This window comes from Haemorhous mexicanus, chromosome Z (genome assembly GCF_027477595.1).
Source record: "Haemorhous mexicanus isolate bHaeMex1 chromosome Z, bHaeMex1.pri, whole genome shotgun sequence".
Taxonomy (NCBI): Eukaryota; Metazoa; Chordata; class Aves; order Passeriformes; family Fringillidae; genus Haemorhous; species Haemorhous mexicanus.
This window is the reverse complement of record NC_082381.1, coordinates 42,482,041-42,551,782: the sequence shown is the minus strand read 5'-3', so window position 1 is coordinate 42,551,782 and position 69,742 is coordinate 42,482,041. Positions and strand designations below refer to the sequence as shown.

At 50.7% G+C, this 69,742-nt stretch overlaps 3 protein-coding genes across 3 annotated transcripts; all 3 read right to left on the bottom strand.

The window, feature by feature from the left end:
- Positions 1 to 17,835: 17,835 nt before the first annotated feature.
- LOC132322493 (serine/threonine-protein kinase PAK 3-like) lies at positions 17,836 to 28,298 on the bottom strand. Its single transcript, XM_059836984.1, has 13 exons — positions 28,183 to 28,298; positions 26,884 to 27,065; positions 25,920 to 25,957; positions 24,752 to 24,874; positions 24,345 to 24,525; positions 23,363 to 23,426; positions 22,318 to 22,366; positions 21,062 to 21,174; positions 20,419 to 20,536; positions 19,668 to 19,767; positions 19,042 to 19,238; positions 18,320 to 18,457; positions 17,836 to 17,925 (listed from the first exon to the last, which is right to left on the bottom strand). The coding sequence occupies exons 1-13, from the start codon at positions 28,296 to 28,298 to the stop codon at positions 17,836 to 17,838; spliced, it is 1,509 nt and encodes a 502-aa protein (XP_059692967.1).
- A 4,653-nt stretch (positions 28,299 to 32,951) lies between these two features.
- LOC132322492 (serine/threonine-protein kinase PAK 3-like) lies at positions 32,952 to 43,364 on the bottom strand. The gene is made up of 13 exons (XM_059836983.1): positions 43,360 to 43,364; positions 42,021 to 42,202; positions 41,054 to 41,091; positions 40,530 to 40,652; positions 39,479 to 39,659; positions 38,486 to 38,549; positions 37,438 to 37,486; positions 36,177 to 36,289; positions 35,534 to 35,651; positions 34,784 to 34,883; positions 34,158 to 34,354; positions 33,436 to 33,573; positions 32,952 to 33,041 (listed from the first exon to the last, which is right to left on the bottom strand). Exons 1-13 carry the CDS (start codon positions 43,362 to 43,364, stop codon positions 32,952 to 32,954), a joined length of 1,398 nt encoding a protein of 465 aa, XP_059692966.1.
- A 2,499-nt stretch (positions 43,365 to 45,863) lies between these two features.
- LOC132322491 (serine/threonine-protein kinase PAK 3-like) lies at positions 45,864 to 56,326 on the bottom strand. Its single transcript, XM_059836982.1, has 12 exons — positions 56,211 to 56,326; positions 54,912 to 55,093; positions 53,948 to 53,985; positions 52,372 to 52,552; positions 51,390 to 51,453; positions 50,346 to 50,394; positions 49,090 to 49,202; positions 48,447 to 48,564; positions 47,696 to 47,795; positions 47,070 to 47,266; positions 46,348 to 46,485; positions 45,864 to 45,953 (listed from the first exon to the last, which is right to left on the bottom strand). Exons 1-12 carry the CDS (start codon positions 56,324 to 56,326, stop codon positions 45,864 to 45,866), a joined length of 1,386 nt encoding a protein of 461 aa, XP_059692965.1.
- Between the last annotated feature and the right edge of the window lie 13,416 nt (positions 56,327 to 69,742).

Below are 69,742 nucleotides of genomic sequence, written 5' to 3'. Positions count from 1 at the left end.
CAGGGAGACAGAGACACCCATCGCCATTGCCACTGCCACCATCACTGCCGCACAGAGGGAGGAGAAACTGCCACTGCAGGTCCACAGCTGCTCCAGGCAGCACCAGCAGCCCCCATCTACCATCAGAACCATTCCGTAAGCCCTCTCCATCCTTTCTTTGCTCCGGCGCCCCATGTGACACTCTACCTTTCTTGGCTACACCATTGCATACTTCACACAATTTTCTTCTCATTCTTTCATACTGCTTTATTTTTTACCTTCACTACATTGTAACTCTAACATCTTTAGCTTCTCATCAATTGTTTTTTCCATTGTCCCCCTCCATTGTGGTGGAGAAGGAGAGAGAGGAGAGACTTTACAAGGTTTATATCAAGAAGAGGACACAAAAAGGAGGGAAGGCCTTAGAAAGGAAAAACACACCTCATGCTGCCTCATTTGGAACAAATAAATGTGTAATTTTCTTAAAATCCAGCCACAAAGACTCTTTGGAATCTTGAGAGCCAAGCAGCACAGGAACCTGGAAACCTTGTTGTGAGATGTCGCAAGTTCGGGCTTGCTAGGGCCCTGTGGATGGAAGAGGCTTTAAATGCCAAGTCACGGTGAAATAGCAAAATAAGCCCCTTCTTCTGCCTTTGGGACCCCAGCTTATCTCTCTTTAACCACACAGGTTACTTCTCCTTAACCCCTGCTATTGGACAATTTCTGATCCCCTCTCGCCCTCTTTAGTGGGCTGTTTTAGCCCATTCTAGTTAGCAGAGCCGTCGCTGGAACCCTTCACAGACCCCAATAAAGCCATCGCTGTGGAACTCCAGAGCTGCCTTCTCCTCTCTCCTGTCTGTCTTTTGGTGGGATTGCATGGTTCCTAGGCAAGCCAAAGAGCTGGAAATCATAAAAGAGCTGATATTCACTAAAGACCTCATATCCCTTAAGCTTGCGAAGGTTGCCTGTGGCTAAGAGTGGCTTGGGCACTCGCACAGTCTGTCCCCAAAGGACTAAGCTATCAATCCTGTGCTGCCTGCTCAGGGGCAAACCTGCCCAGCAGGAAGCCGGAAGAGTGGGACAGTAGAGGACATTGCTGGCTCAGAACCTTTCAGGAGCATGTCTGTGGGGAAAGGGGCAGATCAAGCCTTGCCCTGCTGAGGCGATGCCCTACTCTGCATGCCCCACTCCCCCAGGCCTGCATCCCAGCCCAGCAGTGGCCGCTGGTCCCTGGCACACCAGAGGCAATGCTCCACACCTGTGTCTGGAGCCCCTATCCTAGCACCTAAATGGCCAGGCAAGTGGGAGCCCCATGTGGGGGAAGGCCCCAGGAAAGCCAGAGGGTACTTCTCACCTCGGGATATGTGGCCACCACATGTCTTGACCCTGCCTCCTCTTAGAATTTCTACCAGCTGAACACCACTGGAAGCAGGAGTGGTAGAGCTTATTCACAGGGTGAGAACAAAGGGAAGCTTCCAGCACAGTGAAGGTTTTATTTATTCTAGTATTTATTTTGACTATCAGGCTAAACAAACTACAAACTATGAGCCATAAAATAGAAACAACAAACTATGAGCTATATACTAGAAACTTCAAACTACGAGCTATAAACTACAAACTAGAAACTGCAAACTACAAAAACATCAGTGGCCTCTTCCAGGGCTAGTATCTCCTGTCGGCCATAAACTGCTGCGTTGCCACGATCAGAGGCGTCAGGTCGGAGGTCGGCTTGGCTGATGTTACAAATGGATGCTGCCCAAAGAGAAAAAGAAAACATGAACTTCTACTTTCCTCACAGGCTGAAACAGGCTTTCTCTGGCTACCAGAAAGGTACAGAAAGCAGAAGGGAGGGCATTCTGGGCACCTCTGCCTCCACCTCCAGGATCTTACTACAAGAGGCAAACATGGCTCCCAATCCCACAAATCCATTATTCCAGATGTCTTCAGATTAAGGAGATCTGGTCGAGGTGACCTTGAAAGGCTCCTCCCAAGGCATCCTAGGCCAGGATTCTCCCCTGTTTTCCTTTGAAAAGCCCCCAGACTGGAGATCTTAGCAGCGGGGCCCAGCAGACGCCTTGGAATTGAGCAGATGAGGAGCCCCTGGCAGCGGGCAGCTGGCGCAGCCTGCAGCCGCTTTGCCTTTTACCTGCAGGAGTTCCTGGGCAGACCAGCGTCTGTCCTCCTCCCTCTCCAGGCAGCAGTGCAGGAAGTCTCGCAACCACGCGGACTGTTGCCTGGGCTTCTGCAGCTTTGGCCTGCCCCCGCTGCTGATCAGCTGTTGAACCTAGAGAAGAAGGAAATGTCACTCTCTGCCTGTCTCCTTCACATCTCAGCTGCTCACACAGACCCCACTGGACAGGCTCCACTCTCCGGTGGCACTTTCCTCCCTGCCAGAGCCAGGGAGATACCTTTCCTACTCCTACTGAAAGAACCCAAAGCCAGAGGCAGCCATAGCCAGTCCAATATGCAAAGGCTCTTGCCTTCACCCTGATTTCACTGGCTGATGGAATTAGGAGCAACTCCATCAGCAAAAGCACACTTGGCTTCTCTCAGCACTGACACCAGCTCTACAGGCCATTTGGAAGACGGACTTTCGCCTAACTCTACTGTTTCCAAGGATTACTCCATAAAATGCAGCTCAGCACTGCTCACTGCTCTCTTGGGCACAGCTCCTACCAAGCAAAATGCATCACGATTTTTTCTGCTGTTCCTGCTCTGAAATGACAAGGGGATGATCTGGACAAGGAGCACGAGAGACTGTGCAGCCTGGAACCTATCATTTTCAGGTGTTCGCAAGCTTCCCAGGCAGAAGAATGGGAGCAGATTTTGTTTGAGTGACAGCAGTATCTGAGAGCAGTTGCAGCGCACCGTGCGGGAGGTTTTCATCCGGTAAGGAGGCGCTCCTTCCACCATCTCGATGCCCACAATGCCAAAGGACCAGATGTCCACTTTGGGGCCATAGAGCTTCCTGGTGAAGATTTCTGGCGCCATCCAGTAAGTGGTCCCAACAGCTGATCTCCGTTTGCTCTGCTCAGCGGTGAGCTGAGCAGCGAGGCCAAAATCAGCTGAGGAGCAAAAACAAGCCAGCGTGAATGAGGAAAGCAAACAAAAGAAATCCCCACTGTTCCAATGTCCAAGAAGGCAGCGTGGTACCCAGCTGCCATAAAGGGGCCATGCTGCCATTCCTCGGGCCTGCAGCTGAGGAAATACGGAATTGGCCACTTAGCAAAAGCCCCCAGTTCCAGTCAGTGCCTTTTAGTCCCCTGAAGCTATTAGACTGTAAGCGCCTTGCTTGGGAAGGGACACACACACAACCCAAAGGCACTCCTGAGCCCTTGTTCCCAGCAACACCTCCCTGCCCCTTGAGGCTGTGCTCTGTGCTTGCAGCAGGACAGCCTGCACTGCCACAGGCACCACTGCAGGGAACCAGCAGCCACCCAAAGGCAGCCCCACAGCGCAGCCTGCCACGGCTGAGACTGGCCAACAACACCCACCCAACTTGACAGATCCGTCCAGACTCAGGAGAATGTTGTGGCTTTTGATGTCTCGGTGGATCACTTGCTTGGAGTGAAGGAAATCCAGGCCTTGCAGGCACTGAGAGAGGAAAAGGAAACACCAGCCTAAGTGGATTTCATTCCACAAGCAGGGAAGTGACACTTCTGCAGCGCTGCAACATTCCTGGGGGATGCTGAGCCATGGCAGGACAGGCTGCTGGCTAGCACAAGAGCTTGCTGCTCCAACACAAGGACAGCAGGGCCTTTCTAAGTGAGGCTGTGTTTGCTTCTGAAAGAGAAAGGGCAATTCTTCCTCTGGCCAGTGCCCTGCAAACCCAGACTGAAGGAGCACTGCTGCAGTGGCTGTGCTCTCTCCAGTCAGACAACAGTGGATGCTTTTGCAAACACCACTTTGAGTGCAAGGCTCTCCTCTGAGGCTGAACTCTCTGAGAGTCCTGTGAGGATCTCCTTGTCTTTGCCACTTGTTTGACATTGCGCCGTGAGCACCTTTGCCCTTCCGGGGAAGGAACGCAGCATACACAGGCTCCAGCCAAGTGTTTAGAGAGGCAAACACAAACACTCTAGAAGAAGGGCAGGCACACTGGCAGGCACTTCAGATACTCTTGCTACTGCCAGTCATTAGAGAAAGGCAGAAAGGAAGCTTGGAAGATGAAATCTTTCCTCTCCTTGTCACCCATGTGGAAGGACCATCCTGACCAAGGCATGGGAAGCACAAGCGCCATCCCTTACCTCCCGAGAGACAGCTGCTATCTCTCCTTCTGCCATACGAGTCTCCCTGATGACATCGTGTAAGGAGCCTCCATCCATGTATTCCATCACGAGCCAGAGTTCCTCGTCCACCAGGTAGCTGAAAGGAGGAAACAACAGCCTGGAGGTGAATGTGCGCACTTACACGACCTGATGGATTCTTGTTTCTGTGTCTCTCTCCGAGGAAGACAGGAGGAAGTGAGGAGTCATTCACTATGCTCTACAGGCCTTGAACTCTGGGCAGTCTAAAAGACTGCTTGCTATCCACACCAACACAACAGGTCGAGGGAAACATAACCTACAGTGCTTTGTCAGCACTTCAGACCCCTGGGGAAACAATCAAACCCCCAACCCAACATAACTATGGGGAGAGAGGACAGGAACTTTGAGGCTGATGGCTCAGTAAGATGGGGCCCAGTCCGGTCTTTGAAAGCGCCCTTCAAACTCGGTATGCCAGGAAAGATTAACGCAGCCCCAATGCAATCTCCTCCCAAGATGCCGTAGATCAGCCCAGAAACAGGAATTATCAGCTCCATCCTCTACCAGCGGCCAAAGCAGTGGTTGTTGAACCTCTGGCTTGCAGGATGTGAATGACCTTTCCTGGCAGAACAGCAGAACCACTCACCTGTCTAGATAGTTCACAAGGTTGGCATGCTTATTGCCACGCATCACCTGGATTTCATTCAGGCACAGCTCGCTGCCGCTCTCTTGCGCAAGACTAATTTTCTTTATGGCCACCTAAAACGACACAGAAAACCATGAACCAAAGAAGTCTGTGGCACAGGACCACAAGGGCAACACAGAGACAGTGATTATGGGGTGATAGTGCTGGGCTGGGCCAAGCTGCCTTGGGACTGGACATCAGACCACGTGCTTGGGCACCTCCCAGGACACAGAGCCACACACCCTTTGCCTTGTAAACCTGGGAGAAACACGGTCTAAGCTCTCCACCTCAAAGCTCTAACAACACTCACTGAGCCCTGGGCCAGTCTTCCCCCAGGTCTTCCCCATGGTCTCATTCCCATTTTCATTCACACACCTCTTGCAAGCAGGAACCCATTTGGTGCCAGTAAAAATGAAGCAAAACTGCTGGGAAACCTTTGGCACTTCTAGGGGCTTGATCATTACCACTGGCATTCTCCAGTGCACAACTACAAAGCAAACTCTTACAGGCATGGCAGATAAAATGCTGTCCTAAAAACATCCTGAGGGCTCTTCCCCCTAAGAATTACAGCCCTTCATACTTCAAGGAAAAATTGCCAGGGCAATGAAAACATCCTTAGTGACACCTCCAAATAACGCAACCCTGGAATTTCCTCACTTTCAGGAATTTTCATTTCACTCCACAGAAATACTTTCCTTCAACCACTGACATTTGCAATTACTGCCTGACTTCATAAAGAAAAAACCCCGGCCTTGATCTTCTAGGGATATACACCGGGCTGTAAACACGGCTTAGGCCCTTGAGAGACTCCTTGCAGACCTCGCTCTCATAGCAGAGTTCCAAGGGCAGCACTGCAGGCGGCTACAGAACTACCAGCACGATTCCCATGTATCTGCTAACAGCCAGAAATGAGAATTCAGGAAGCCTGCAGTCCCAAAGAGCAGTGCCATGCTCTGAGACACCACCTGGGCACTCAGACCCAGCCAGCGTGTCCTGCTGTGACAGACACCGCCTGGCCTCCCTGCATTCCCTGGGGCAGCTGAGGAGCACAAAATCTGTCCCCACTGTATTTGGCAGGCGGACACTGCTCTGCACTTCATTGGCCTGTGCAGCAAAGCTCTGCTGGCGACCCAAAGCTCAGCCACAGCTCACAGCAGAGGGGAGGCCACTCGACAGCTGCAGAAGCTGCGGCGCTGCTTGACGCTTACCTCTTCTCCTGTGGCAGTCTCCACTGCCATGCACACCGTGCCAAAACCCCTGGAAACAAAACAGCAGCCATGTAACAGCCATTGGAGGAAAGCCTCTGGACACGGATCCCTTCTCCAGATTGCAAGGAAATTAGTGTCTAATCACAGCTGCAGCCACAGCCAGAGCAGGGAAAGGCTTCCATTGCTCCACACACAAATGGAGAAGGCCTCAAAACACAGGATCCTTAGACAGCTGTGTTCTGAGTCCAGAGCCGTTGGCAGCTGCTTCTCTTCAGTGCACCAGACACGGGGAGGACTCTGCTTTTCTGGGGGCTTCTTGTACATTTGGCTTCTCACAGAGAAAATGGTGCAAATCAGTCCCATTTCCAGTCAGCAGAGCCGGCTTTCTAAGGGAACAGCTTGGTGGATTCTTTGCAGGAAAGGCCTAGACCCCACAGGATCCACGAGGGCTCTGCCATCAGGCAGATGATGCCTTTTCCTCTGGAGTGCATTGGCCCCAGGCATTGCCGTGAAGCTTTGCGATTTGCCATCTCAGCTACAAAAGAGAGCTGCTTCTTTCATTTCTGCTCTTGGCTTCTAGACTAGGTGCTGGTCATCCTGACCACTGCACCTTCTTTTCAGCAAAATACTGGAAAGAAATGTTAGCCAGAGCTGCTCCCTGACAGCTGTCAGCTGCTAACTTGACCTTTGAGGCAAGGAAGTTTCTCCTCCTTTCATTCCCAAGCATTCTGTATTCTTTTGTGACATGCAGAAATTATTTCTACTAGGAAAAGCGGCAAACAGGTGCAACACACTCGAGGGACAGGAGAGCAGCCAGGTTCTGCTCTTTGCCGCAGAAAAGACACTGCCAGCATCCAAGCTGTCTTTGCCAAGCTGCTTTCGAACCACAACTAAAGATGCTGCCCAGTACTGAGAGATCACCAGGTATCATCTTAACGCAGTGTCTGAGCAGCTTTGGAGCTTGCCTGACGTCGTTCTGGGGAGATGTGACACCAGCAAAATGCACAGGCCCTCCCTTGGAAGAAGGAACTGTGGCTGCACTCACCCTTTGCCAATTGTTTCCAGTTCCGTGTATTCAGCCTCAGGATCTCCCTGGCTCACCAGCATCTCTGTGAAAATCCCAAGGAAAGATGCGCACTTCAAAAGAGATCCCACCCTGCAGCAGATCAGAAAGGCAGCCCCACTCTCTGGGACACTGGGCCCTTTCAACTCAGGCACTCGGGAAACAACACCACCACCCAACCAGCACCAAACCTCAAAAACAACAGCAGCAAGACAAGCAGCCCCGCAGCACAGATGGCCTGCACAAAACTAAAAGTCTAAACTAAAATCTAAGCACGTGCAGAAACAGTCAGAGGAGACAGGGACCTGAAAACTGGAACCAAGATTCTTGTCTAGCAACGTTAAGGGCAGCAGGAAAAGCAAAACTTTTCTGTTCTTGGCAATGAAAACTGTGACTTTCAAGAAATGACTTAATCTTTGCAAATATCAGAGGCGTCTTGGCTTCTGGAATCAATTGTTATCAACAGCTGCCCTTTCCAGAACAGGAAGAATATTGCAAAGTGCTTCCAGCAGTAGCACAATCTCCAGCTCTCTGCAGGACTTTGCCTAAACAATGCCCTTCTGCCTTTCAGGAGCAGCAGCTCGTGTTCCAACCTACTGTGATGGGCCATAGGAATGAGGTCCCTCAGCCTTTAGGACAGGCTGAGTTCTGAAGATGACCTTGGCCGTGCCCCACAGGAGCTCCTTGAGGCCTCCTCATTGCCTGGGTCACGGCCTCCTGCTCAGCCAGAAACAAGCTCACCTTTGCCTTTTGCCTCCAGGGAAGCTCAGGCAAAGCCAAACCAGGCTGAGCTGCTCTCAGAGGCAGGAGCAACAGCCCGCTGAGCCCTCACCACCTCACAGCACAACACCAGGTCCTGTGTGGAGGCCTCAGGACCCGGCACTCAGCTGAGGAGGAACAGGAGGCGGGACAGCTCACACCCACACACGCACACACAGGCACTGCTCCAGCAGACAAGGATCACAGAGGACGTACTCAGCGTGGCCAGGCACTCGTCCTCTGTCCCCTCTCCCAGCCGCTCTCTGCTGCCAGAGGAGCTGGTCGTGCTCCAGATGCACGAGCTGCTCCTGCTTGACTTGCCAGCCTGGGGACTGGAGGCTCCTTCAGAGCCTTCCGCTGCAGCTCGTGCAGGTGCCAGGACACAGGAGGTGGAGCTCTGGGACAAGAAATGAAGGAGGGTCACAAATGTGCCTGGCAGAGATGCCCCTCCCATCCCATTTCAAATGCAAGCCCCTAGCAAGATGCTGCTGGCCACAGCCAGGGCTCTTCACCCCTCAGCTTTTGCAGCCCGCTTCTCCGGCTCAAGGCCCAAAATCCAAAGGCTGCTTTTACACCACGGACAAAATGACACCACAGACACTGCTAACCAAAGCTGGCACTTACTGATGTTGTTTGCTCTGGCCCAGGGCTGACAGCAGGGGCAGCTTCATCGGCAACTTCCTCCTCTTCAGCCTCTTCCTCAGGTACAGCGGCAGCCAGAGCAGGTGCTGACGCTGCCCTTCTGCTCTGTGGACACACAGCAGCATGAGGGACACAAAAGAACCTGTCATTCAGAACCTCACCTATATTCAGCTACAGGCCCTGCTGCATCTCAGCTGTTCCTTTAGCTACTGACAGCTGCTCTCTGCCGAGGGCCAGCTCCCTCCTGGGGACAGTGTCTCCTCATATCCTGCAAGCTTCTGAACTGCACCTTTGCACCACTCTCTTCACTGGGGATGGGGAGCCTGCACAGCCACTGGGCACCAAGGGCCTCCCTTGTAGCCCAGGAGCATCCAAGGACATCCTAATGCTCCCTCTTGTCTCTTGCTAAGACAAATTCACAGCCCCTTTCACAACAGTAGGAAGGTGATGCCTAAACATCCAGCTTCCAAGTTCCATACTCGTTTTCCAGGCCTAAGGGCCTTGGGCAAGGGCTGGAAAGATTCCAGCCCTCAGCATCTTCAGCCAGGCACAGGAGGTGCTGTCTGATCTGAAACTTGCAGCTATGCTTTGCTCCAGCCACAGGACTTCCCAGAGCTGCCACTTACTGATGCTGGATGCTCAGGCCCTGCAGTGGCAGCAGGTGCAGTTTGGTGGGCATCTTCCTCCCCTTTGGCCTCTTCTCCAGGAAGACACGCAGCCACAGGAGGCTCCGAGGTTGGTTTTGGGCTCTGCAGACAGACGCAGCGTGAGGGACACGTAACCTTCTTTATATTCAGCTCTAGAGCCAGGTGCACTAAGGAGAAATCATCTGCAGAGAAATGGGATTCCAAGGTGCTCAAACTCAAGTAAAATGAGCCAGTGAGACGGAACTGCACTCTCTGGTACAGGAGAAATTCCATCGTGGCTTCAAGCACCCAGCAGCCCCACTTCCAGCTGCTTAAAAGCTCTGGAAAGGAACTGGAGAAAACAGCCCGCGATCCTCCTGCTGCTGCTGCTGTGGCTGCAAAGAGCCCGGACTGTACTTTCATTCATCCAGCCAGGCTGGCACTGGACTGCAACAGGCCACAGCTCACAGCTTGCTCCACAATGGTCTAATGCTACCAACGCCAGAGGCTCCTTTGCCACTCACCCAAAGACCAGATTCTCTCCAGGCGTGGGTGATGTGACCTGCAACACACAGGGGAAGAACATCCAGATGCAGTAAGAAAACTGCCTGGGCTGGGCAAGCCCACGAAAAAATCAACCCAAAGACAGAGCATTCTGCTTTGTTTACACCACTGTTCCAGCAGCAACCCATGCTCTGCTGTGCCACACAGCAAGCAAGACAACAGCACAAAATACTGCCTGCTGTCTACCTTCTGTCCTCTCTGTCCACTCAACCCATAGAAACTTGAGACTGCAAGTCCCAGTGGTTCAGTCATTGCTTCTGCCCCAGCCCACCCAGCAGCAGCCACAGCTCCTCTATTTCCTGTACTTCAGTTTTCTCAAGGCATTGCTTGCAGCAATTGCCATGAACTTGCTGAAATCCTTTCCCCAGAGAGGCTTCTCCCATGTTCCCCTTAGCCATGGCGCCAGTTCTATCGTGACACAGCACAGGAACAGCTCCTGTGTTCAGGAGCATACAAGAACTCCTCTGAAATGTCTCTCCCAGAGGCCTTTTCCAAGCGAGTTCTGTGATTTCATCACAGAACGAATGGTTCTTGCAGCGCTCAGGAAGTGTCAAGTTCCACAGGCACATGCTGGGATGAGGGAATGCAGACAAGAAGACCTGATCTGAGGCACTTTCCCTCAGTCCTGGAGAGCAGTGCACAGCTTTTACAAGGACTCCTGCCAAGCTCTCCCAGTCTTCCCATCCTGGAAGTTCTCTTGCTTGAGCCAGCAAACCGAGGAGACTCCAGACCCCATTGCCAAAGGCTATGGCACGGCAGGAGTGGAAACCCTGTGGGCTACATTACAAATGCTGCCCACGCCCCGCTGGCTAGAGACACCCCCTTCTTAGCTGCAGCCATGGGCAGCAGCTTCACCCAACTAAAGGCCTCTTTGTGGATCTTGGATTTCCATATCCTGCACTGAACAAAGACATCTACTTACGTGCCAGGTGAGTGAAAAAGTACCCAGAATAAGCCACGGAGAACGCCGTGAAAGCTGCAGCACACACTCCCTCCATGGCTTGAGCAGCGCTGCTCAAGTCTGTACCAGACAACACCTCTTGGGAGAAAACAGAAATACTCAGCGTCCTGCTGGCAGAGACCTCGTCGACGCGCAGGTTCCGCCTGCAGTGAGCGTGCCACAGAGCTGCTCTGCACACTGAGCCCTTCCGGGCCTCGGCACAGCAACTTTGCCTGACAACGCTGCCATGCGGCCGCTGACATCACAATAGCAGCGCCCTGGGCTGCTTTGTGAGCTCAGGCACAGAACCAGACCTTCTCTACAGCTAATGCCAACAAAAGCCTGCAGAGTTCTCCTCTACTGCAAAGCAACACAAGAAGCCCTCCTAGTCCATAACCTTGTACTCACGGCATCTAAGAGTAAAAGCACACTAAGCCCCTCTGGCCCACACTGAGAAGCTGAGCGCTGAGAAGGGTCCAGGATGTGAGGAAGCACATGAGTGCTCTTTGGCCACTATTGCTTCTGAGCAAAAAGCAGAAGGCTTCTTCCAGCTGGATCTTCCTTTGGTTTAGAAAGCAGCAAACAGGGAGAAGCACTACTTCAATTACATTTTGAGCTTTCTCCTAGGTACAGTGTTGAGCTCGGTTTGAATAATGAAGGACACTTCAATTTGAGGCCATGGGAAAACCATTTGTACTTAGGGTGAGCCAGACCTCCCACCCATGGTCCTCTTGTTCAGTTATTCAAATTATTACTCAAAAATTCTGGTTTCTCTGCATTACCACTGGGTAATTGTTGCTGCATTAATTGTAATATTCCAAATCACTCTTTCCTGTTGGATCCATTCTTCAAACCCCACCCGGATGCCTCCCCTTTTGGGAATGTATAAGTATCCTTGGAGACCCTGGACTCCAGGCTTTTTCTGGTTCATTCTTCCTACTGTGCACGCTGTTTAGTTTGTTATTTTGCTATTACATTAAAGTTGCTTTTCCAAACAACTGGATCAAGCAGTCTCTCTCATCAAAGTCAACAGGGCCAGTTCTCCAGGAAGCCACCGGCCAGGTGTCTGAGCTTGGACCAGAGCGCTTCCCCTCTTGTTATGAATATGAACGAGGCCAAACTTCCTCTGGAGAAAGAGGTTCTCCTTTATTAAAATAGCTGCAAGGAACGGCGTACCCAGGATAAGCCCGAGCACCCACACAGCGAGCCAAAAACACAACAGTGCGCTATCCCCAAGTGCACGGGCTTGCCCCCAGAAAACAAGTTTCTAAAAAGAAGAACCTCGAACCAACCAAACTACCCCCATTTATAGCTGCCTTCAAGTCCAGGATTGGTCCATTTTGGATCTGCATGGTCATTGGTCCATTTCCAGGCTTCCCATTGGTCTTTAACGCCATTCATTCTGGACCAATCGTTTCTGCAGGGCTTCGAATGATTGGTCAGATCTTCTATCCCATCCCTCTTCGACCTTGCCGTGCCCCGCCAGACTGCCCTTCCACCAAACCCTGGACCCTTCTCCTAGAACATTCTAATACCGCCCCCCCCCCTTAACATAATACAATTATTGTAACGTAATTAATACAATATAATTGAACTATACCCTAACTTAACATAACTTAACTTTTACTTATAACATCTCTCACCCGAACAGGGACCCCTGACATTCAGGGGACCTGCTGAGAACCCACCCTGCCTCCAAGAGGGGTTGTAAGCGTTTCCCTTCTGGACGGAGTAATGCCTGGCAGAATTTTGCTGGATAAGGAGCAAGGAGGACACTGCGTTACCATCAGCCCTCTGAAGATGGTAGGAGTAGGGCAACATCTGCCCCATTTTCTGATTTCCCCTTTGTTAGTGTTTCCAAAGCTGCTCTAAAATGGGAGCACGGATGTCTGTAGTGGAGAGAGACACTTACAAATCATTCAAGTTGAGACTAGAGAACCGAGGAAAAACAATTGAAAAAAAGGAGCTTCAAGAATTTGTTTGATGGGTCTTCAAAGATGCCATAGAAATCACTGAATCTAAGTTAAATCCTACTCTCTACTAGGACTCAGTTGGAAAAGGCATTAACAGTTGGGCTGAAAATTGGAATTGCTCAGCACAAAATTAATTCCTAGTTTTCAAAAAATGTATGATGTATTCCAGTTGGAGGAAGAGGAGAGAAAGATGAAAATATAATTGCTTGGAGAAGAGAAAAAATTATTAGCGCCTGTCCAGACTGCCAGCATCAATCCATCCCTTCAGTGGGAAGCAGAATCAACCCTAGAGGACTAAACAGTTTACAAACCTGGCAGTCAGATGTAACACAATATCCATTCTTTCCTGGATTCAAATATATACATGTTTCTGTTGATACTTTTTCAGGAGCTCTCTTTGCTACTTCACACACCCTGGGAAAAAGCCCTAGACATTATCAAACACTTTTCACAACTTTTCTCTTTAGAGAGAAAGGAAATCCTCAGAATTCCTATAGGAATTCCTAAAGAATTCTTAAAGGAATTCTGAGGAAAAGATACATCTTTAGGAATTCCTCAGAAAATATATACAAATAATGGCCATGGGTACAATTCACACAAAGTACAACAATTTTTTAACTTATGGGGAGTAAGTTACAGGTATTCTCCATTCCTCCACAGGACAATCAGTAATTGAAAGGACACACATTCTTTGAAAGACCTTTTAGAAAAACAAAAATGGAGGCCTTATCAACAGTAGAAAGGCTGTCTAAGCCATGTATGGTTTTAACCTTCTTAAAAATTAATTTATGGAATCAATACTGCCAGTTTTATGACATCTTAGCAATTGCTCCCAAGCCAAGCTGAAGGAGAGACCACCAGTTCTGATCAAGGACCCTGAGACTTCACCAATCTCTGGCCCCTTTCTGTTAATTCCATGGGGTAGGGGTTATGCTTGTGTATCCACAGGTACAGGACCCAGGGGGATCCCCGCCAAGAACATTAAGCCACATCTACAGCCACTACCAGAAACAGCAACAAACCCCAACAACTGACACCAAGAAAAAGAAGGAGACAAGAGAAAGGGGAGCTCCCACAGCAGGTTGAAAACTTGGATCTCCTTCTTCCTCTGTTGCACCTTCCTTCTTCTTGGTGCTACTTGGATAGTGCCGCAACCAAAACAAAATATTAGCACATGGACATGGCTGTCAGGACTTATAAGATTTGTGCTGTATGAACTTATCTGACCACAGTGATTCTGTTTAGCCCAGCAGAAGCTGTTTTGCATAAAGGGGTGGATAAACTTCAAATCAAAGAAGGAACCAATTGGATTAACAACCTTTTGAAAGGAAGGCATCTATCATCCAAATTGATCTCTATTATAAAGACTGGGCATGTAATTTTGCTAGTAGTGATGTAGATAATACTTATTTCTTCTTGTATTTTCAAGTTAATGTTTAAAACCCTAGAAAAAACAGTTTTCCTTTCTACCTTAGAAAAACAAAAAAAGGGAGATGTTGGGGGTAGTGTGAATAATGAAGGAGACTTCAATTTGAGGCCATGGGAAAACCCTCTTTAATTACGGTGAGCAAGAGCTCCCACCCATGAGCCTCTCCTTCAGTTATTCAAATTATTCCTAGAAAGTCCTGATTTCTCTGCATTACCGTTGGATAATTATTACTACATTACTTCTAAAATTCCTAATACTTCTTTCCTGTTGGATCCATTCCTCAAACCCTGCCGGAACCCCTCCCTTTTTGGGAATCTATAAGTACCCCTGCAGACCCTGGAACCCAGCTTTTTCTGGTTTGTTCTTCCTACTGTGCACGCTGTTTAGTTTGTTGTTTCGCTATTACACTAAAGTTACTTTTCCAAACAATTGGATCAAGCAGTCTCTCTCCTCAAAGTCGACAGGGCCATTTCTTGGATAAGCCACTTGCCAACGACCCAGGATAGAATCAGAGGGCTTCAGTACAGAGCCAAGGTCATGGATACACTTTTTATTCAAAACATATTACATCATGGCCATGGGTGTGATTTCAGCAGGGAAATGCCATGACAGGAAATGAAAGGAGGATCCTTCTGTCTGACTCACTCTAACAGAGAGGCCTTGGGAACAAAGCACCACCACCATTTTTTTCCCCCATTTTTGTCGCTCCACAGTAATTTTTAAGACATGGGAATGAGATGGGATGCACGGAAGTTACAGCTCTGACACACAGCTGAAACCATCAGGGCCAGGGTGGCATGTGGCACTGTTTTTCCACTCCAGCAGAACAACATAACCCAGAATGATGACACTGAAACCAAGTGAGTTCGGCCAAGCCAAAAGGGAGTCCAGCCAAGCCAAGTGCAGCCCAGCAGGGTGGTAGGAAGAGGCAGTGAAGCGGCAGATCCCATTCCCACACACATGCCCAGCGTGGCGGGCTGATGGCAGCGGCAGTGCCAAACAGAGCTCCACAGGGAGACAGAGACACCCATCGCCATCGCCACTGCCACCATCACTGCCGCACAGAGGGAGGAGAAACTGCCACTGCAGGTCCACAGCTTCTCCAGGCAGCACCAGCAGCCCCCTTCTACCATCAGAACCATTCCGTAAGCCCTCGCCGTTCTGTCTTTTCTCCAGGGGCCCCATGTGACACTCTACCTTTCTTGGCTACGCCATTGCATTCTTCACACAATTTTCTTCTCATTCTTTCATACTGCTTTATTTTTTTCCTTCACTACATTGTAACTCTAACATCTTTAGTTTCTCATCAATTGTTTTTTCCATTGTCCCCCTCCATTGTGGTGGAGAAGGAGAGAGAGGAGAGGCTTTACAAGGTTTATATCAAGAAGAGGTCACGGAAAGGAGGACGACCTTAGAAAGAAAAAGCAAACCTCATGCTGCCTCATTTGGAACAAATAAATGTGTAATTTTCTTAAAATCCAGCCACAAAGACTCTTTGGAATCTTGAGAGCCAAGCAGCACAGGAACCTGGAAACCTTGTTGTGAGATGTCGCAAGTTCAGGCTTGCTAGGGCCCTGTGGATGGAAGAGGCTTTAAATGCCAAGTCACGGTGAAATAGCAAAATAAGCCCCTTCTTTTGCCTTTGGGACCCCAGCTTATCTCTCTTTAACCCCACAGGTTACTTCTCCTTAACCCCTGCTATTGGACAATTTCTGATCCCCTCTCGCCCTATTTAGTGGGCTGTTTTAGCCCATTGTAGTTAGCAGAGCCGTCGCTGGAACCCTTCACAGACCCCAATAAAGCCATCGCTGTGGAACTCCAGAGCTGCCTTCTCCTCTCTCCTGTCTGTCTTTTGGTGGGCCTGCGTGGTGCCAAAGCAAGCCAAAGAGCTGGAAATCATAAAAGAGCTGATATTCACTAAAGACCTCATTTCCCTTAAGCTTGCAAAGGTTGCCTGTGGCTAAGAGTGGCTTGGGCACTCGCACAGTCTGTCCCCAAAGGACTAAGCTATCAATCCTGTGCTGCCTGCTCAGGGGCAAACCTGCCCAGCAGGAAGCCGGAAGAGTGGGACAGTAGAGGACATTGCTGGCTCAGAACCTTTCAGGAGCATGTCTGTGGGGAAAGGGGCAAATCAAGCCTTGCCCTGCTGAGGCGATGCCCTACTCTGCACGCCCCACTCCCCCAGGCCTGCATCCCAGCCCAGCAGTGGCCGCTGGTCCCTGGCACACCAGAGGCAATGCTCCACACCTGTGTCTGGGGCCCCTATCCCAGCCCCTAAATGGCCAGGCGAGTGGGAGCCCCATGTGGGGGAAGGCCCCAGGAAAGCCAGAGGGTACTTCTCACCTCGGGATATGTGGCCACCACATGTCTTGACCCTGCCTCCTCTTGGAATTTCTATCAGCTGAACACCACTGGAAGCAGGAGTGGTAGCGATGTTGGTTCTTTTCTCTCATTCTCTCCTTCTCTTTATTCTCCAAATTCCATTCTCTCCGATTTTGCAGTAACTTTCAATCTAACAGGCTTGAAGGTTGGGAAGTTGAATGGGCTAAGTTAATGCTTCAGGGAATGTTTTGTGTTGATTGAATCCTGCTCGGAATTTTTTTGCTTTTCAAGTTCTTTAATTTTCAAAAGTTTCCAGGGATGGTTTTTTTGTTGTTCTGACCTCTTGAGAACATCGTGTCAGTATTTCTCCCACTTTTCTAACTCAGAGTTAAGACATGAACAACTGAACAAGTCCTTTTAAAGTGTCTCAAAGAGCAGCCTTCTTGGCGCCTTCCATTTTAATTGGTACAGCAAGCAGGGTCCTCTTGAGGTGATGTGGGCCTCTTATACAACAGTAACTGCTCGTGACATAGGAATGGAGAAATAAATTGTCAGTCAAAGCTGCTACTTTCTGGCAGACAAGTAATGGAATCCCACACAGAAACGGATCTGAACTGCTCTCCACTGACAGACTTGCCAAAAGATTCTATAGAAAGCTTATCCAGCCCCAAAGACAGTCGGGGACTAAGGGAAACTGGCCCCATCCACAGTTACTTGGGGAGATATTATGATTTTGGTAGAAGAAAATGAAACATTCCCAGTAAAGGACCATGCCTGCTATCCATATGCATGGAGGTTTGACTCAGAGAGCTGAATGTTGCCCAACAGCTGGAAAAGGAGCTGAATCGGTTGCAAATTGCCTTCCTGCTGAACACCCACCTGCGCCCCAGCCTGTGGAGAAGCCCGGCTCCCTCCCCCTCTGCCCACAGCAACACAGACACTCCCAAACTTTCCCCACAACCACAGCCACAGCAGCATCCCCAGCGGGGACACCACTGCTCTGCTCCATTTTGCCCTACTCTGCTCTTCTAGTCACAGCTGCAAGCCTGTATCTCCACAAGAGGTTGTGGCCTGGAGGCAATGAAGGAAGAAGAACTTTGCATGCTTCCAAACAGTGCCACAAACCCCATCCACGGGTCTTCCCACACAGAAGAAACATCTGACCATTCAGAAGTAAATTTAGAGCTTCTTCACAGGGTGAGAACAAAGGGAAGCTTCCAGCACAGTGAAGGTTTTATTTATTCTAGTATTTATTTTGACTATCAGGCTAAACAAACTATAAACTATGAGCTATAAAATAGAAAAAACAAACTATGAGCTATATACTAGAAACTTCAAACTACGAACTATAAACTACAAACTAGAAACTGCAAACTACAAAAACAACTGTGGCCTCTTCCAGGGCTAGTATCTCCTGTCGGCCATAAACTGCTGCGTTGCCACGATCAGAGGCGTCAGGTCAGAGGTCGGCTTGGCTGATGTTACAAATGGATGCTGCCCAAAGAGAAAAAGAAAACATGAACTTCTACTTTCCTCACAGGCTGATACAGGCTTTCTCTGGCTACCAGAAAGATACAGAAAGCAGAAAGGAGGGCATTCTGGGCACCTCTGCCTCCACCTCCAGGATCTTACTACAAGAGGCAAACATGGCTCCCAATCCCACAAATCCATTATTCCAGATGTCTTCAGCTTAAGGAGATCTGGTCTAGGTGACCTTGAAAGGCTCCTCCCAAGGCATCCTAGGCCAGGATTCTCCCCTGTTTTCCTTTGAAAAGCCCCCAGACTGGAGATCTTAGCAGCGGGGCCCAGCAGACGCCTTGGAATTGAGCAGGTGAGGAGCCCCTGGCAGCGGGCAGCTGGCGCAGCCTGCAGCCGCTTTGCCTTTTACCTGCAGGAGCTCCTGGGCAGACCAGCGCCTGTCCTCCTCCCTCTCCAGGCAGCAGTGCAGGAAGTCTCGCAACCACGTGGACTGTTGCCTGGGCTTCTGCAGCTTTGGCCTGCCCCCGCTGCTGATCAGCTGTTGAACCTAGAGAAGAAGGAAATGTCACTCTCTGCCTGTCTCCTTCACATCCCAGCTGCTCACACAGACCCCACTGGACAGGCTCCACTCTCCGGTGGCACTTTCCTCCCTGCCAGAGCCAGGGAGATACCTTTCCTACTCCTACTGAAAGAACCCAAAGCCAGAGGCAGCCATAGCCAGTCCAATATGCAAAGGCTCTTGCCTTCACCCTGATTTCACTGGCTGATGGAATTAGGAGCAACTCCATCAGCAAAAGCACACTTGGCTTCTCTCAGCACTGACACCAGCTCTACAGGCCATTTGGAAGACGGACTTTCGTCTAACTCTACTGTTTCCAAGGATTACTCCATAAAATGCAGCTCAGCACTGCTCACTGCTCTCTTGGGCAGAGCCCCTACCAAGCAAAATGCATCACGATTTTTTCTGCTGTTCCTGCTCTGAAATGACAAGGGGATAATCTGGACAAGGAGCACGAGAGACTGTGCAGCCTGGAACCTATCATTTTCAGGTGTTCGCAAGCTTCCCAGGCAGAAGAATGGGAGCAGATTTTGTTTGAGTGACAGCAGTATCTGAGAGCAGTTGCAGCGCACCGTGCGGGAGGTTTTCATCCGGTAAGGAGGCGCTCCTTCCACCATCTCGATGCCCACAATGCCAAAGGACCAGATGTCCACTTTGGGGCCATAGAGCTTCCTGGTGAAGATTTCTGGCGCCATCCAGTAAGTGGTCCCAACAGCTGATCTCCGTTTGCTCTGCTCAGCGGTGAGCTGAGCAGCGAGGCCAAAATCAGCTGAGGAGCAAAAACAAGCCAGCGTGAATGAGGAAAGCAAACAAAAGAAATCCCCACTGTTCCAATGTACAAGAAGGCAGCATGGTACCCAGCTGCCATAAAGGGGCCATGCTGCCATTCCACGGGCCTGCAGCCGAGGAAATATGGAATTGGCCACTTAGCAAGAGCCTCCAGTTTCAGGCAGTGCCTTTTAGTCCCCTGAAGCTATTAGACTGTAAGCGCCTTGCTTGGGAAGGGACACACACACAACCCAAAGGCACTCCTGAGCCCTTGTTCCCAGCAACACCTCCCTGCCCCTTGAGGCTGTGCTCTGTGCTTGCAGCAGGGCAGCCTGCACTGCCACAGGCACCACTGCAGGGAACCAGCAGTCACCCAAAGGCAGCCCCACAGCGCAGCCTGCCACGGCTGAGACTGGCCAACAACACCCACCCAACTTGACAGATCCGTCCAGACCCAGGAGAATGTTGTGGCTTTTGATGTCTCGGTGGATCACTTGCTTGGAGTGAAGGAAATCCAGGCCTTGCAGGCACTGAGAGAGGAAAAGGAAACACCAGCCTAAGTGGATTTCATTCCACAAGCAGGGAAGTGACACTTCTGCAGCGCTGCAACATTCCTGGGGGATGCTGAGCCATGGCAGGACAGGCTGCTGGCTAGCACAAGAGCTTGCTGCTCCAACACAAGGACAGCAGGGCCTTTCTAAGTGAGGCTGTGTTTGCTTCTGAAAGAGAAAGGGCAATTCTTCCTCTGGCCAGTGCCCTGCAAACACAGACTGAAGGAGCACTGCTGCAGTGGCTGTGCTCTCTCCAGTCAGACAACAGTAGATGCTTTTGCAAACACCACTTTGGGTGCAAAGCTCTTCTTTTTTGGCTGATCTCTCTGAGAGTCCTGTGAGGATCTCCTTGTCTTTGCCACTTGTTTGACATTGCGCCGTGAGCACCTTTGCCCTTCCGGGGAAGGAACGCAGCATACACAGGCTCCAGGCAAGTGTTTAGAGAGGCAAACACAAACACTCTAGAAGAAGGGCAGGCACACTGGCAGGCACTTCAGATACTCTTGCTACTGCCAGTCATTCGAGAAAGGCAGAAAGGAGGCTTGGAAGATGAAATCTTTCCTCTCCTTGTCACCCATGTGGAAGGACCATCCTGGCCAAGGCATGGGAAGCACAAGCGCCATCCCTTACCTCCCGAGAGACAGCGGCTATCTCTCCTTCTGCCATACGAGTCTCCCTGATGACATCGTGTAAGGAGCCTCCATCCATGTATTCCATCACGAGCCAGAGTTCCTCGTCCACCAGGTAGCTGAAAGGAGGAAACAACAGCCTGGAGGTGAATGTGCGCACTTACACAACCTGATGGATTCTTGTTTCTGTGTCTCTCTCCGAGGAAGACAGGAGGAAGTGAGGAGTCATTCACTACGCTCTACAGGCCTTGAACTCTGGGCAGTCTAAAAGACTGCTTGCTATCCACACAAACGCAACAGGTCAAGAGAAACACAATCTACAGTGCTTTGTCAGCACTTCAGACCCCTGGGGAAACAATCAAACCCCAAACCCAACATAACTATGGGGAGAGAGGACAGGAACTTTGAGGCTGATGGCTCAGTAAGATGGGGCCCAGTCTTGTCTTTGAAAGCGCCCTTCAAATTCGGTATGCCTGGAAAGATTAATGCAGCCCCCATGCAATCTCCTCCCAAGATGCCGTAGATCAGCCCAGAAACAGGAATTATCAGCTCCATCCTCTACCAGCGGCCAAAGCAGTGGTTGTTGAACCTCTGGCTTGCAGGATGTGAATGACCTTTCCTGGCAGAACAGCAGAACCACTCACCTGTCTAGATAGTTCACAAGGTTGGCATGCTTATTGCCACGCATCACCTGGATTTCATTCAGGCACAGCTCGCTGCCGCTCTCTTGCGCGAGACTAATTTTCTTTATGGCCACCTAAAACGACACAGAAAACCATGAACCAAAGAAGTCTGGGGCACAGGACCACAAGGGCAACACAGAGACAGTGATTATGGGGTGATAGTGCTGGGCTGGGCCAAGCTGCCTTGGGACTGGACATCAGACCAAGTGCTTGGGCACCTCCCAGGACACAGAGCCACACACCCTTTGCCTTGTAAACCTGGGAGAAACACGGTCTAAGCTCTCCACCTCAAAGCTCTAACAACACTCACTGAGCCCTGGGCCAGTCTTTCCACAGGTCTTCCCCATGGTCTCATTCCCATTTTCATTCACACACCTCTTGCAAGCAGGAACCCATTTGGTGCCAGTAAAATTGGAGCAAAACTGCTGGGAAACCTTTGGCACTTCTAGGGGCTTGATCATTACTCCAGCAACCACTGGATTTCTCCAGTGCACAACTACAAAGCAAACTCTTACAGGCATGGCAGATAAAATGTGTCCTAAAAACATCCTGAGGGCTCTTCCCCCTAAGAATTACAGCCCTTCATACTTCAAGGAAAAATTGCCGGGACAATGAAAAAATCATTAGTGACACCTCCAAAAAACGCAACCCTGGAATTTCTTCACTTTCAGGAATTTTCATTTCACTCCACAGAAATACTTTCCTTCACACCACTGACATTTGCAATTACTGCCTGACTACAAAAAGAAAAAATCCAGGCCTTGATCTTCTAGGGATATACACCAGGCTGTAAACAGGGCTTAGGCCCTTGAGAGACTCCTTGCAGACCTCGCTCTCATAGCACAGTTCCAGGGGCAGCACTGCAGGCGGCTACAGAACTACCAGCACAATTCCCATGTATCTGCTAACAGCCAGAAATGAGAATTCAGGAAGCCTGCAGTCCCAAAGAGCAGTGCCATGCTCTGAGACACCACCTGGGCACTCAGACCCAGCCAGCGTGTCCTGCTGTGACAGACACCGCCTGGCCTCCCTGCATTCCCTGGGGCAGCTGAGGAGCACAAAATCTGTCCCCACTGTATTTGGCAGGCGGACACTGCTCTGCACTTCATTGGCCTGTGCAGCAAAGCTCTGCTGGCGACCCAAAGCTCAGCCACAGCTCACAGCAGAGGGGAGGCCACTCGACAGCTGCAGAAGCTGCGGCGCTGCTTGACGCTTACCTCTTCTCCTGTGGCAGTCTCCACTGCCATGCACACCGTGCCAAAACCCCTGGAAACAAAACAGCAGCCATGTAACAGCCATTGGAGGAAAGCCTCTGGACACGGATCCCTTCTCCAGATTGCAAGGAAATTAGTGTCTAATCACAGCTGCAGCCACAGCCAGAGCAGGGAAAGGCTTCCATTGCTCCACACACAAATGGAGAAGGCCTCAAAACACAGGATCCTTAGACAGCTGTGTTCTGAGTCCAGAGCCGTTGGCAGCTGCTTCTCTTCAGTGCACCAGACACGGGGAGGACTCTGCTTTTCTGGGGGCTTCTTGTACATTTGGCTTCTCACAGAGAAAATGGTGCAAATCAGTCCCATTTCCAGTCAGCAGAGCCGGCTTTCTAAGGGAACAGCTTGGTGGATTCTTTGCAGGAAAGGCCTAGACCCCACAGGATCCACGAGGGCTCTGCCATCAGGCAGATGATGCCTTTTCCTCTGGAGTGCATTGGCCCCAGGCATTGCCCTGAAGCTTTGCGATTTGCCATCTCAGCTACAAAAGAGAGCTGCTTCTTTCATTTCTGCTCTTGGCTTCTAGACTAGGTGCTGGTCATCCTGACCACTGCACCTTCTTTTCAGCAAAATACTGGAAAGAAATGTTAGCCAGAGCTGCTCCCTGACAGCTGTCAGCTGCTAACTTGACCTTTGAGGCAAGGAAGTTTCTCCTCCTTTCATTCCCAAGCATTCTGTATTCTTTTGTGACATGCAGAAATGATTTCTCCTAGGAAAAGCGGCAAACAGGTGCAACACACTCGAGGGACAGGAGAGCAGCCAGGTGCTGCTCTTTGCCGCAGAAAAGACACTGCCAGCATCCAAGCTGTCTTTGCCAAGCTGCTTTCGAACCACAGCTAAAGATGCTGCCCAGTACTGAGAGATCACCAGGTATCATCTTAACGCAGTGTCTGAGCAGCTTTGGAGCTTGCCTGACGTCGTTCTGGGGAGATGTGACAACAGCAAAATGCGCAGGCCCTCCCTTGGAAGAAGGAACTGTGGCTGCACTCACCCTTTGCCAATTGTTTCCAGTTCCGTGTATTCAGCCTCGGGATCTCCCTGGCTCACCAGCATCTCTGTGAAAATCCCAAGGAAAGATGCTCACTTCAAAAGAGATCCCACCCTGCAGCAGATCAGAAAGGCAGCCCCACTCTCTGGGACACTGGGCCCTTTCAACTCAGGCACTCGGGAAACAACACCACCACCCAACCAGCACCAAACCTCAAAAACAACAGAAGCAAGACAAGCAGCCCCGCAGCACAGATGGCCTGCACAAAACTAAAAGTCTAAACTAAAATCTAAGCACGTACAGAAACAGTCAGAGGAGACAGGGACCTGAAAACTGGAACCAAGATTCTTGTCTAGCAACGTTAAGGGCAGCAGGAAAAGCAAAACTTTTCTGTTCTTGGCAATGAAAACTGTGACTTTCAAGAAATGACTTAATCTTTGCAAATATCAGAGGCGTCTTGGCTTCTGGAATCAATTGTTATCAACAGCTGCCCTTTCCAGAACAGGAAGAATATTGCAAAGTGCTTCCAGCAGTAGCACAATCTCCAGCTCTCTGCAGGACAATGCCCTTCTGCCTTTCAGGAGCAGCAGCTCGTGTTCCAACCTACTGTGATGGGCCATAGGAATGAGGTCCCTCAGCCTTCAGGACAGGCTGAGTTCTGAAGATGACCTTGGCCGTGCCCCACAGGAGCTCCTTGAGGCCTCCTCATTGCCTGGGTCACGGCCTCCTGCTCAGCCAGAAACAAGCTCTGCTTTGCCTTTTGCCTCCAGGGAAGCTCAGGCAAAGCCAAACCAGGCTGAGTTGCTCTCAGAAGCAGGAGCAACAGCCCACTGAGCCCTCACCACCTCACAGCACAACACCAGGTCCTGTGTGGAGGCCTCAGGACCCGGCACTCAGCTGAGGAGGAACAGGAGGCGGGACGGCTCACACCCACACACGCACACACAGGCACTGCTCCAGCAGACAAGGATCACAGAGGACGTACTCAGCGTGGCCAGGCACTCGTCCTCTGTCCCCTCTCCCAGCCGCTCTCTGCTGCCAGAGGAGCTGGTCGTGCTCCAGATGCACGAGCTGCTCCTGCTTGACTTGCCAGCCTGGGGACTGGAGGCTCCTTCAGAGCCTTCCGCTGCAGCTCGTGCAGGTGCCAGGACACAGGAGGTGGAGCTCTGGGACAAGAAATGAAGGAGGGTCACAAATGTGCCTGGCAGAGATGCCCCTCCCATCCCATTTCAAATGCAAGCCCCTAGCAAGATGCTGCTGGCCACAGCCAGGGCTCTTCACCCCTCAGCTTTTGCAGCCCGCTTCTCCGGCTCAAGGCCCAAAATCCAAAGGCTGCTTTTACACCACGGACAAATGACACCACAGACACTGCTAACCAAAGCTGGCACTTACTGATGTTGTTTGCTCTGGCCCAGGGCTGACAGCAGGGGCAGCTTCATCAGCACCTTCCTCCTCTTCAGCCTCTTCCTCAGGTACTGTGTCAGCCAGAGCAGGTGCTGACGCTGCCCTTCTGCTCTGTGGACACACAGCAGCATGAGGGACACAAAAGAACCTGTCATTCAGAACCTCACGTATATTCAGCTACAGGCCCTGCTGCATCTCAGCTGTTCCTTTAGCTACTGACAGCTGCTCTCTGCCGAGGGCCAGCTCCCTCCTGGGGACAGTGTCTCCTCATATCCTGCAAGCTTCTGAACTGCACCTTTGCACCGCTCTCTTCACTGGGGATGGGGAGCCTGCACAGCCACTGGGCACCAAGGGCCTCCCTTGTAGCCCAGGAGCATCCAAGGACATCCTAATGCTCCCTCTTGTCTCTTGCTAAGACAAATTCACAGCCCCTTTCACAACAGTAGGAAGGTGATGCCTAAACATCCAGCTTCCAAGTTCCATACTCGTTTTCCAGGCCTAAGGGCCTTGGGCAAGGGCTGGAAAGATTCCAGCCCTCAGCATCTTCAGCCAGGCACAGGAGGTGCTGTCTGATCTGAAACTTGCAGCTATGCTTTGCTCCAGCCACAGGACTTCCCAGAGCTGCCACTTACTGATGCTGGATGCTCAGGCCCTGTAGTGGCAGCAGGTGCAGTTTGGTGGGCATCTTCCTCCCCTTTGGCCTCTTCTCCAGGAAGACACGCAGCCACAGGAGGCTCCGAGGTTGGTTTTGGGCTCTGCAGACAGACGCAGCGTGAGGGACACGTAACCTTCTTTATATTCAGCTCTAGAGCCAGGTGCACTAAGGAGAAATCATCTGCAGAGAAATGGGATTCCAAGGTGCTCAAACTCAAGTAAAATGAGCCAGTGAGACGGGACTGCACTCTCTCGTACAGGAGAGATTCCATCGTGGCTTCAAGTACCCAGCAGCCCCACTTCCAGCTGCTTAAAAGCTCTGGAAAGGAACTGGAGAAAACAGCCCGGGATCCTCCTGCTGCTGCTGCTGTGGCTGCAAAGAGCCCGGACTGTACTTTCATTCATCCAGCCAGGCTGGCACTGGACTGCAACAGGCCACAGCTCAGAGCTTGCTCCACAATGGTCTAATGCTACCAATGCCAGAGGCTCCTTTGCCACTCACCCAAAGACCAGATTCTCTCCAGGCACGGGTGATGTGACCTGCAACACACAAGGGAAGAACATCCAGATGCTGTAAGAAAACTGCCTGGGCTGGGCAAGCCCACCAAAAAATCAACCCAAAGACAGAGCATTCTGCTTTCACTACATCGGCACTCCAGCAGCAACCCATGCTCTGCTGTGCCACACAGCAAGCAAGACAACAGCACAAAATACTGCCTGGTGTCTACCTTCTGTCCTCTCTGTCCACTCAACCCATAGAAACTTGAGACTGCAAGTCCCAGTGGTTCAGTCATTGCTTCTGCCCCAGCCACCCAGCAGCAGCCACAGCTCCTCTCTTTCCTGTACTTCAGTTTTCTCAAGACATTGCTTGCAGCAATTGCCATGAACTTACTGAAAGCCTTTCCCCAGAGAGGTTTCCCCCAAGTTCCCCTTAGCCATGGTGGCAGTTCTATCGTGACACAGCACAGGAACAGCTCCTGTGTTCAGGAGCATACAAGAACTCCTCTGAAATGTCTCTCCCAGAGGCCTTTTCCAAGCGGGTTCTGTGATTTCATCACAGAACAAATGGTTCTTGCAGCGCTCAGGAAGTGTCAAGTTCCACAGGCACATGCTGGGATGAGGGAATGCAGACAAGAAGAAGACTTGATCTGAGGCACTTTCCCTCAGTCCTGGAGAGCAGTGCACAGCTTTTACAAGGACTCCTGCCAAGCTCTCCCAGTCTTCCCATCCTGGAAGTTCTCTTGCTTGAGCCAGCAAACCGAGGAGACTCCAGACCCCATTGCCAAAGGCTATGGCACGGCAGGAGTGGAAACCCTGCGGGCTACATTACAAAGGCTGCCCACGCCCCCCTGGCTAGAGACAACCCCTTCTTAGCTGCAGCTGTGGGCAGTGGCTTCACCCAACTAAAGGCCTCTTTGTGGCATTTGGGTTTCCATATGCTGCACTGAACAAAGACATCTACTTACGTGCCAGGTGGGTGAAAAAGTACCCAGAATAAGCCACGGAGAACGCCGTGAAAGCTGCAGCACACACTCCCTCCATGGCTTGAGCAGCGCTGCTCAAGTCTGCACCAGAAAACGCCTCTTGGGTGAAAACAGAAATACTCAGCGTCCTGCTGGCAGAGACCTCGTCGACGCGCAGGTTCCGCCTGCAGTGAGCGTGCCACAGAGCTGCTCTGCACACTGAGCCCTTCCGGGCCTCGGCACAGCAACTTTGCCTGACAACGCTGCCATGCGGCCGCTGACATCACAATAGCAGCGCCCTGGGCTGCTTTGTGAGCTCAGGCACAGAACCAGACCTTCTCTACAGCTAATGCCAACAAAAGCCTGCAGAGTTCTCCTCTACTGCAAAGCAACACAAGAAGCCCTCCTAGTCCATAACCTTGTGCTCACGGCATCTAAGAGTAAAAGCACACTAAGCCCCTCTGGCCCACACTGAGAAGCTGAGCGCTGAGAAGGGTCCAGGATGTGAGGAAGCACATGAGTGCTCTTTGGCCACTATTGCTTCTGAGCAAAAAGCAGAAGGCTTCTTCCAGCTGGATCTTCCTTTGTTTTAGAAAGCAGCAAACAGGGAGAAGCACTACTTCAATTACATTTTGAGCTTTCTCCTAGGTACAGTGTTGAGGTCGGTTTGAATAATGAAGGACACTTCAATTTGAGGCCATGGGAAAGCCATTTGTACTTAGGGTGAGCCAGACCTCCCACCCATGGTCCTCTTGTTCAGTTATTCAAATTATTACTAGAAAATTCTGGTTTCTCTGCATTACCACTGGGTAATTGTTGCTGCATTAAATGTAATATTCCAAATCACTCTTTCCTGTTGGATCCATTCTTCAAACCCCACCCGGATGCCTCCCCTTTTGGGAATGTATAAGTATCCTTGGAGACCCTGGACTCCAGGCTTTTTCTGGTTCATTCTTCCTACTGTGCACGCTGTTTAGTTTGTTATTTTGCTATTACATTAAAGTTGCTTTTCCAAACAACTGGATCAAGCAGTCTCTCTCATCAAAGTCAACAGGGCCAGTTCTCCAGGAAGCCACCGGCCAGGTGTCTGAGCTTGGACCAGAGCGCTTCCCCTCTTGTTATGAATATGAACGAGGCCAAACTTCCTCTGGAGAAAGAGGTTCTCCTTTATTAAAATAGCTGCAAGGAATGGCGTACCCAGGATAAGCCCGAGCACCCACACAGCGAGCCAAAAACACAACAGTGCGCTATCCCCAAGTGCACGGGCTTGCCTCCAGAAAACAAGTTTCTAAAAAGAAGTACCTCGAACCAACCAAACTACCCCCATTTATAGCTGCCTTCAAGTCCAGGATTGGTCCATTTTGGATCTGCATGGTCATTGGTCCATTTCCAGGCTTCCCATTGGTCTTTAACGCCATTCATTCTGGACCAATCGTTTCTGCAGGGCTTCGAATGATTGCTCAGATCTTCTATCCGATCCCTCTTCGACCTTGCCGTGCCCCGCCGGACTGCCCTTCCACCAAACCCTGGACCCTTCTCCTAGAACATTCTAATAACCCCACCCCCCTTAACATAATACAATTAATGTAACGTAATTAATACAATATAATTGAACTATACCCTAACTTAACATAACTTAACTTTTACTTATAACATCTCTCACCCGAACAGGGACCCCTGACATTCAGGGGACCTGCTGAGAACCCACCCTGCCTCCAAGAGGGGGTTGTAAGCTTTTCCCTTCTGGACGGAGTAATGCCTGGCAGAATTTTGCTGGATAAGGAGCAAGGAGGACACTGCGTTACCATCAGCCCTCTGAAGATGGTAGGAGTAGGGCTACATCTGCCCCATTTTCTGATTTCCCCTTTGTTAGTGTTTCTAAAGCTGCTGTAAAATGGGAGCACGGATGTCTGTAGTGGAGAGAGACACTTACAAATCATTCAAGTTGAGACTAGAGAACCGAGGAAAAAAAATTGAAAAAAAGGAGCTTCAAGAATTTGTTTGATGGGTCTTCAAAGATGCCATAGAAATCACTGAATCTAAGTTAAATCCTACTCTCTACTAGGACTCAGTTGGAAAAGGCATTAACAGTTGGGCTGAAAATTGGAATTGCTCAGCACAAAATTAATTCCTAGTTTTCAAAAAATGTATGATGTATTCCAGTTGGAGGAAGAGGAGAGAAAGATGAAAATATAATTGCTTGGAGAAGAGAAAAAATTACTAGCGCCTCTCCTGACTGCCAGCATCAATCCATCCCTTCAGTGGGGAGCGGAATCAACCCTAGAGGACTAAACAGTTTACAAACCTGGCAGTCAGATGTAACACAATAGCCATCCTTTCCTGGATTCAAATATATACATGTTTCTGTTGATACTTTTTCAGGAGCTCTCTTTGCTACTTCACACACCCTGGGAAAAAGCCCTAGACATTATCAAACACTTTTCACAACTTTTCTCTTTAGAGATAAAGGAAATCCTCAGAATTCCTATAGGAATTCCTAAAGAATTCTTAAAGGAATTCTGAGGAAAAGATACATCTTTAGGAATTCCTCAGAAAATATATACAAATAATGGCCATGGGTACAATTCACACAAAGTACAACAATTTTTTAACTTATGGGGAGTAAGTTACAGGTATTCTCCATTCCTCCACAGGACAATCAGTAATTGAAAGGACACACATTCTTTGAAAGACCTTTTAGAAAAACAAAAATGGAGGCCTTATCAACAGTAGAAAGGCTGTCTAAGCCATGTATGTTTTTAACCTTCTTAAAAATTAATTAATGGAATCAATACTGCCAGTTTTTTGACATCTTAGCAATTGCACCCAAGCCAAGCTGAAGGAGAGACCACCAGTTCTGATCAAGGACCCTGAGACTTCACCAATCTCTGGCCCCTTTCTGTTAATTCCATGGGGTAGGGGTTATGCTTGTGTATCCACAGGTACAGGACCCAGGGGGATCCCCGCCAAGAACATTAAGCCACATCTACAGCCACCACCAGAAACAGCAACAAACCCCAACAACTGACACCAAGAAAAAGAAGGAGACAAGAGAAAGGGGAGCTCCCACAGCAGGTTGAAAACTTGGATCTCCTTCTTCCTCTGTTGCACCTTCCTTCTTCTTGGTGCTACTTGGATAGTGCCGCAACCAAAACAAAATATTAGCACATGGACATGGCTGTCAGGACTTATAAGGTTTGTGCTGTATGAACTTATCTGACCACAGTGATTCTGTTTAGCCCAGCAGAAGCTGTTTTGCATAAAGGGGTGGATAAACTTCAAATCAAAGAGGGAACCAATTGGATTAACAACCTTTTGAAAGGAAGGCATCTATCATCCAAATTGATCTCTATTATAAAGACTGGGCATGTAATTTTGCTAGTAGTGATGTAGATAATACTTATTTCTTCTTGTATTTTCAAGTTAATGTTTAAAACCCTAGAAAAAACAGTTTTCCTTTCTACCTTAGAAAAACAAAAAAAGGGAGATGTTGGGGGTAGTGTGAATAATGAAGGAGACTTCAATTTGAGGCCATGGGAAAACCCTCTTTAATTACGGTGAGCAAGAGCTCCCACCCATGAGCCTCTCCTTCAGTTATTCAAATTATTCCTAGAAAGTCCTGATTTCTCTGCATTACCGTTGGATAATTATTACTACATTACTTCTCAAATTCCTAATACTTCTTTCCTGTTGGATCCATTCCTCAAACCCTGCCGGAACCCCTCCCTTTTTGGGAATCTATAAGTACCCCTGCAGACCCTGGAACCCAGCTTTTTCTGGTTTGTTCTTCCTACTGTGCACGCTGTTTAGTTTGTTGTTTCGCTATTACACTAAAGTTGCTTTTCCGAACAATTGGATCAAGCAGTCTCTCTCCTCAAAGTCGCCAGGGCCATTTCTTGGATAAGCCACTTGCCAACGACCCAGGATAGAATCAGAGGGCTTCAGTACAGAGCCAAGGTCATGGATACACTTTTTATTCAAAACATATTACATCATGGCCATGGGTGAGATTTCAGCAGGGAAATGCCATGACAGGAAATGAAAGGAGGATCCTTCTGTCTGACTCACTCTAACAGAGAGGCCTTGGGAACAAAGCACCACCACCATTTTTTTCCCCCATTTTTGTCCCTCGACAGTAATTTTTAGGACACAGGCCTGAGATGGGTGGCGGGGAAGTGACAGCTCTGACACACAGCTGAAACCATCAGGGCCAGGGTGGCATGTGGCACTGTGTTTCAACACCAGCAGAACAAGGCAACCCAGAATGATGACACTGAAACCAAGTGAGTTCAGCCAAGCCAAAAGGGAGTCCAGCCAAGCCAAGTGCAGCCCAGCAGGGTGGTAGGAAGAGGCAGTGAAGCGGCAGATCCCATTCCCACACACATGCCCAGCGTGGCGGGCTGATGGCAGCGGCAGTGCCAAACAGAGCTCCGCAGGGAGACAGAGACACCCATCGCCATCGCCACTGCCACCATCACTGCTGCACAGAGGGAGGAGAAACTGCCACTGCAGGTCCACAGCTTCTCCAGGCAGCACCAGCAGCCCCCATCTACCATCAGAACCATTCCGTAAGCCCTCGCCATCCTGTCTTTGCTCCGGCGCCCCATGTGACACTCTACCTTTCTTGGCTACGCCATTGCATTCTTCGCACAATTTTCTTCTTATTCTTTCATACTGCTTTATTTTTTACCTTCACTACATTGTAACTCTAACATCTTTAGCTTCTCATAAATTGTTTTGTTCCATTGTCCCCCTCTATTGTGGTGGAGAAGGAGAGAGAGAGGAGAGGCTTTACAAGGTTTATATCAAGAAGAGGACACAAAAAGGAGGGAAGGCCTTCGAAAGGAAAAACACACCTCATGCTGCCTCATTTGGAACAAATAAATGTGTAATTTTCTTAAAATCCAGCCACAAAGACTCTTTGGAATCTTGAGAGCCAAGCAGCACAGGAACCTGGAAACCTTGTTGTGAGATGTCACAGGCTACGGGCTTGCTAGGGCCCTGTGGATGGAAGAGGCTTTAAATGCCAAGTCACGGTGAAATAGCAAAATAAGCCCCTTCTTCTGCCTTTGGGACCCCAGCTTATCTCTCTTTAACCCCACAGGTTACTTCTCCTTAACCCCTGCTATTGGACAATTTCTGATCCCCTCTCGCCCTCTTTAGTGGGCTGTTTTAGCCCATTCTAGTTAGCAGAGCCGTGGCTGGAACCCTTCACAGACCCCAATAAAGCCATCGCTGTGGAACTCCAGAGCTGCCTTCTCCTCTCTCCTGTCTGTCTTTCGGTGGGATTGCATGGTTCCTAGGCAAGCCAAAGAGCTGGAAATCATAAAAGAGCTGATATTCACTAAAGACCTCATATCCCTTAAGCTTGCGAAGGTTGCCTGTGGCTAAGAGTGGCTTGGGCACTCGCACAGTCTGTCCCCAAAGGACTAAGCTATCAATCCTGTGCTGCCTGCTCAGGGGCAAACCTGCCCAGCAGGAAACCAGAAGAGTGGGACAGTAGAGGACATTGCTGGCTCAGAACCTTTCAGGAGCATGTCTGTGGGTAAAAGGGCAAATCAAGCCTTGCCCTGCTGAGGCGATGCCCTACTCTGCACGCCCCACTCCCCCAGGCCTGCATCCCAGCCCAGCAGTGGCCGCTGGTCCCTGGCACACCAGAGGCAATGCTCCACACCTGTGTCTGGAGCCCCTATCCTAGCACCTAAATGGCCAGGCGAGTGGGAGCCCCATGTGGGGGAAGGCCCCAGGAAAGCCAGAGGGTACTTCTCACCTCAGGATATGTGGCCACCACATGTCTTGACCCTGCCTCCTCTTAGAATTTCTACCAGCAGAACACCACTGGAAGCAGGAGTGGTAGACTTTATTCACAGGGTGAGAACAAAGGGAAGCTTCCATCACAGTGAAGGTTTTATTTATTCTAGTATTTATTTTGACTATCAGGCTAAACAAACTACAAACTATGAGCCATAAAATAGAAACAACAAACTATGAGCTATATACTAGAAACTTCAAACTACGAGCTATAAACTACAAACTAGAAACTCCAAAAACAACAGTGGCCTCTTCCAGGGCTAGTATCTCCTGTCGGCCATAAACTGCTGCGTTGCCACGATCAGAGGCGTCAGGTCGGAGGTCGGCTTGGCTGATGTTACAAATGGATGCTGCCCAAAGAGAAAAAGAAAACATGAACTTCTACTTTCCTCACAGGCTGAAACAGGCTTTCTCTGGCTACCAGAAAGATACAGAAAGCAGAAAGGAGGGCATTCTGGGCACCTCTGCCTCCACCTCCAGGATCTTACTACAAGAGGCAAACATGGCTCCCAATCCCACAAATCCATTATTCCAGATGTCTTCAGATTAAGGAGATCTGGTCGAGGTGACCTTGAAAGGCTCCTCCCAAGGCATTCTAGGCCAGGATTCTCCCCTGTTTTCCTTTGAAAATCCCCCAGACTGGAGATCTTAGCAGCGGGGCCCAGCAGACGCCTTGGAATTGAGCAGGTGAGGAGCCCCTGGCAGCGGGCAGCTGGCGCAGCCTGCAGCCGCTTTGCCTTTTACCTGCAGGAGTTCCTGAGCAGACCAGCGCCTGTCCTCCTCCCTCTCCAGGCAGCAGTGCAGGAAGTCTCGCAACCACGCGGACTGTTGCCTGGGCTTCTGCAGCTTTGGCCTGCCCCCGCTGCTGATCAGCTGTTGAACCTAGAGAAGAAGGAAATGTCACTCTCTGCCTCTCTCCTTCACATCCCAGCTGCTCACACAGACCCCACTGGACAGGCTCCACTCTCCAGTGGCACTTTCCTCCCTGCCAGAGCCAGGGACATACCTTTCCTACTCCTACTGAAAGAACCCAAAGGCAGAGGCAGCCATAGCCAGTCCAATATGCAAAGGCTCTTGCCTTCACCCTGATTTCACTGGCTGATGGAATTAGGAGCAACTCCATCAGCAAAAGCACACTTGGCTTCTCTCAGCACTGACACCAGCTCTACAGGCCATTTGGAAGACGGACTTTCGCCTAACTCTACTGTTTCCAAGGATTACTCCATAAAATGCAGCTCAGCACTGCTCACTGCTCTCTTGGGCAGAGCTCCTACCAAGCAAAATGCATCACGATTTTTTCTGCTGTTCCTGCTCTGAAATGACAAGGGGATGATCTGGACAAGGAGCACGAGAGACTGTGCAGCCTGGAACCTATCATTTTCAGGTGTTCGCAAGCTTCCCAGGCAGAAGAATGGGAGCAGATTTTGTTTGAGTGACAGCAGTATCTGAGAGCAGTTGCAGCGCACCGTGCGGGAGGTTTTCATCCGGTAAGGAGGCGCTCCTTCCACCATCTCGATGCCCACAATGCCAAAGGACCAGATGTCCACTTTGGGGCCATAGAGCTTCCTGGTGAAGATTTCTGGCGCCATCCAGTAAGTGGTCCCAACAGCTGATCTCCGTTTGCTCTGCTCAGCGGTGAGCTGAGCAGCGAGGCCAAAATCAGCTGAGGAGCAAAAACAAGCCAGCGTGAATGAGGAAAGCAAACAAAAGAAATCCCCACTGTTCCAATGTCCAAGAAGGCAGTGTGGTTCCCAGCTGCCATAAAGGGGCCATGCTGCCATTCCTCGGGCCTGCAGCTGAGGAAATACGGAATTGGCTACTTAGCAAAAGCCTCCAGTTCCAGTCAGTGCCTTTTAGTCCCCTGAAGCTATTAGACTGTAAGCGCCTTGCTTGGGAAGGGAAACACACACAACCCAAAGGCACTCCTGAGCTCTTGTTCCCAGCAACACCTCCCTGCCCCTTGAGGCTGTGCTCTGTGCTTGCAGCAGGACAGCCTGCACTGCCACAGGCAGCACTGCAGGGAACCAGCAGCCACCCAAAGGCAGCCCCACAGCGCAGCCTGCCACGGCTGAGACTGGCCAACAACACCCACCCAACTTGACAGATCCGTCCAGACCCAGGAGAATGTTGTGGCTTTTGATGTCTCGGTGGATCACTTGCTTGGAGTGAAGGAAATCCAGGCCTTGCAGGCACTGAGAGAGGAAAAGGAAACACCAGCCTAAGTGGATTTCATTCCACAAGCAGGGAAGTGACACTTCTGCAGCGCTGCAACATTCCTGGGGGATGCTGAGCCATGGCAGGACAGGCTGCTGGCAAGGGCAAGAGCTTGCTGCTCCAACACAAGGACAGCAGGGCCTTTCTAAGTGAGGCTGTGTTTGCTTCTGAAAGAGAAAGGGCAATTCTTCCTCTGGCCAGTGCCCTGCAAACCCAGACTGAAGGAGCACTGCTGCAGTGGCTGTGCTCTCTCCAGTCAGACAACAGTGGATGCTTTTGCAAACACCACTTTGAGTGCAAGGCTCTCCTCTGAGGCTGAACTCTCTGAGAGTCCTGTGAGGATCTCCTTGTCTTTGCCACTTGTTTGACATTGCGCCGTGAGCACCTTTGCCCTTCCGGGGAAGGAACGCAGCATACACAGGCTCCAGGCAAGTGTTTAGAGAGGCAAACACAAACACACTAGAAGAAGGGCAGGCACACTGGCAGGCACTTCAGATACTCTTGCTACTGCCAGTCATTAGAGAAAGGCAGAAAGGAGGCTTGGAAGATGAAATCTTTCCTCTCCTTGTCACCCATGTGGAAGGACCATCCTGACCAAGGCATGGGAAGCACAAGCACCATCCCTTACCTCCCGAGAGACAGCTGCTATCTCTCCTTCTGCCATACGAGTCTCCCTGATGACATCGTGTAAGGAGCCTCCATCCATGTATTCCATCACGAGCCAGAGTTCCTCGTCCACCAGGTAGCTGAAAGGAGGAAACAACAGCCTGGAGGTGAATGTGTGCACTTACACGACCTGATGGATTCTTGTTTCTGTGTCTCTCTCTGAGGAAGACAGGAGGAAGTGAGGAGTCATTCACTACGCTCTACAGGCCTTGAACTCTGGGCAGTCTAAAAGACTGCTTGCTATCCACACCAACGCAACAGGCCGAGAGAAACACAACTTACAGTGCTTTGTCAGCACTTCAGACCCCTGGGGAAACAATCAAACCCCCAACCAAACATAACTATGGGGAGAGAGGACAGGAACTTTGAGGCTGATGGCTCAGTAAGATGGGGCCCAGTCTGGTCTTTGAAAGCGCCCTTCAAACTCGGTATGCCAGAAAAGATTAACGCAGTCCCAATGCAATCTCCTCCCAAGATGCCGTAGATCAGCCCAGAAACAGGAATTATCAGCTCCATCCTCTGCCAGCGGCCAATGCCGTGGTTGTTGAACCTCTGGCTTGCAGGATGTGAATGACCTTTCCTGGCAGAACAGCAGAACCACTCACCTGTCTAGATAGTTCACAAGGTTGGCATGCTTATTGCCACGCATCACCTGGATTTCATTCAGGCACAGCTCGCTGCCGCTCTCTTGCGCGAGACTAATTTTCTTTATGGCCACCTAAAATGACACAGAAAACCATGAACCAAAGAAGTCTGTGGCACAGGACCACAAGGGCAACACAGAGACAGTGATTATGGGATGATAGTGCTGGGCTGGGCCAAGCTGCCTTGGGACTGGACATCAGACCACGTGCTTGGGCACCTCCCAGGACACAGAGCCACACACCCTTTGCCTTGTAAACCTGGGAGAAACACGGTCTAAGCTCTCCACCTCAAAGCTCTAACAACACTCACTGAGCCCTGGGCCAGTCTTCCCCCAGGTCTTCCCCATGATCTCATTCCCATTTTCATTCACACACCTCTTGCAAGCAGGAACCCATTCATTTGGTGCCAGTAAAAATGAAGCAAAACTGCTGGGAAACCTTTGGCACTTCTAGGGGCTTGATCATTACTCCAGCAACCACTGGCATTCTCCAGTGCACAACTACAAAGCAAACTCTTACAGGCATGGCAGATAAAATGCTGTCCTAAAAACATCATGAGGGCTCTTCCCCCTAAGAATTACAGCCCTTCAAACTTCAAGGAAAAATTGCCGGGACGGTGAAAACATCCTTAGTGACACCTCCAAATAACGCAACCCTGGAATTTCTTCACTTTCAGGAATTCTCATTTCACTCCACAGAAATACTTTCCTTCACACCACTGACATTTGCAATTACTGCCTGACTTCAAAAAGAAATAACCCCGGCCTTGATCTTCTAGGGATATACACCGGGCTGTAAACAGGGCTTAGGCCCTTGAGAGACTCCTTGCAGACCTCGCTCTCATAGCACAGTTCCAAGGGCAGCACTGCAGGCGGCTACAGAACTACCAGCACGATTCCCATGTATCTGCTAACAGCCAGAAATGAGAATTCAGGAAGCCTGCAGCCCCAAAGAGCAGTGCCATGCTCTGAGACACCACCTGGGCACTCAGACCCAGCCAGCGTGTCCTGCTGTGACAGACACCGCCTGGCCTCCCTGCATTCCCTGGGGCAGCTGAGGAGCACAAAATCTGTCCCCACTGTATTTGGCAGGCGGACACTGCTCTGCACTTCATTGGCCTGTGCAGCAAAGCTCTACTGGCGAGCCAAAGCTCAGCCACAGCTCACAGCAGAGGGGAGGCCACTCGACAGCTGCAGAAGCTGCGGCGCTGCTTGACGCTTACCTCTTCTCCTGTGGCAGTCTCCACTGCCATGCACACCGTGCCAAAACCCCTGGAAACAAAACAGCAGCCATGTAACAGCCATTGGAGGAAAGCCTCTGGACACGGATCCCTTCTCCAGATTGCAAGGAAATTAGTGTCTAATCACAGCTGCAGCCACAGCCAGAGCAGGGAAAGGCTTCCATTGCTCCACACACAAACGGAGAAGGCCTCAAAACACAGGATCCTTAGACAGCTGTGTTCTGAGTCCAGAGCCGTTGGCAGCTGCTTCTCTTCAGTGCACCAGACACGGGGAGGACTCTGCTTTTCTGGGGGCTTCTTGTACATTTGGCTTCTCACAGAGAAAATGGTGCAAATCAGTCCCATTTCCAGTCAGCAGATCCGGCTTTCTAAGGGAACAGCTTGGTGGATTCTTTGCAGGAAAGGCCTAGACCCCACAGGATCCACGAGGGCTCTGCCCTCATTATCAGGCAGATGATGCCTTTTCCTCTGGAGTGCATTGGCCCCGGGCATTGCCCTGAAGCTTTGCGATTTGCCATCTCAACTACAAAAGAGAGCTGCTTCTTTCATTTCTGCTCTTGGCTTCTAGACTAGGTGCTGGTCATCCTGACCACTGCACCTTCTTTTCAGCAAAATACTGGAAAGAAATGTTAGCCAGAGCTGCTCCCTGACAGCTGTCAGCTGCTAACTTGACCTTTGAGGCAAGGAAGTTTCTCCTCCTTTCATTCCCAAGCATTCTGTATTCTTTTGTGACATGCAGAAACGATTTCTACTAGGAAAAGCAGCAAACAGGTGCAACACACTCGAGGGACAGGAGAGAAGCCAGGTGCTGCTCTTTGCCGCAGAAAAGACATTGCCAGCATCCAAGCTGTCTTTGCCATGCTTTCGAACCACAGCTAAAGATGCTGCCCAGTACTGAGAGATCATCAGGTATCATCCTAACGCAGTGTCTGAGCAGCTTTGGAGCTTGCCTGACGTCGTTCTGGGGAGATGTGACACCAGCAAAATGCACAGGCCCTCCCTTGGAAGAAGGAACTGTGGCTGCACTCACCCTTTGCCAATTGTTTCCAGTTCCGTGTATTCAGCCTCAGGATCTCCCTGGCTCACCAGCATCTCTGTGAAAATCCCAAGGAAAGATGCTCACTTCAAAAGAGATCCCACCCTGCAGCAGATCAGAAAGGCAGCCCCACTCTCTGGGACACTGGGCCCTTTCAACTCAGGCAGTCGGGAAACAACACCACCACCCAACCAGCACCAAACCTCAAAAACAACAGCAGCAAGACAAGCAGCCCCGCAGCACAGATGGCCTGCACAAAACTAAAAGTCTAAACTAAAATCTAAGCACGTGCAGAAACAGTCAGAGGAGACAGGGATCTGAAAACTGGAACCAAGATTCTTGTCTAGCAACGTTAAGGGCAGCAGGAAAAGCAAAACTTTTCTGTTCTTGGCAATGAAAACTGTGACTTTCAAGAAATGACTTAATCTTTGCAAATATCAGAGGCGTCTTGGCTTCTGGAATCAATTGTTATCAACAGCTGCCCTTTCCAGAACAGGAAGAATATTGCAAAGTGCTTCCAGCAGTAGCACAATCTCCAGCTCTCTGCAGGACTTTGCCTAAACAATGCCCTTCTGCCTTTCAGGAGCAGCAGCTCGTGTTCCAACCTACTGTGATGGGCCCTAGGAATGAGGTCCCTCAGCCTTTAGGACAGGCTGAGTTCTGAAGATGACCTTGGCCGTGCCCCACAGGAGCTCCTTGAGGCCTCCTCATTGCCTGGGTCACGGCCTCCTGCTCAGCCAGAAACAAGCTCACCTTTGCCTTTTGCCTCCAGGGAAGCTCAGGCAAAGCCAAACCAGGCTGAGCTGCTCTCAGAGGCAGGAGCAACAGCCCGCTGAGCCCTCACCACCTCACAGCACAACACCAGGTCCTGTGTGGAGGCCTCAGGACCCGGCACTCAGCTGAGGAGGAACAGGAGGCGGGACAGCTCACACCCACACACGCACACACAGGCACTGCTCCAGCAGACAAGGATCACAGAGGACGTACTCAGCGTGGCCAGGCACTCGTCCTCTGTCCCCTCTCCCAGCCGCTCTCTGCTGCCAGAGGAGCTGGTCGTGCTCCAGATGCACGAGCTGCTCCTGCTTGACTTGCCAGCCTGGGGACTGGAGGCTCCTTCAGAGCCTTCCGCTGCAGCTCGTGCAGGTGCCAGGACACAGGAGGTGGAGCTCTGGGACAAGAAATGAAGGAGGGTCACAAATGTGCCTGGCAGAGATGCCCCTCCCATCCCATTTCAAATGCAAGCCCCTAGCAAGATGCTGCTGGCCACAGCCAGGGCTCTTCACCCCTCAGCTTTTGCAGCCCGCTTCTCCGGCTCAAGGCCCAAAACCCAAAGGCTGCTTTTACACCACGGACAAAATGACACCACAGACACTGCTAACCAAAGCTGGCACTTACTGATGTTGTTTGCTCTGGCCCAGGGCTGACAGCAGGGGCAGCTTCATCAGCACCTTCCTCCTCTTCAGCCTCTTCCTCAGGTACAGCAGCAGCCAGAGCAGGTGCTGACGCTGCCCTTCTGCTCTGTGGACACACTGCAGCACGAGGGACACAAAAGAACCTGTCATTCAGAACCTCACCTATATTCAGCTACAGGCCCTGCTGCATCTCAGCTGTTCCTTTAGCTACTGACAGCTGCTCTCTGCCGAGGGCCAGCTCCCTCCTGGGGACAGTGTCTCCTCATATCCTGCAAGCTTCTGAACTGCACCTTTGCACCGCTCTCTTCACTGGGGATGGGGAGCCTGCACAGCCACTGGGCACCAAGGGCCTCCCTTGTAGCCCAGGAGCATCCAAGGACATCCTAATGCTCCCTCTTGTCTCTTGCTAAGACAAATTCACAGCCCCTTTCACAACAGTAGGAAGGTGATGCCTAAACATCCAACTTCCAAGTTCCACACCGCTTTTCAAGGCTTCACTGCCTTGGGCAAGGGCTGGAAAGATTCTACCCTAAGCATCTTCAGCCAGGCACAGGAGGTGCTGTCTGATCTGAAACTTGCAGCTATGCTTTGCTCCAGCCACAGGACTTCCCAGAGCTGCCACTTACTGATGCTGCATGCTCAGGCCCTGCAGTGGCAGCAGGTGCAGTTTGGTGGGCATCTTCCTCCCCTTTGGCCTCTTCTCCGGGAGGACACGCAGCCACAGGAGGCTCCGAGGTTGGTTTTGGGCTCTGCAGACAGACACAGCGTGAGGGACACGTAACCTTCTTTATATTCAGCTCTAGAGCCAGGTGCACTAAGGAGAAATCATCTGCAGAGAAATGGGATTCCAAGGTGCTCAAACTCAAGTAAAATGGGCCAATGAGACGGAACTGCACTCTCTGGTACAGGAGAAATTCAATCATGGCTTCAAGCACCCAGCAGCCCCACTTCCAGCTGCTTAAAAGCTCTGGAAAGGAACTGGAGAAAGCAGCCCGGGATCCTCCTGCTGCTGCTGCTGTGGCTGCAAAGAGCCCGGACTGTACTTTCATTCATCCAGCCAGGCTGGCACTGGACTGCAACAGGCCACAGCTCACAGCTTGCTCCACAATGGTCTAATGCTACCAACGCCAGAGGCTCCTTTGCCACTCACCCAAAGACCAGATTCTCTCCAGGCGTGGGTGATGTGACCTGCAACACACAAGGGAAGAACATCCAGATGCAGTAAGAAAACTGCCTGGGCTGCGCAAGCCCACCAAAAAATCAACCCAAAGACAGAGCATTCTGCTTTCTTTACACCAGTGTTCCAGCAGCAACCCATGCTCTGCTGTGCCACACAGCAAGCAAGACAACAGCACAAAATACTGCCTGGTGTCTACCTTCTGTCCTCTCTGTCCACTCAACCCATAGAAACTTGAGACTGAGCAAGTCCCAGTGGTTCAGTCATTGCTTCTGCCCCAGCCCACCCAGCAGCAGCCACAGCTCCTCTCTTTCCTGTACTTCAGTTTTCTCAAGACATTGCTTGCAGCAATTGCCATGAGCTTGCTGAAAGCCTTTCCCCAGAGAGGCTTCTCCCAAGTTCCCCTTAGCCATGGTGGCAGTTCTATCATGACACAGCACAGGAACAGCTCCTGTGTTCAGGAGCATACAAGAACTCCTCTGAAATGTCTCTCCCAGAGGCCTTTTCCAAGCGGGTTCTGTGATTTCATCACAGAACAAATGGTTCTTGCAGCGCTCAGGAAGTGTCAAGTTCCACAGGCACATGCTGGGATGAGGGAATGCAGACAAGAAGAAGACTTGATCTGAGGCACTTTCCCTCAGTCCTGGAGAGCAGTGCACAGCTTTTACAAGGACTCCTGCCAAGCTCTCCCAGTCTTCCCATCCTGGAAGTTCTCTTGCTTGAGCCAGCAAACCGAGGAGACTCCAGACCCCATTGCCAAAGGCTATGGCACGGCAGGAGTGGAAACCCTGTGGGCTACATTACAAAGGCTGCCCACGCCCCACTGGCTAGAGACACCCCCTTCTTAGCTGCAGCTGTGGGCAGTGGCTTCACCCAACTAAAGGCCTCTTTGTGGCATTTGGGTTTCCATATGCTGCACTGAACAAAGACATCTACTTACGTGCCAGGTGAGTGAAAAAGTACCCAGAATAAGCCACGGAGAACGCCGTGAAAGCTGCAGCACACACTCCCTCCATGGCTTGAGCAGCGCTGCTCAAGTCTGCACCAGACAACGCCTCTTGGGAGAAAACAGAAATACTCAGCGTCCTGCTGGCAGAGACCTCGTCGACGTGCAGGTTCCGCCTGCAGTGAGCGTGCCACAGAGCTGCTCTGCACACTGAGCCCTTCCGGGCCTCGGCACAGCAACTTTGCCTGACAACGCTGCCATGCGGCCGCTGACATCACAATAGCAGCACCCTAGGCTGCTTTGTGAGCTCAGGCACAGAACCAGACCTTCTCTACAGCTAATGCCAACAAAAGCCTGCAGAGTTCTCCTCTACTGCAGAACAACACAAGAAGCCCTCCTAGTCCATAACCATGTACTCAACGGCATCTAAGAGTAAAAGCACACTAAGCCCCCCTGGCCCAGACTGAGAAGCTGAGCGCTGAGAAGGGGCCAGGATGTGAGGAAGCACATGAGTGCTCTTTGGCCACTATTGCTTCTGAGCAAAAAGCAGAAGGCTTCTTCCAGCTGGACCCACTAGTTCTAGAAAGCAGCAAACAAGGAGAAGCACTACTTCAATTACATTAAGAGCTTTCTCCTACGTACAGAGTCGAGGTCACAAATCTTTCAGCACTATTTATTCAAAGCATTTTACATCATAGCCATGGGTGTGATTTCAGCAGGGAAATGCCATGATAGGAAATGAAAGGAGGATCCTTCTGTCTGACTCACTCTAACAGAGAGGCCTTGGGAACAAAGCACCGCCACCATTTTTTCCCCCCATTTTTGTCGCTCCACAGTAATTTTTAAGACATAGGACTGAGATGAGATGCACGGAAGTTACAGATCTGACACACAGCTGAAACCATCAGGGCAAGGGTGGCATGTGGCACTGTTTTTCCACTCCAGCAGAACAACATAACCCAGAATGATGACACTGAATCCAAGTGAGTTCAGCCAAGCCAAAAGGGAGTCCAGCCAAGCCAAGTGCAGCCCAGCAGGGTGGTAGGAAGAGGCAGTGAAGCGGCAGATCCCATTCCCACACACATGCCCAGCGTGGCGGGCTAATGGCAGCGGCAGTGCCAAACAGAGCTCCACAGGGAGACAGAGACACCCATCGCCATCGCCACTGCCACCGTCACTGCCGCACAGAGGGAGGAGAAACTGCCACTGCAGGTCCACAGCTTCTCCAGGCAGCACCAGCAGCCCCCATCTACCATCAGAACCATTCCGTAAGCCCTCGCCATCCTGTCTTTGCTCCAGGGGCCCCATGTGACACTCCACCTTTCTTGGCTACGCCATTACCTCTTTCGCACAATTTTCTTCTTATTCTTTTATACTTCTTTTTTTTTTACCTTCACTACGTTGTAACTCTAACATCTTTAGCTTCTCATAAATTGTTTTTTCCATTGTCCTCCTCCATTGTGGTGGAGAAGGAGAGAGAGGAGAGGCTTTACAAGGTTTATATCAAGAAGAGGTCACGGAAAGGAGGGAAGGCCTTAGAAAGAAAAAGCACACCTCATGCTGCCTCATTTGGAACAAATAAATGTGTAATTTTCTTAAAATCCTGCAACAAATACTCTTTGGAGTCTTGACAGCCAAGCAGCACAGGAACCTGGAAACCTTGTTGTGAGATGTCACAGGCTACGGGCTTGCTAGGGCCCTGTGGATGGAAGAGGCTTTAAATGCCAAGTCACGGTGAAATAGCAAAATAAGCCCCTTCTTCTGCCTTTGGGACCCCAGCTTCTCTCTCTTTAACCACACAGGTTACTCCTCCTTAACCCCTGCTATTAGACAGTTTCTGATCCCCTCTCGCCCTATTTAGTGGGCTGTTTTAGCCCATTCTGTTAGCAGAGCTGTCGCTGGAACCCTTCACAGACCCCAATAAAGCCATCGCTGTGGAACTCCAGAGCTGCCTTCTCCTCTCTCCTGTCTGTCTTTCGGTGGGATTGCATGGTTCCTAGGCAAGCCAAAGAGCTGGAAATCATAAAAGAGCTGATATTCACTAAAGACCTCATATCCCTTAAGCTTGCGAAGGTTGCCTGTGGCTAAGAGTGGCTTGGGCACTCGCACAGTCTGTCCCCAAAGGACTAAGCTATCAATCCTGTGCTGCCTGCTCAGGGGCAAACCTGCCCAGCAGGAAGCCGGAAGAGTGGGACAGTAGAGGACATTGCTGGCTCAGAACCTTTCAGGAGCATGTCTGTGGGGAAAGGGGCAGATCAAGCCTTGCCCTGCTGAGGCGATGCCCTACTCTGCACGCCCCACTCCCCCAGGCCTGCATCCCAGCCCAGCAGTGGCCGCTGGTCCCTGGCACACCAGAGGCAATGCTCCACACCTGTGTCTGGGGCCCCTATCCCAGCCCCTAAATGGCCAGGCGAGTGGGAGCCCCATGTGGGGGAAGGCCCCAGGAAAGCCAGAGGGTACTTCTCACCTCGGGATATGTGGCCACCACATGTCTTGACCCTGCCTCCTCTTGGAATTTCTATCAGCTGAACACCACTGGAAGCAGGAGTGGTAGCAATGTTGGTTCTTTTCTCTCATTCTCTCCTTTATTCTCCAAATTCCATTCTCTCCGATTTTGCAGTAACTTTAAATCTAACAGGCTTGAAGGTTGTGAAGTTGAATGGGCTAAGTTAATGCTTCAGGGAATGTTTTGTGTTGATTGAATCCTGCTCGGAATTTTTTTTCTTTTCAAGTTCTTTAATTTTCAAAAGTTTCCAGGGCTGGTTTTTTTGTTGTTCTGACCTCTTGAGAACATTGTGTCAGTATTTCTCCCACTTTTCTAACTCAGAGTTAAGACATGAACAACTGAACAAGTTCTTTTAAAGTGTCTCAAAGAGCAGCCTTCTTGGCGCCACAATTTTAATTGGCACTGCAAGCAGAGTACTCTTGAGGTGATGTGGGCCTCTTATACAACAGTAACTGCTCGTGACATAAGAATGGAGAAATAAATTGTCAGTCAAAGCTGCTACTTTCTGGCAGACAAGTAATGGAATCCCACACAGAAACGGATCTGAACTGCTCTCCACTGACAGACTTGCCAAAAGATTCTATAGAAAGCTTATCCAGCCCCAAAGACAGTCGGGGACTAAGGGAAACTGGCCCCATCCACAGTTACTTGGGGAGATATTATGATTTTGGTAGAAGAAAATGAAACATTCCCAGTAAAGGACCATGCCTGGTATCCATATGCATGGAGGTTTGACTCAGAGAGCTGAGTGTTGCCCAACAGCTGGAAAATAAGCTGAATCGGTTGCAAATTGCCTTCCCGCTGAACACCCACCTGCGCCTCAGCCTGTGGAGAAGTCCGGCTCCCTCCCCCTCTGCCCACAGCAACACAGACACTCCCAAACTTTCCCCACAACCACAGCCACAGCAGCATCCCCAGCGGGGACACCACTGCTCTGCTCCATTTTGCCCTACTCTGCTCCTCTAGTCACAGCTGCAAGCCTGTATCTCCACAAGAGGTTGTGGCCTGGAGGCAATGAAGGAAGAAGAACTTTGCATGCTTCCAAACAGTGCCACAAACCCCATCCATGGGTCTTCCCACACAGAAGAAACACCTGACCATTCAGAAGTAAATTTAGAGCTTCTTCACAGGGTGAGAACAAAGGGAAGCTTCCAGCACAGTGAAGGTTTTATTTATTCTAGTATTTATTTTGACTATCAGGCTAAACAAACTACAAACTATGAGCTATAAAATAGAAACAACAAACTATGAGCTATATACTAGAAACTTCAAACTACGAGCTATAAACTACAAACTGCAAACTCCAAAAACAACAGTGGCCTCTTCCAGGGCTAGTATCTCCTGTCGGCCATAAACTGCTGCGTTGCCACGATCAGAGGCGTCAGGTCGGAGGTCGGCTTGGCTGATGTTACAAATGGATGCTGCCCAAAGAGAAAAAGAAAACATGAACTTCTACTTTCCTCACAGGCTGAAACAGGCTTTCTCTGGCTACCAGAAAGATACAGAAAGCAGAAAGGAGGGCATTCTGGGCACCTCTGCCTCCACCTCCAGGATCTTACTACAAGAGGCAAACATGGCTCCCAATCCCACAAATCCATTATTCCAGATGTCTTCAGATTAAGGAGATCTGGTCGAGGTGACCTTGAAAGGCTCCTCCCAAGGCATCCTAGACCAGGATTCTCCCCTGTTTTCCTTTGAAAAGCCCCCAGACTGGAGATCTTAGCAGCGGGGCCCAGCAGACGCCTTGGAATTGAGCAGGTGAGGAGCCCCTGGCAGCGGGCAGCTGGCGCAGCCTGCAGCCGCTTTGCCTTTTACCTGCAGGAGTTCCTGGGCAGACCAGCGCCTGTCCTCCTCCCTCTCCAGGCAGCAGTGCAGGAAGTCTCGCAACCACGCGGACTGTTGCCTGGGCTTCTGCAGCTTTGGCCTGCCCCCGCTGCTGATCAGCTGTTGAACCTAGAGAAGAAGGAAATGTCACTCTCTGCCTCTCTCCTTCACATCCCAGCTGCTCACACAGACCCCACTGGACAGGCTCCACTCTCCGGTGGCACTTTCCTCCCTGCCAGAGCCAGGGACATACCTTTCCTACTCCTACTGAAAGAACCCAAAGCCAGAGGCAGCCATAGCCAGTCCAATATGCAAAGGCTCTTGCCTTCACCCTGATTTCACTGGCTGATGGAATTAGGAGCAACTCCATCAGCAAAAGCACACTTGGCTTCTCTCAGCACTGACACCAGCTCTACAGGCCATTTGGAAGACGGACTTTTGCCTAACTCTACTGTTTCCAAGGATTACTCCATAAAATGCAGCTCAGCACTGCTCACTGCTCTCTTGGGCAGAGCCCCTACCAAGCAAAATGCATCACGATTTTTTCTGCTGTTCCTGCTCTGAAATGACAAGGGGATGATCTGGACAAGGAGCACGAGAGACTGTGCAGCCTGGAACCTATCATTTTCAGGTGTTCGCAAGCTTCCCAGGCAGAAGAATGGGAGCAGATTTTGTTTGAGTGACAGCAGTATCTGAGAGCAGTTGCAGCGCACCGTGCGGGAGGTTTTCATCCGGTAAGGAGGCGCTCCTTCCACCATCTCGATGCCCACAATGCCAAAGGACCAGATGTCCACTTTGGGGCCATAGAGCTTCCTGGTGAAGATTTCTGGCGCCATCCAGTAAGTGGTCCCAACAGCTGATCTCCGTTTGCTCTGCTCAGCGGTGAGCTGAGCAGCGAGGCCAAAATCAGCTGAGGAGCAAAAACAAGCCAGCGTGAATGAGGAAAGCAAACAAAAGAAATCCCCACTGTTCCAATGTACAAGAAGGCAGCATGGTACCCAGCTGCCATAAAGGGGCCATGCTGCCATTCCACGGGCCTGCAGCCGAGGAAATATGGAATTGGCCACTTAGCAAGAGCCTCCAGTTTCAGGCAGTGCCTTTTAGTCCCCTGAAGCTATTAGACTGTAAGCGCCTTGCTTGGGAAGGGACACACACACAACCCAAAGGCACTCCTGAGCCCTTGTTCCCAGCAACACCTCCCTGCCCCTTGAGGCTGTGCTCTGTGCTTGCAGCAGGGCAGCCTGCACTGCCACAGGCACCACTGCAGGGAACCAGCAGTCACCCAAAGGCAGCCCCACAGCGCAGCCTGCCACGGCTGAGACTGGCCAACAACACCCACCCAACTTGACAGATCCGTCCAGACCCAGGAGAATGTTGTGGCTTTTGATGTCTCGGTGGATCACTTGCTTGGAGTGAAGGAAATCCAGGCCTTGCAGGCACTGAGAGAGGAAAAGGAAACACCAGCCTAAGTGGATTTCATTCCACAAGCAGGGAAGTGACACTTCTGCAGCGCTGCAACATTCCTGGGGGATGCTGAGCCATGGCAGGACAGGCTGCTGGCTAGCACAAGAGCTTGCTGCTCCAACACAAGGACAGCAGGGCCTTTCTAAGTGAGGCTGTGTTTGCTTCTGAAAGAGAAAGGGCAATTCTTCCTCTGGCCAGTGCCCTGCAAACACAGACTGAAGGAGCACTGCTGCAGTGGCTGTGCTCTCTCCAGTCAGACAACAGTAGATGCTTTTGCAAACACCACTTTGGGTGCAAAGCTCTTCTTTTTTGGCTGATCTCTCTGAGAGTCCTGTGAGGATCTCCTTGTCTTTGCCACTTGTTTGACATTGCGCCGTGAGCACCTTTGCCCTTCCGGGGAAGGAACGCAGCATACACAGGCTCCAGGCAAGTGTTTAGAGAGGCAAACACAAACACTCTAGAAGAAGGGCAGGCACACTGGCAGGCACTTCAGATACTCTTGCTACTGCCAGTCATTAGAGAAAGGCAGAAAGGAGGCTTGGAAGATGAAATCTTTCCTCTCCTTGTCACCCATGTGGAAGGACCATCCTGGCCAAGGCATGGGAAGCACAAGCGCCATCCCTTACCTCCCGAGAGACAGCGGCTATCTCTCCTTCTGCCATACGAGTCTCCCTGATGACATCGTGTAAGGAGCCTCCATCCATGTATTCCATCACGAGCCAGAGTTCCTCGTCCACCAGGTAGCTGAAAGGAGGAAACAACAGCCTGGAGGTGAATGTGCGCACTTACACAACCTGATGGATTCTTGTTTCTGTGTCTCTCTCCGAGGAAGACAGGAGGAAGTGAGGAGTCATTCACTACGCTCTACAGGCCTTGAACTCTGGGCAGTCTAAAAGACTGCTTGCTATCCACACAAACGCAACAGGTCAAGAGAAACACAATCTACAGTGCTTTGTCAGCACTTCAGACCCCTGGGGAAACAATCAAACCCCAAACCCAACATAACTATGGGGAGAGAGGACAGGAACTTTGAGGCTGATGGCTCAGTAAGATGGGGCCCAGTCTTGTCTTTGAAAGCGCCCTTCAAATTCGGTATGCCTGGAAAGATTAATGCAGCCCCCATGCAATCTCCTCCCAAGATGCCGTAGATCAGCCCAGAAACAGGAATTATCAGCTCCATCCTCTACCAGCGGCCAAAGCAGTGGTTGTTGAACCTCTGGCTTGCAGGATGTGAATGACCTTTCCTGGCAGAACAGCAGAACCACTCACCTGTCTAGATAGTTCACAAGGTTGGCATGCTTATTGCCACGCATCACCTGGATTTCATTCAGGCACAGCTCGCTGCCGCTCTCTTGCGCGAGACTAATTTTCTTTATGGCCACCTAAAACGACACAGAAAACCATGAACCAAAGAAGTCTGGGGCACAGGACCACAAGGGCAACACAGAGACAGTGATTATGGGGTGATAGTGTTGGGCTGGGCCAAGCTGCCTTGGGACTGGACATCAGACCAAGTGCTTGGGCACCTCCCAGGACACAGAGCCACACACCTTTTGCCTTGTAAACCTGGGAGAAACACAGTCTAAGCTCTCCACCTCAAAGCTCTAACAACACTCACTGAGCCCTGGGCCAGTCTTTCCACAGGTCTTCCCCATGGTCTCATTCCCATTTTCATTCACACACCTCTTGCAAGCAGGAACCCATTTGGTGCCAGTAAAATTGGAGCAAAACTGCTGGGAAACCTTTGGCACTTCTAGGGGCTTGATCATTACTCCAGCAACCACTGGCATTCTCCAGTGCACAACTACAAAGCAAACTCTTACAGGCATGGCAGATAAAATGTGTCCTAAAAACATCCTGAGGGCTCTTCCCCCTAAGAATTACAGCCCTTCATACTTCAAGGAAAAATTGCCGGGACAATGAAAACATCATTAGTGACACCTCCAAAAAACGCAACCCTGGAATTTCTTCACTTTCAGGAATTTTCATTTCACTCCACCGAAATACTTTCCTTCACACCACTGACATTTGCAATTACTGCCTGACTTCAAAAAGAAATAACCCCGGCCTTGATCTTCTAGGGATATACACCAGGCTGTAAACAGGGCTTAGGCCCTTGAGAGACTCCTTGCAGACCTCGCTCTCATAGCACAGTTCCAGGGGCAGCACTGCAGGCGGCTACAGAACTACCAGCACAATTCCCATGTATCTGCTAACAGCCAGAAATGAGAATTCAGGAAGCCTGCAGTCCCAAAGAGCAGTGCCATGCTCTGAGACACCACCTGGGCACTCAGACCCAGCCAGCGTGTCCTGCTGTGACAGACACCGCCTGGCCTCCCTGCATTCCCTGGGGCAGCTGAGGAGCACAAAATCTGTCCCCACTGTATTTGGCAGGTGGACACTGCTCTGCACTTCATTGGCCTGTGCAGCAAAGCTCTGCTGGCGACCCAAAGCTCAGCCACAGCTCACAGCAGAGGGGAGGCCACTCGACAGCTGCAGAAGCTGCGGCGCTGCTTGACGCTTACCTCTTCTCCTGTGGCAGTCTCCACTGCCATGCACACCGTGCCAAAACCCCTGGAAACAAAATAGCAGCCATGTAACAGCCATTGGAGGAAAGCCTCTGGACACGGATCCCTTCTCCAGATTGCAAGGAAATTAGTGTCTAATCACAGCTGCAGCCACAGCCAGAGCAGGGAAAGGCTTCCATTGCTCCACACACAAATGGAGAAGGCCTCAAAACACAGGATCCTTAGACAGCTGTGTTCTGAGTCCAGAGCCGTTGGCAGCTGCTTCTCTTCAGTGCACCAGACACGGGGAGGACTCTGCTTTTCTGGGGGCTTCTTGTACATTTGGCTTCTCACAGAGAAAATGGTGCAAATCATCCCATTTCCAGTCAGCAGAGCCGGCTTTCTAAGGGAACAGCTTGGTGGATTCTTTGCAGGAAAGGCCTAGACCCCACAGGATCCACGAGGGCTCTGCCATCAGGCAGATGATGCCTTTTCCTCTGGAGTGCATTGGCCCCAGGCATTGCCCTGAAGCTTTGCGATTTGCCATCTCAGCTACAAAAGAGAGCTGCTTCTTTCATTTCTGCTCTTGGCTTCTAGACTAGGTGCTGGTCATCCTGACCACTGCACCTTCTTTTCAGCAAAATACTGGAAAGAAATGTTAGCCAGAGCTGCTCCCTGACAGCTGTCAGCTGCTAACTTGACCTTTGAGGCAAGGAAGTTTCTCCTCCTTTCATTCCCAAGCATTCTGTATTCTTTTGTGACATGCAGAAATGATTTCTCCTAGGAAAAGCGGCAAACAGGTGCAACACACTCGAGGGACAGGAGAGCAGCCAGGTGCTGCTCTTTGCCGCAGAAAAGACACTGCCAGCATCCAAGCTGTCTTTGCCAAGCTGCTTTCGAACCACAGCTAAAGATGCTGCCCAGTACTGAGAGATCACCAGGTATCATCTTAACGCAGTGTCTGAGCAGCTTTGGAGCTTGCCTGACGTCGTTCTGGGGAGATGTGACAACAGCAAAATGCACAGGCCCTCCCTTGGAAGAAGGAACTGTGGCTGCACTCACCCTTTGCCAATTGTTTCCAGTTCCGTGTATTCAGCCTCGGGATCTCCCTGGCTCACCAGCATCTCTGTGAAAATCCCAAGGAAAGATGCTCACTTCAAAAGAGATCCCACCCTGCAGCAGATCAGAAAGGCAGCCCCACTCTCTGGGACACTGGGCCCTTTCAACTCAGGCACTCGGGAAACAACACCACCACCCAACCAGCACCAAACCTCAAAAACAACAGCAGCAAGACAAGCAGCCCCGCAGCACAGATGGCCTGCACAAAACTAAAAGTCTAAACTAAAATCTAAGCACGTACAGAAACAGTCAGAGGAGACAGGGACCTGAAAACTGGAACCAAGATTCTTGTCTAGCAACGTTAAGGGCAGCAGGAAAAGCAAAACTTTTCTGTTCTTGGCAATGAAAACTGTGACTTTCAAGAAATGACTTAATCTTTGCAAATATCAGAGGCGTCTTGGCTTCTGGAATCAATTGTTATCAACAGCTGCCCTTTCCAGAACAGGAAGAATATTGCAAAGTGCTTCCAGCAGTAGCACAATCTCCAGCTCTCTGCAGGACAATGCCCTTCTGCCTTTCAGGAGCAGCAGCTCGTGTTCCAACCTACTGTGATGGGCCATAGGAATGAGGTCCCTCAGCCTTCAGGACAGGCTGAGTTCTGAAGATGACCTTGGCCGTGCCCCACAGGAGCTCCTTGAGGCCTCCTCATTGGCTGGGTCACGGCCTCCTGCTCAGCCAGAAACAAGCTCTGCTTTGCCTTTTGCCTCCAGGGAAGCTCAGGCAAAGCCAAACCAGGCTGAGTTGCTCTCAGAAGCAGGAGCAACAGCCCACTGAGCCCTCACCACCTCACAGCACAACACCAGGTCCTGTGTGGAGGCCTCAGGACCCGGCACTCAGCTGAGGAGGAACAGGAGGCGGGACAGCTCACACCCACACACGCACACACAGGCACTGCTCCAGCAGACAAGGATCACAGAGGACGTACTCAGCGTGGCCAGGCACTCGTCCTCTGTCCCCTCTCCCAGCCGCTCTCTGCTGCCAGAGGAGCTGGTCGTGCTCCAGATGCACGAGCTGCTCCTGCTTGACTTGCCAGCCTGGGGACTGGAGGCTCCTTCAGAGCCTTCCGCTGCAGCTCGTGCAGGTGCCAGGACACAGGAGGTGGAGCTCTGGGACAAGAAATGAAGGAGGGTCACAAATGTGCCTGGCAGAGATGCCCCTCCCATCCCATTTCAAATGCAAGCCCCTAGCAAGATGCTGCTGGCCACAGCCAGGGCTCTTCACCCCTCAGCTTTTGCAGCCCGCTTCTCTGGCTCAAGGCCCAAAATCCAAAGGCTGCTTTTACACCACGGACAAAATGACACCACAGACACTGCTAACCAAAGCTGGCACTTACTGATGTTGTTTGCTCTGGCCCAGGGCTGACAGCAGGGGCAGCTTCATCAGCACCTTCCTCCTCTTCAGCCTCTTCCTCAGGTACAGCAGCAGCCAGAGCAGGTGCTGACGCTGCCCTTCTGCTCTGTGGACACACAGCAGCATGAGGGACACAAAAGAACCTGTCATTCAGAACCTCACCTATATTCAGCTACAGGCCCTGCTGCATCTCAGCTGTTCCTTTAGCTACTGACAGCTGCTCTCTGCCGAGGGCCAGCTCCCTCCTGGGGACAGTGTCTCCTCATATCCTGCAAGCTTCTGAACTGCACCTTTGCACCGCTCTCTTCACTGGGGATGGGGAGCCTGCACAGCCACTGGGCACCAAGGGCATCCCTTGTAGCCCAGGAGCATCCAAGGACATCCTAATCCTCCCTCTTGTCTCTTGCTAAGACAAATTCACAGCCCCTTTCACAACAGTAGGAAGGTGATGCCTAAACATCCAGCTTCCAAGTTCCATACTCGTTTTCCAGGCCTAAGGGCCTTGGGGAAGGGCTGGAAAGATTCCAGCCCTCAGCATCTTAAGCCAGGCACAGGAGGTGCTGTCTGATCTGAAACTTGCAGCTATGCTTTGCTCCAGCCACAGGACTTCCCAGAGCTGCCACTTACTGATGCTGGATGCTCAGGCCCTGTAGTGGCAGCAGGTGCAGTTTGGTGGGCATCTTCCTCCCCTTTGGCCTCTTCTCCAGGAAGACACGCAGCCACAGGAGGCTCCGAGGTTGGTTTTGGGCTCTGCAGACAGACGCAGCGTGAGGGACACGTAACCTTCTTTATATTCAGCTCTAGAGCCAGGTGCACTAAGGAGAAATCATCTGCAGAGAAATGGGATTCCAAGGTGCTCAAACTCAAGTAAAATGAGCCAGTGAGACGGGACTGCACTCTCTCGTACAGGAGAGATTCCATCGTGGCTTCAAGTACCCAGCAGCCCCACTTCCAGCTGCTTAAAAGCTCTGGAAAGGAACTGGAGAAAACAGCCCGGGATCCTCCTGCTGCTGCTGCTGTGGCTGCAAAGAGCCCGGACTGTACTTTCATTCATCCAGCCAGGCTGGCACTGGACTGCAACAGGCCACAGCTCACAGCTTGCTCCACAATGGTCTAATGCTACCAACGCCAGAGGCTCCTTTGCCACTCACCCAAAGACCAGATTCTCTCCAGGCACGGGTGATGTGACCTGCAACACACAAGGGAAGAACATCCAGATGCTGTAAGAAAACTGCCTGGGCTGGGCAAGCCCACGAAAATGTCAACCCAAAGACAGAGCATTCTGCTTTCACTACATCGGCACTCCAGCAGCAACCCATGCTCTGCTGTGCCACACAGCAAGCAAGACAACAGCACAAAATACTGCCTGGTGTCTACCTTCTGTCCTCTCTGTCCACTCAACCCATAGAAACTTGAGACTGCAAGTCCCAGTGGTTCAGTCATTGCTTCTGCCCCAGCCACCCAGCAGCAGCCACAGCTCCTCTCTTTCCTGTACTTCAGTTTTCTCAAGACATTGCTTGCAGCAATTGCCATGAACTTACTGAAAGCCTTTCCCCAGAGCGGTTTCCCCCAAGTTCCCCTTAGCCATGGTGGCAGTTCTATCGTGACACAGCACAGGAACAGCTCCTGTGTTCAGGAGCATACAAGAACTCCTCTGAAATGTCTCTCCCAGAGGCCTTTTCCAAGCGGGTTCTGTGATTTCATCACAGAACAAATGGTTCTTGCAGCGCTCAGGAAGTGTCAAGTTCCACAGGCACATGCTGGGATGAGGGAATGCAGACAAGAAGAAGACCTGATCTGAGGCACTTTCCCTCAGTCCTGGAGAGCAGTGCACAGCTTTTACAAGGACTCCTGCCAAGCTCTCCCAGTCTTCCCATCCTGGAAGTTCTCTTGCTTGAGCCAGCAAACCGAGGAGACTCCAGACCCCATTGCCAAAGGCTATGGCACGGCAGGAGTGGAAACCCTGCGGGCTACATTACAAAGGCTGCCCACGCCCCCCTGGCTAGAGACAACCCCTTCTTAGCTGCAGCTGTGGGCAGTGGCTTCACCCAACTAAAGGCCTCTTTGTGGCATTTGGGTTTCCATATGCTGCACTGAACAAAGACATCTACTTACGTGCCAGGTGGGTGAAAAAGTACCCAGAATAAGCCACGGAGAACGCCGTGAAAGCTGCAGCACACACTCCCTCCATGGCTTGAGCAGCGCTGCTCAAGTCTGCACCAGACAACGCCTCTTGGGAGAAAACAGAAATACTCAGCGTCCTGCTGGCAGAGACCTCGTCGACGTGCAGGTTCCGCCTGCAGTGAGCGTGCCACAGAGCTGCTCTGCACACTGAGCCCTTCCGGGCCTCGGCACAGCAACTTTGCCTGACAACGCTGCCATGCGGCCGCTGACATCACAATAGCAGCGCCCTGGGCTGCTTTGTGAGCTCAGGCACAGAACCAGACCTTCTCTACAGCTAATGCCAACAAAAGCCTGCAGAGTTCTCCTCTACTGCAAAGCAACACAAGAAGCCCTCCTAGTCCATAACCTTGTGCTCACGGCATCTAAGAGTAAAAGCACACTAAGCCCCTCTGGCCCACACTGAGAAGCTGAGCGCTGAGAAGGGTCCAGGATGTGAGGAAGCACATGAGTGCTCTTTGGCCACTATTGCTTCTGAGCAAAAAGCAGAAGGCTTCTTCCAGCTGGATCTTCCTTTGTTTTAGAAAGCAGCAAACAGGGAGAAGCACTACTTCAATTACATTTTGAGCTTTCTCCTAGGTACAGTGTTGAGGTCGGTTTGAATAATGAAGGACACTTCAATTTGAGGCCATGGGAAAGCCATTTGTACTTAGGGTGAGCCAGACCTCCCACCCATGGTCCTCTTGTTCAGTTATTCAAATTATTACTAGAAAATTCTGGTTTCTCTGCATTACCACTGGGTAATTGTTGCTGCATTAAATGTAATATTCCAAATCACTCTTTCCTGTTGGATCCATTCTTCAAACCCCACCCGGATGCCTCCCCTTTTGGGAATGTATAAGTATCCTTGGAGACCCTGGACTCCAGGCTTTTTCTGGTTCATTCTTCCTACTGTGCACGCTGTTTAGTTTGTTATTTTGCTATTACATTAAAGTTGCTTTTCCAAACAACTGGATCAAGCAGTCTCTCTCATCAAAGTCAACAGGGCCAGTTCTCCAGGAAGCCACCGGCCAGGTGTCTGAGCTTGGACCAGAGCGCTTCCCCTCTTGTTATGAATATGAACGAGGCCAAACTTCCTCTGGAGAAAGAGGTTCTCCTTTATTAAAATAGCTGCAAGGAATGGCGTACCCAGGATAAGCCCGAGCACCCACACAGCGAGCCAAAAACACAACAGTGCGCTATCCCCAAGTGCACGGGCTTGCCTCCAGAAAACAAGTTTCTAAAAAGAAGTACCTCGAACCAACCAAACTACCCCCATTTATAGCTGCCTTCAAGTCCAGGATTGGTCCATTTTGGATCTGCATGGTCATTGGTCCATTTCCAGGCTTCCCATTGGTCTTTAACGCCATTCATTCTGGACCAATCGTTTCTGCAGGGCTTCGAATGATTGCTCAGATCTTCTATCCGATCCCTCTTCGACCTTGCCGTGCCCCGCCGGACTGCCCTTCCACCAAACCCTGGACCCTTCTCCTAGAACATTCTAATAACCCCACCCCCCTTAACATAATACAATTAATGTAACGTAATTAATACAATATAATTGAACTATACCCTAACTTAACATAACTTAACTTTTACTTATAACATCTCTCACCCGAACAGGGACCCCTGACATTCAGGGGACCTGCTGAGAACCCACCCTGCCTCCAAGAGGGGGTTGTAAGCTTTTCCCTTCTGGACGGAGTAATGCCTGGCAGAATTTTGCTGGATAAGGAGCAAGGAGGACACTGCGTTACCATCAGCCCTCTGAAGATGGTAGGAGTAGGGCTACATCTGCCCCATTTTCTGATTTCCCCTTTGTTAGTGTTTCTAAAGCTGCTCTAAAATGGGAGCACGGATGTCTGTAGTGGAGAGAGACACTTACAAATCATTCAAGTTGAGACTAGAGAACCGAGGAAAAAAAATTGAAAAAAAGGAGCTTCAAGAATTTGTTTGATGGGTCTTCAAAGATGCCATAGAAATCACTGAATCTAAGTTAAATCCTACTCTCTACTAGGACTCAGTTGGAAAAGGCATTAACAGTTGGGCTGAAAATTGGAATTGCTCAGCACAAAATTAATTCCTAGTTTTCAAAAAATGTATGATGTATTCCAGTTGGAGGAAGAGGAGAGAAAGATGAAAATATAATTGCTTGGAGAAGAGAAAAAATTACTAGTGCCTCTCCTGACTGCCAGCATCAATCCATCCCTTCAGTGGGAAGCAGAATCAACCCTAGAGGACTAAACAGTTTACAAACCTGGCAGTCAGATGTAACACAATATCCATCCTTTCCTGGATTCAAATATATACATGTTTCTGTTGATACTTTTTCAGGAGCTCTCTTTGCTACTTCACACACCCTGGGAAAAAGCCCTAGACATTATCAAACACTTTTCACAACTTTTCTCTTTAGAGATAAAGGAAATCCTCAGAATTCCTATAGGAATTCCTAAAGAATTCTTAAAGGAATTCTGAGGAAAATATACATCTTTAGGAATTCCTCAGAAAATATATACAAATAATGGCCATGGGTACAATTCACACAAAGTACAACAATTTTTTAACTTATGGGGAGTAAGTTACAGGTATTCTCCATTCCTCCACAGGACAATCAGTAATTGAAAGGACACACATTCTTTGAAAGACCTTTTAGAAAAACAAAAATGGAGGCCTTATCAACAGTAGAAAGGCTGTCTAAGCCATGTATGTTTTTAACCTTCTTAAAAATTAATTAATGGAATCAATACTGCCAGTTTTTTGACATCTTAGTAATTGCACCCAAGCCAAGCTGAAGGAGAGACCACCAGTTCTGATCAAGGACCCTGAGACTTCACCAATCTCTGGCCCCTTTCTGTTAATTCCATGGGGTAGGGGTTATGCTTGTGTATCCACAGGTACAGGACCCAGGGGGATCCCCGCCAAGAACATTAAGCCACATCTACAGCCACCACCAGAAACAGCAACAAACCCCAACAACTGACACCAAGAAAAAGAAGGAGACAAGAGAAAGGGGAGCTCCCACAGCAGGTTGAAAACTTGGATCTCCTTCTTCCTCTGTTGCACCTTCCTTCTTCTTGGTGCTACTTGGATAGTGCCGCAACCAAAACAAAATATTAGCACATGGACATGGCTGTCAGGACTTATAAGGTTTGTGCTGTATGAACTTATCTGACCACAGTGATTCTGTTTAGCCCAGCAGAAGCTTTTTTGCAGAAAGGGGTGGATAAACTTCAAATCAAAGAGGGAACCAATTGGATTAACAACCTTTTGAAAGGAAGGCATCTATCATCCAAATTGATCTCTATTATAAAGACTGGGCATGTAATTTTGCTAGTAGTGATGTAGATAATACTTATTTCTTCTTGTATTTTCAAGTTAATGTTTAAAACCCTAGAAAAAACAGTTTTCCTTTCTACCTTAGAAAAACAAAAAAAGGGAGATGTTGGGGGTAGTGTGAATAATGAAGGAGACTTCAATTTGAGGCCATGGGAAAACCCTCTTTAATTACGGTGAGCAAGAGCTCCCACCCATGAGCCTCTCCTTCAGTTATTCAAATTATTCCTAGAAAGTCCTGATTTCTCTGCATTACCGTTGGATAATTATTACTACATTACTTCTAAAATTCCTAATACTTCTTTCCTGTTGGATCCATTCCTCAAACCCTGCCGGAACCCCTCCCTTTTTGAGAATCTATAAGTACCCCTGCAGACCCTGGAACCCAGCTTTTTCTGGTTTGTTCTTCCTACTGTGCACGCTGTTTAGTTTGTTGTTTCGCTATTACACTAAAGTTGCTTTTCCGAACAATTGGATCAAGCAGTCTCTCTCCTCAAAGTCGCCAGGGCCATTTCTTGGATAAGCCACTTGCCAACGACCCAGGATAGAATCAGAGGGCTTCAGTACAGAGCCAAGGTCATGGATACACTTTTTATTCAAAACATATTACATCATGGCCATGGGTGTGATTTCAGCAGGGAAATGCCATGACAGGAAATGAAAGGAGGATCCTTCTGTCTGACTCACTCTAACAGAGAGGCCTTGGGAACAAAGCACCACCACCATTTTTTTCCCCCATTTTTGTCCCTCCACAGTAATTTTTAGGACACGGGCCTGAGATGGGTGGCGGGGAAGTGATAGCTCTGACACACAGCTGAAACCATCAGGGCCAGGGTGGCATGTGGCACTTTTTCCACACCAGCAGAACAAGGCAACCCAGAGTGGAGACACTTAATCCAAGTGAGTTCGGCTAAGACAAAAGGGAGTCCAGCCAAGCCAAGTGCAGCCCAGCAGGGTGGTAGGAAGAGGCAGGGAAGCGGCAGATCCCATTCCCACACACATGCCCAGCGTGGCGGGCTGATGGCAGCGGCAGTGCCAAACAGAGCTCCGCAGGGAGACAGAGACACCCATCGCCATCGCCACTGCCACCATCACTGCCGCACAGAGGGAGGAGAAACTGCCACTGCAGGTCCACAGCTTCTCCAGGCAGCACCAGCAGCCCCCATCTACCATCAGAACCATTCCGTAAGCCCTCGCCATCCTGTCTTTGCTCCGGCGCCCTATGTGACACTCTACCTTTCTTGGCTACGCCATTGCATTCTTCGCACAATTTTCTTCTTATTCTTTCATACTGCTTTATTTTTTACCTTCAGTACATTGTAACTCTAACATCTTTAGCTTCTCATAAATTGTTTTTTCCATTGTCCCCCTCCATTGTGGTGGAGAAGGAGAGAGAGGAGAGACTTTACAAGGTTTATATCAAGAAGAGGACACAAAAAGGAGGGAAGGCCTTAGAAAGGAAAAACACACCTCATGCTGCCTCATTTGGAACAAATAAATGTGTAATTTTCTTAAAATCCAGCCACAAAGACTCTTTGGAATCTTGAGAGCCAAGCAGCACAGGAACCTGGAAACCTTGTTGTGAGATGTCGCAAGTTCGGGCTTGCTAGGGCCCTGTGGATGGAAGAGGCTTTAAATGCCAAGTCACGGTGAAATAGCAAAATAAGCCCCTTCTTCTGCCTTTGGGACCCCAGCTTATCTCTCTTTAACCCCACAGGTTACTTCTCCTTAACCCCTGCTATTGGACAATTTCTGATCCCCTCTCGCCCTCTTTAGTGGGCTGTTTTAGCCCATTCTAGTTAGCAGAGCCGTGGCTGGAACCCTTCACAGACCCCAATAAAGCCATCGCTGTGGAACTCCAGAGCTGCCTTCTCCTCTCTCCTGTCTGTCTTTTGGTGGGATTGCATGGTTCCTAGGCAAGCCAAAGAGCTGGAAATCATAAAAGAGCTGATATTCACTAAAGACCTCATATCCCTTAAGCTTGCGAAGGTTGCCTGTGGCTAAGAGTGGCTTGGGCACTCGCACAGTCTGTCCCCAAAGGACTAAGCTATCAATCCTGTGCTGCCTGCTCAGGGGCAAACCTGCCCAGCAGGAAGCCGGAAGAGTGGGACAGTAGAGGACATTGCTGGCTCAGAACCTTTCAGGAGCATGTCTGTGGGGAAAGGGGCAGATCAAGCCTTGCCCTGCTGAGGCGATGCCCTACTCTGCACGCCCCACTCCCCCAGGCCTGCATCCCAGCCCAGCAGTGGCCGCTGGTCCCTGGCACACCAGAGGCAATGCTCCACACCTGTGTCTGGAGCCCCTATCCTAGCACCTAAATGGCCAGGCGAGTGGGAGCCCCATGTGGGGGAAGGCCCCAGGAAAGCCAGAGGGTACTTCTCACCTCGGGATATGTGGCCACCACATGTCTTGACCCTGCCTCCTCTTAGAATTTCTACCAGCTGAACACCACTGGAAGCAGGAGTGGTAGAGCTTATTCACAGGGTGAGAACAAAGGGAAGCTTCCAGCACAGTGAAGGTTTTATTTATTCTAGTATTTATTTTGACTATCAGGCTAAACAAACTACAAACTATGAGCCATAAAATAGAAACAACAAACTATGAGCTATATACTAGAAACTTCAAACTACGAGCTATAAACTACAAACTAGAAACTGCAAGCTCCAAAAACATCAGTGGCCTCTTCCAGGGCTAGTATCTCCTGTCGGCCATAAACTGCTGCGTTGCCACGATCAGAGGCGTCAGGTCAGAGGTCGGCTTGGCTGATGTTACAAATGGATGCTGCCCAAAGAGAAAAAGAAAACATGAACTTCTACTTTCCTCACAGGCTGAAACAGGCTTTCTCTGGCTACCAGAAAGGTACAGAAAGCAGAAGGGAGGGCATTCTGGGCACCTCTGCCTCCACCTCCAGGATCTTACTACAAGAGGCAAACATGGCTCCCAATCCCACAAATCCATTATTCCAGATGTCTTCAGATTAAGGAGATCTGGTCGAGGTGACCTTGAAAGGCTCCTCCCAAGGCATTCTAGGCCAGGATTCTCCCCTGTTTTCCTTTGAAAAGCCCCCAGACTGGAGATCTTAGCAGCGGGGCCCAGCAGACGCCTTGGAATTGAGCAGGTGAGGAGCCCCTGGCAGCGGGCAGCTGGCGCAGCCTGCAGCCGCTTTGCCTTTTACCTGCAGGAGTTCCTGGGCAGACCAGCGCCTGTCCTCCTCCCTCTCCAGGCAGCAGTGCAGGAAGTCTCGCAACCACGCGGACTGTTGCCTGGGCTTCTGCAGCTTTGGCCTGCCCCCGCTGCTGATCAGCTGTTGAACCTAGAGAAGAAGGAAATGTCACTCTCTGCCTGTCTCCTTCACACCCCAAACTGCTCACACAGACCCCACTGGACAGGCTCCACTCTCCAGTGGCACTTTACTCCCTGCCAGAGCCAGGGACATACCTTTCCTACTCCTACTGAAAGAACCCAAAGCCAGAGGCAGCCATAGCCAGTCCAATATGCAAAGGCTCTTGCCTTCACCCTGATTTCACTGGCTGATGGAATAAGGAGCAACTCCATCAGCAAAAGCACACTTGGCTTCTCTCAGCACTGACACCAGCTCTACAGGCCATTTGGAAGACGGACTTTCGCCTAACTCTACTGTTTCCAAGGATTACTCCATAAAATGCAGCTCAGCACTGCTCACTGCTCTCTTGAGCAGAGCTCCTACCAAGCAAAATGCATCACGATTTTTTCTGCTGTTCCTGCACTGAAATGACAAGGGGATAATCTGGACAAGGAGCACGAGAGACTGTGCAGCCTGGAACCTATCATTTTCAGGTGTTCGCAAGCTTCCCAGGCAGAAGAATGGGAGCAGATTTTGTTTGAGTGACAGCAGTATCTGAGAGCAGTTGCAGCGCACCGTGCGGGAGGTTTTCATCCGGTAAGGAGGCGCTCCTTCCACCATCTCGATGCCCACAATGCCAAAGGACCAGATGTCCACTTTGGGGCCATAGAGCTTCCTGGTGAAGATTTCTGGCGCCATCCAGTAAGTGGTCCCAACAGCTGATCTCCGTTTGCTCTGCTCAGCGGTGAGCTGAGCAGCGAGGCCAAAATCAGCTGAGGAGCAAAAACAAGCCAGCGTGAATGAGGAAAGCAAACAAAAGAAATCCCCACTGTTCCAATGTCCAAGAAGGCAGCGTGGTACCCAGCTGCCATAAAGGGGCCATGCTGCCATTCCTCGGGCCTGCAGCTGAGGAAATACGGAATTGGCTACTTAGCAAAAGCCTCCAGTTCCAGTCAGTGCCTTTTAGTCCCCTGAAGCTATTAGACTGTAAGCGCCTTGCTTGGGAAGGGACACACACACAACCCAAAGGCACTCCTGAGCCCTTGTTCCCAGCAACACCTCCCTGCCCCTTGAGGCTGTGCTCTGTGCTTGCAGCAGGGCAGCCTGCACTGCCACAGGCACCACTGCAGGGAACCAGCAGCCACCCAAAGGCAGCCCCACAGCGCAGCCTGCCACGGCTGAGACTGGCCAACAACACCCACCCAACTTGACAGATCCGTCCAGACTCAGGAGAATGTTGTGGCTTTTGAAGTCTCGGTGGATCACTTGCTTGGAGTGAAGGAAATCCAGGCCTTGCAGGCACTGAGAGAGGAAAAGGAAACACCAGCCTAAGTGGATTTCATTCCACAAGCAGGGAAGTGACACTTCTGCAGCGCTGCAACATTCCTGGGGGATGCTGAGCCATGGCAGGACAGGCTGCTGGCAAGGGCAAGAGCTTGCTGCTCCAACACAAGGACAGCAGGGCCTTTCTAAGTGAGGCTGTGTTTGCTTCTGAAAGAGAAAGGGCAATTCTTCCTCTGGCCAGTGCCCTGCAAACCCAGACTGAAGGAGCACTGCTGCAGTGGCTGTGCTCTCTCCAGTCAGACAACAGTAGATGCTTTTGCATACACCACTTTGAGTGCAAGGCTCTCCTTTGAGGCTGAACTCTCTGAGAGTCCTGTGAGGATCTCCTTGTCTTTGCCACTTGTTTGACATTGCGCCGTGAGCACCTTTGCCCTTCCAGGGAAGGAACGCAGCATACACAGGCTCCAGCCAAGTGTTTAGGGAGGCAAACACAAACACTCTAGAAGAAGGGCAGGGACACTGGCAGGCACTTCAGATACTCTTGCTACTGCCAGTCATTAGAGAAAGGCAGAAAGGAAGCTTGGAAGATGAAATCTTTCCTCTCCTTTTCACCCATGTGGAAGGACCATCCTGGCCAAGGCATGGGAAGCACAAGCGCCATCCCTTACCTCCCGAGAGACAGCTGCTATCTCTCCTTCTGCCATACGAGTCTCCCTGATGACATCGTGTAAGGAGCCTCCATCCATGTATTCCATCACGAGCCAGAGTTCCTCGTCCACCAGGTAGCTGAAAGGAGGAAACAACAGCCTGGAGGTGAATGTGCGCACTTACACGACCTGATGGATTCTTGTTTCTGTGTCTCTCTCCGAGGAAGACAGGAGGAAGTGAGGAGTCATTCACTACGCTCTACAGGCCTTGAACTCTGGGCAGTCTAAAAGACTGCTTGCTATCCACAACAACGCAACAGGTCGAGGGAAACATCCTACAGTGCTTTGTCAGCACTTCAGACCCCTGGGGAAACAATCAAACCCCCAACCAAACATAACTATGGGGAGAGAGGACAGGAACTTTGAGGCTGATGGCTCAGTAAGATGGGGCCCAGTCTTGTCTTTGAAAGCGCCCTTCAAACTCGGTATGCCAGAAAAGATTAACGCAGCCCCAATGCAATCTCCTCCCAAGATGCCGTAGATCAGCCCAGAAACAGGAATTATCAGCTCCATCCTCTACCAGCGGCCAAAGCAGTGGTTGTTGAACCTCTGGCTTGCAGGATGTGAATGACCTTTCCTGGCAGAACAGCAGAACCACTCACCTGTCTAGATAGTTCACAAGGTTGGCATGCTTATTGCCACGCATCACCTGGATTTCATTCAGGCACAGCTGGCTGCCGCTCTCTTGCGCGAGACTAATTTTCTTTATGGCCACCTAAAACGACACAGAAAACCATGAACCAAAGAAGTCTGTGGCACAGGACCACAAGGGCAACACAGAGACAGTGATTATGGGGTGATAGTGCTGGGCTGGGCCAAGCTGCCTTGGGACTGGACATCAGACCACGTGCTTGGGCACCTCCCAGGACACAGAGCCACACACCCTTTGCCTTGTAAACCTGGGAGAAACACGGTCTAAGCTCTCCACCTCAAAGCTCTAACAACACTCACTGAGCCCTGGGCCAGTCTTCCCCCAGGTCTTCCCCATGGTCTCATTCCCATTTTCATTCACACACCTCTTGCAAGCAGGAACCCATTTGGTGCCAGTAAAAATGAAGCAAAACTGCTGGGAAACCTTTGGCACTTCTAGGGGCTTGATCATTACTCCAGCAACCACTGGCATTCTCCAGTGCACAACTACAAAGCAAACTCTTACAGGCATGGCAGATAAAATGCTGTCCTAAAAACATCCTGAGGGCTCTTCCCCCTAAGAATTACAGCCCTTCATACTTCAAGGAAAAATTGCCGGGACGGTGAAAACATCCTTAGTGACACCTCCAAATAACGCAACCCTGGAATTTCCTCACTTTCAGGAATTTTCATTTCACTCCACCGAAATACTTTCCTTCACACCACTGACATTTGCAATTACTGCCTGACTTCAAAAAGAAAAAACCCCAGCCTTGATCTTCTAGGGATATACACCGGGCTGTAAACAGGGCTTAGGCCCTTGAGAGACTCCTTGCAGACCTCGCTCTCATAGCACAGTTCCAAGGGCAGCACTGCAGGCGGCTACAGAACTACCAGCACGATTCCCATGTATCTGCTAACAGCCAGAAATGAGAATTCAGGAAGCCTGCAGTCCCAAAGAGCAGTGCCATGCTCTGAGACACCACCTGGGCACTCAGACCCAGCCAGCGTGTCCTGCTGTGACAGACACCGCCTGGCCTCCCTGCATTCCCTGGGGCAGCTGAGGAGCACAAAATCTGTCCCCACTGTATTTGGCAGGCGGACACTGCTCTGCACTTCATTGGCCTGTGCAGCAAAGCTCTACTGGCGAGCCAAAGCTCAGCCACAGCTCACAGCAGAGGGGAGGCCACTCGACAGCTGCAGAAGCTGCGGCGCTGCTTGACGCTTACCTCTTCTCCTGTGGCAGTCTCCACTGCCATGCACACCGTGCCAAAACCCCTGGAAACAAAACAGCAGCCATGTAACAGCCATTGGAGGAAAGCCTCTGGACACGGATCCCTTCTCCAGATTGCAAGGAAATTAGTGTCTAATCACAGCTGCAGCCACAGCCAGAGCAGGGAAAGGCTTCCATTGCTCCACACACAAATGGAGAAGGCCTCAAAACACAGGATCCGTAGACAGCTGTGTTCTGAGTCCAGAGCCGTTGGCAGCTGCTTCTCTTCAGTGCACCAGACACAGGGAGGACTCTGCTTTTCTGGGGGCTTCTTGTACATTTGGCTTCTCACAGAGAAAATGGTGCAAATCAGTCCCATTTCCAGTCAGCAGAGCCGGCTTTCGAAGGGAACAGCTTGGTGGATTCTTTGCAGGAAAGGCCTAGACCCCACAGGATCCACGAGGGCTCTGCCATCAGGCAGATGATGCCTTTTCTTCTGGAGTGCATTGGCCCCAGGCATTGCCCTGAAGCTTTGCGATTTGCCATCTCAGCTACAAAAGAGAGCTGCTTCTTTCATTTCTGCTCTTGGCTTCTAGACTAGGTGCTGGTCATCCTGACCACTGCACCTTCTTTTCAGCAAAATACTGGAAAGAAATGTTAGCCAGAGCTGCTTCCTGACAGCTGTCAGCTGCTAACTTGACCTTTGAGGCAAGGAAGTTTCTCCTCCTTTCATTCCCAAGCATTCTGTATTCTTTTGTGACATGCAGAAATTATTTCTCCTAGGAAAAGCGGCAAACAGGTGCAACACACTCGAGGGACAGGAGAGCAGCCAGGTGCTGCTCTTTGCCGCAGAAAAGACATTGCCAGCATCCAAGCTGTCTTTGCCATGCTTTCGAACCACAGCTAAAGATGCTGCCCAGTACTGAGAGATCATCAGGTATCATCCTAACGCAGTGTCTGAGCAGCTTTGGAGCTTGCCTGACGTCGTTCTGGGGAGATGTGACACCAGCAAAATGCACAGGCCCTCCCTTGGAAGAAGGAACTGTGGCTGCACTCACCCTTTGCCAATTGTTTCCAGTTCCGTGTATTCAGCCTCAGGATCTCCCTGGCTCACCAGCATCTCTGTGAAAATCCCAAGGAAAGATGCTCACTTCAAAAGAGATCCCACCCTGCAGCAGATCAGAAAGGCAGCCCCACTCTCTGGGACACTGGGCCCTTTCAACTCAGGCACTCGGGAAACAACACCACCACCCAACCAGCACCAAACCTCAAAAACAACAGCAGCAAGACAAGCAGCCCCGCAGCACAGATGGCCTGCACAAAACTAAAAGTCTAAACTAAAATCTAAGCACGTACAGAAACAGTCAGAGGAGACAGGGACCTGAAAACTGGAACCAAGATTCTTGTCTAGCAACGTTAAGGGCAGCAGGAAAAGCAAAACTTTTCTGTTCTTGGCAATGAAAACTGTGACTTTCAAGAAATGACTTAATCTTTGCAAATATCAGAGGCGTCTTGGCTTCTGGAATCAATTGTTATCAACAGCTGCCCTTTCCAGAACAGGAAGAATATTGCAAAGTGCTTCCAGCAGTAGCACAATCTCCAGCTCTCTGCAGGACAATGCCCTTCTGCCTTTCAGGAGCAGCAGCTCGTGTTCCAACCTACTGTGATGGGCCTTAGGAATGAGGTCCCTCAGCCTTCAGGACAGGCTGAGTTCTGAAGATGACCTTGGCCGTGCCCCACAGGAGCTCCTTGAGGCCTCCTCATTGCCTGGGTCACGGCCTCCTGCTCAGCCAGAAACAAGCTCTGCTTTGCCTTTTGCCTCCAGGGAAGCTCAGGCAAAGCCAAACCAGGCTGAGCTGCTCTCAGAGGCAGGAGCAACAGCCCGCTGAGCCCTCACCACCTCACAGCACAACACCAGGTCCTGTGTGGAGGCCTCAGGACCCGGCACTCAGCTGAGGAGGAACAGGAGGCGGGACAGCTCACACCCACACACGCACACACAGGCACTGCTCCAGCAGACAAGGATCACAGAGGACGTACTCAGCGTGGCCAGGCACTCGTCCTCTGTCCCCTCTCCCAGCCGCTCTCTGCTGCCAGAGGAGCTGGTCGTGCTCCAGATGCACGAGCTGCTCCTGCTTGACTTGCCAGCCTGGGGACTGGAGGCTCCTTCAGAGCCTTCCGCTGCAGCTCGTGCAGGTGCCAGGACACAGGAGGTGGAGCTCTGGGACAAGAAATGAAGGAGGGTCACAAATGTGCCTGGCAGAGATGCCCCTCCCATCCCATTTCAAATGCAAGCCCCTAGCAAGATGCTGCTGGCCACAGCCAGGGCTCTTCACCCCTCAGCTTTTGCAGCCCGCTTCTCTGGCTCAAGGCCCAAAATCCAAAGGCTGCTTTTACACCACGGACAAAATGACACCACAGACACTGCTAACCAAAGCTGGCACTTACTGATGTTGTTTGCTCTGGCCCAGGGCTGACAGCAGGGGCAGCTTCATCAGCACCATCCGCCTCTTCAGCCTCTTCCTCAGGTACAGCAGCAGCCAGAGCAGGTGCTGACGCTGCCCTTCTGCTCTGTGGACACACAGCAGCATGAGGGACACAAAAGAACCTGTCATTCAGAACCTCACCTATATTCAGCTACAGGCCCTGCTGCATCTCAGCTGTTCCTTTAGCTACTGACAGCTGCTCTCTGCCGAGGGCCAGCTTCCTCCTGGGGACAGTGTCTCCTCATATCCTGCAAGCTTCTGAACTGCACCTTTGCACCGCTCTCTTCACTGGGGATGGGGAGCCTGCACAGCCACTGGGCACCAAGGTCCTCACTTGTAGCCCAGGAGCATCCAAGGACATCCTAATGCTCCGTCTTGTCTCTTGCTAAGACAAATTCACAGCCCCTTTCAGAACAGTAGGAAGGTGATGCCTAAACATCCAACTTCCAAGTTCCATACTCGTTTTCCAGGCCTAAGTGCCTTGGGCAAGGGCTGGAAAGATTCCAGCCCTAAGCATTTTCAGCCAGGTACAGGAGGTGCTGTCTGATCTGAAACTTGCAGCTATGCTTTGCTCCAGCCACAGGACTTCCCAGAGCTGCCACTTACTGATGCTGGATGCTCAGGCCGTGTAGTGGCAGCAGGTGCAGTTTGGTGGGCATCTTCCTCCCCTTTGGCCTCTTCTCCAGGAAGACACACAGCCACAGGAGGCTCCGAAGTTGGTTTTGGGCTCTGCAGACAGACGCAGCGTGAGGGACATGTAACCTTCTTTATATTCAGCTCAAGAGCCAGGTGCACTAAGGAGAAATCATCTGCAGAGAAATGGGATTCCAAGGTGCTCAAACTCAAGTAAAAATGGGCCAATGAGACGGAACTGCACTCTCTGATTCAGGAGAGATTCCATCGTGGCTTCAAGTACCCAGCAGCCCCACTTCCAGCTGCTTAAAAGCTCTGGAAAGGAACTGGAGAAAACAGCCCGGGATCCTCCTGCTGCTGCTGCTGTGGCTGCAAAGAGCCCGGACTGTACTTTCATTCATCCAGCCAGGCTGGCACTGGACTGCAACAGGCCACAGCTCACAGCATGCTCCACAATGGTCTAATGCTACCAACGCCAGAGGCTCCTTTGCCACTCACCCAAAGACCAGATTCTCTCCAGGCGTGGGTGATGTGACCTGCAACACACAAGGGAAGAACATCCAGATGCTGTAAGAAAAGTGCCTCAGCTGGGCAAGCCTACCAGAAAGTCAACCCAAAGACAGAGCATTCTGCTTTCACTACATCGGCACTCCAGCAGCAACCCATGCTCTGCTGTGCCACACAGCAAGCAAGACAACAGCACAAAATACTGCCTGGTGTCTACCTTCTGTCCTCTCTGGCCACTCAACCCATAGAAACTTGAGACTGTGCAAGTCCCAGTGGTTCAGTCATTGCTTCTGCCCCAGCCCAGCCAGCAGCAGCCACAGCTCCTCTTTTTCCTGTACTTCAGTTTTCTCAAGACATTGCTTGCAGCAATTGCCATGAGCTTGCTGAAAGCCTTTCCCCAGAGAGTCTTCTCCCAAGTTCCGCTTAGCCATGGTGCCAGTTCTATCGTGACACAGCACAGGAACAGTTCCTGTGTTCAGGAGCATACAAGATCTCCTCTGAAATGTCTCTCCCAGAGGCCTTTTCCAAGCGGGTTCTGTGATTTCATCACAGAACAAATGGTTCTTGCAGCGCTCAGGAAGTGTCAAGTTCCACAGGCACATGCTGGGATGAGGGAATGCAGACAAGAAGAAGACCTGATCTGAGGCACTTTCCCTCAGTCCTGGAGAGCA

Bases quoted from the DNA above. Each gene is read 5' to 3' on its own strand.
- LOC132322491 (XM_059836982.1), bottom strand. From the start codon at position 56,326: ATGGCGTTAAAGACCAATGGGAAGCCTGGAAATGGACCAATGACCATG. The intron at 55,094-56,210 runs GTACTTCTTTTT...CGCTCACTGCAG, and splicing joins GGTAGTTTGGTTGGTTCGAG to GCGGAACCTGCACGTCGACG. The intron at 46,486-47,069 runs GTGCGCTGCAAC...CTTCTTCTCTAG, and splicing joins GGATGAAAACCTCCCGCACG to GTTCAACAGCTGATCAGCAG.
- LOC132322493 (XM_059836984.1), bottom strand. From the start codon at position 28,298: ATGGCGTTAAAGACCAATGGGAAGCCTGGAAATGGACCAATGACCATG. The intron at 27,066-28,182 runs GTACTTCTTTTT...CGCTCACTGCAG, and splicing joins GGTAGTTTGGTTGGTTCGAG to GCGGAACCTGCGCGTCGACG. The intron at 22,367-23,362 runs GTGAGTGCAGCC...TTTTGTTTCCAG, and splicing joins CTGGAAACAATTGGCAAAGG to GGGTTTTGGCACGGTGTGCA.
- LOC132322492 (XM_059836983.1), bottom strand. The intron at 40,653-41,053 runs GTGAGTGGCAAA...GTCTGTCTGCAG, and splicing joins GGAGAGAATCTGGTCTTTGG to AGCCCAAAACCAACCTCGGA. The intron at 33,042-33,435 runs GTAAAAGGCAAA...CTCTTTGGGCAG, and splicing joins CTGCTCAGGAACTCCTGCAG to CATCCATTTGTAACATCAGC.